The 72,089-nt window shown below is 37.5% G+C and overlaps 1 protein-coding gene across 1 annotated transcript; it reads left to right on the forward strand.

Annotated features, from left to right (window-relative positions):
- The first annotated feature begins 14,444 nt into the window (after window positions 1–14,444).
- SUCNR1 (succinate receptor 1) lies at window positions 14,445–25,536 on the forward strand. Its single transcript, XM_001100627.5, has 3 exons — window positions 14,445–14,633; window positions 20,734–20,789; window positions 21,449–25,536. The coding sequence occupies exons 2-3, from the start codon at window positions 20,775–20,777 to the stop codon at window positions 22,409–22,411; spliced, it is 978 nt and encodes a 325-aa protein (XP_001100627.2). The 5' UTR covers window positions 14,445–14,633; window positions 20,734–20,774; the 3' UTR covers window positions 22,412–25,536.
- Window positions 25,537–72,089: the final 46,553 nt, after the last annotated feature.

Here is a 72,089-nt window from a genome sequence, read left to right on the forward strand (position 1 = left end):
ATATCGAGACCAAACAGTGAAGAGAGCCAGACATTCTGGGTATCAGGGATGGTAAGAAACCCTGTCTGGAAAAGGGAATGGAGGCAAGAAATAACACAGACATAGAGTGGAGTAGGTGTTCATTTATCATTGTCCAGCTGTCTCCCTTGAAGTTAAGTAAGGTAAAATTAATCAGTAACTTGCCCATTAAAGAGTTAGCATTAGAAGTAAACTAACTACAGCAAGTCCAGATGTCCTGAATCTCCTGGTTACAAATACTCCAATTTCCTGTTAGGCTAGGCAGAAACTATGGTAGTGATATTTCTGGAAGCAGAGTGCCTAGAACAAAAACCCAGTTCTATCTTTCACTGTCTAGGTCACTTTGAGTACGTTACTTAAGCATGCTAAGTCTCTGTTTCCGTATCTATAAAACATGGATACTCTATTCAATTTGAACTTATTTTCAGAAGTTAAAATATTGCAAATAAAGTTCCAGCAAGTGAACGGCACTTAAGTCATAAAATCAAGTAATCATAACCATTTAAGAACTGATTGAATGTGCAGAGGAGATAGGGAAGAGAAATCAGTAGTGTCTGCTATCCTCTTAGATTAGGTAACCAGGTAAATGATGATGCCATTCATCAATAGAAGGGAAACAAAGAGGACAAGTATGGTGTGCATGTGAGCTGAGGAAGGGTGTGGAGAAGAGAAAGATGATTCTAGCTTTAGGCATATTGTGATTTAGGTGCCTGTTTATAAGGTGTACATTTAACTACCTATTCATCCATATCCCTTTTTAAGGAAAACTACATTCATATACCATATTACTCTATGCCCGGCCTACTACTTACTCAGAGCCACAGAACTCGCTGGGAAATGTAAGCTTGAACAATTAGACCACTCATTCAAAAACTGGGAGTTAAGTCATTTAAGCTAAGAGGTGCTGAAGGAACATGCAGTCCTATTGGCTAAGAGAACCATCAGAAGCCCTGCAGAAATGAGTAAGCTAAGAAAGCCACTAGAGAAAGAACAATGAAGTAAATATTGCAATGATACACGAATGATAGATAGATAGATGGGGTGGGGGGTTATACAGACAGGTAGACTAGATAGATAGATAGACAGACACTAGTTTCCATTCATTAATTGCCAGCTTTTAAAATTCTAGCTTTTCAATTAAGTCTAAATGGAGTTATATTTGTGTTTTCATTTATACAATAAGCCTCTTTTGTGAAGAGATATGTCCGGACTATAATACTATGGGTGAATCTATTTAGTTGGTATTTCTTATTTTCTATAATCCCAACAGACTCTAATACATTTATTACTACATATGGTCAACAAAAATCACAGATGATCAATTTTAGCAAGCTTGGTATGATGATATGGCAGAGAAGTTCATATCACAGTTATGAACTTTGAGCTTAGATATGCATGTTCCTCATAACAGAGTAGGCCTGACATGAAGGGCCATGTTTATTTCACAGATTAGAATTCTTTTTTTTTTTTTTTTTTTTTTCAGACAGGGTCTCATTCTGTCACCCAGGCTGGAGTGCAGTGGTGCAATCTTGGCTCGCTGCAACCTCTGACTCCCAGGCTCAAGTGATCCTCCTACCTCAGTGTTCTGAGTAACTGGGACTACAGGCATACACCACCTGGCTAATTTTTGTATTTTTAGTAAAGACAGGCTTTGATCATGTTGACCAGGCTGGTCTCAAACTCCTGACCTCAAGTGATCCACTTGCCTCGGCCTCCCAAAGTACTGGAATTACAGGTGTGAGCCACTGTGACCCGCCAACAGATTAGAAAATTATATGTCACTGAGTCTAATCCCCCTACCAGAAACCCAAGAAATCGCATCACTAAGTAGACACTTTGCTTCTGAAAATACTTATAATATCATGCGATATAAAGTTTAATAAAGAAAGCACATCAAAGATATAAACTATAATGTTCTTGGAAACCAAGAGTCACAGAATGATTTTACATTATTCTAAGTCCCATATTTAGTATTCCCATGTCAATTAGTCTTTGAGAAAAGGTGAGAGTCTTCTATTAAAAGTCTAACTACATTTACACCCTCAGTTCAATTCCTCTGTGGGTGCAAACTGAGAATCAAGGAAAATTTTAAGACAGGGACTTGTTTGACTTACCTATCTTTCCCTCACAACCACTGGCATAGTACTTAGCCATAACAAGGATAATTCAACATATCATTAATTTTTTCATTAGTTATCAAATGCACACGAAAAGCGGTACATTTCTATATCCCAATTTACTGGAGGTGGTATGTAGTATGCTATAATTTACTAGACAAAGGTTAGTGTGTTTTGTAAGTAACACTCACTTTTAAGAAGTTTGCCAGGCCCAGCACGGTGACTCATGCCCGTAATCCCAGCACTTTGGGAGGCCTAGGCGGGCAGATCACAAGGTCAGGAGATCGAGACCATCCTGGCCAATATGGTTAAACCCCGTCTCTACTAAAAATATTATGTGTGTGTGTGTGTGTGTGTGTGTGTGTGTGTGTGTGTGTGTATTGTGGCACATGCCTACAATCCCAGCTACTAGAGAGGCTGAGGAGGGAGAATGGCTTGAACCCGGGAGGCAGAGGTTGCAGTGAGCCAAAATTGCACCATTGCACTCCAGTCTGGGCGACAGAGTAAGACCCCATCTCAACAACAACAACAAAAAAGAACTTTGCCAATCAAACACACATAGTCTACAATATACATCTTTGGTTCACGTACTTAGGCAAGACATTTCATCACTTGCCTTACTTGGAACTCAGATTTGTGAGAGTAACAGGAGTCTCAGCCTTCATGGTCTTGGAAGGAGAATATCACAGAGTGTGAGCTTGGGAATTTAAAGATATAAGAAGTTAGAGAACAGCCTCTCACAGGACATGAAGACGTAGCAACTGTGAAGTACAGGAAGACAAACTTTGTTAAAGAAAAAATATAGAAAGAACATGAAAATGCAAGTGAATAAAAGATCTTTGAAACTTTTATGCAAAATTTCAATTATTGATTGATAATATTACTATGTGAATGCTATTATTAAGAAAAACTCAAAAGGCCATTCTACCGGTAACAATGGATCTTTATCTTGGTCATTAACAAAAGTTGCAATTTTTAGCCTGTAATATTGTATCTCAGAGATTTTTAAATCTCAGAGGAACTCTGCAGGTCCAAAAAGAAACATCATATTAATAATTAAGTTCATTCTATTTAGTATAATTAACTCTAATCCAGACTAGAAAAACATGCCCATGGGACTCCCCCACATAAGGCTTGACCTCTAGTACATGAGAACTGTGTAATGGCCTCTGTGCATAGACAGGTAGATACTGTTTTAGAGAAAGGTTAATTAGGTATTTTGAAATATCTTGCTGATTTATTGTAGGTCTGATAACATCCTGTTTTATAACCAAATATGATCCTAATACAATTTTTGTAAGGAAAGGGCATTGAGAGGTTGGCTGGGTATTCAATCCATGTTCTTGCTATTGGTCATTACATTACTGGCCTGAGCCACCCTGGCGAGAGGGCAGAAAAAATCAAAGCGTTTATTCCCTTTATGAATGAAAGAATGCCTGCAATATGATATAGGATAGTGGAATTTCTCTAGTTCAAGAAACACTTGGAATTAAACATGGGCTTAATTTAGTGCTTCAAGATAAAGACTACCAATTTTTCAAAATAAAATATCCATGTCTCTTGGTCCTGATAAGGCCACCATCATTTACTCCCTAAGATTTTGCCTGGACATACAGGGACAAAGAAGGATTCTTCTTTCTTAGATGGGCACATTTGTAAGCACAGCAATGCAACATCCCTTTTCTAGTTTGAGTCAGACCTATATAGCACTTATGAGGCATTTGTGGCCAGAGTTATCAGGCCAGCTCATTTTACGTTTCATTTCTTTTTCCTCACAGTACTTTCACAGTTTGTAATGAAACACATTAAATTGGCAGACATTTAAGAACACAGCCATATAAACGATAATCAGTACATTAAACACTATTAAGATAATATTTTATTTGGTATTATGATTTCATCTAACAGCAACATGCAACTTTAAACTAAGGCAGGTGCGAATCCGGATGTACATAATTTTCCTTCCAAGGATGGTGCAGCAGTCATTTATGTCATTACATAAACAATACTCTGAAATTTCATGATTCAAATAGGCAACACAATTTCAAGTCATTTATCATCTAGTTCCTGAAAGGCAACAATAAGGCACCGAAGCAGAATTGTCACTTTAAACTTAATGATCTCAATCATAAGTCATGTTTTCTTATTTGACAGATATTTTATTATTCTATATTTAGCTTATAAATGTGTGAAGGAAACATGGAATAAAATAAATCAATACTCAACACATTTAATATAGCATTTTCTCCCTTTAGGCCTAGATAGGCGGTTTAAGTCTGTCTGTATTAAGAAATTTAAAACTTCATTGCAGTCTGAGATGAGAGAAAGGGTCGTCTTAGAATTGAAAGAGGGGAATAGGATGAAATAATATGATTTCCTTCAGCTTAAAAGGGATGCCCTGAAGAAGATTGAGGAGTGTGCTGTGTTGCGATACTGTAGAGAAGAGGAGGCAGGATTCTCTTTAAAGGTTCCCAAACCTTTAACAGGACTCCTTCTCATGTCCACAGCCATAATTGCACAGATGTACCGGAATCCTCTATCCAAATAGGAGACATTCCTTATTCCTTGCTTGTGAGTGCATACCTGTGAGAAAAAGGGACTAGAAACTTTTAGAACACATGCTATAGTGCTTTGTATCACTATTATTGTTTGTAACTTACTGCAGGGAGAGAACTTGAGTGAACTCACCAAAGGGACTAAATAATTTTTCAGCAATCATTTCTGCAAATACTTGTTTAATTACCAGTCATTCACAATATTGCTTCTTATTTTTTTTTACTAGATACTCCCTTGCAGATAAGGCAGCGTACTCCTTTAAGTCATGTTCGTGTTCCCTAATGCTAGTACAGTTTCCGCCAAAGAGTAGTTTTAAAATGTGCGCTTGTTGGAAAAGTAGTCTGTGCGTGTGTGTGTGTGTGCGCGCGTGCGTGCGTGCACGTGCGTTGGATGTGTTTGTCTTATATATATATTTCCCATAGGCAGTAATAATGACAAATGCAAGGATTTATGGAATGATGTACTGATAAATGTTTAACAACCAAGTCTTTGTAAAAAGTAGAGTCTGAGGAGAGAATGGTGCTGTTTTAAAGGGTTTGCCAATTTCCATAGTATAAATACCATCACTGTGGCCATGTTCAAGATATTACCTTGACCTCAACTAGCTTGAAAAGTTCCTGAAAATTTAACAATAAGTTATTATCAACTGGTGTAAGTGATGTGATGAACAGATGAGTGCATTTTTTTTTTTTGGTAGAAAAATTTATTTTCTTTTGTGTATATACCCAGTAATGGGATTGCTGGATTCATTGGTAGTTGTTTTAAGTTCTTCTAGAAATTGCTAAATTGTTTTCCACTCTGACTGAACTATTTGACCTTCCCACTAGCAGTGTATAAGCATTTCCTTTCTTTATGGCCTCACCAGCATCGGTTTTTTGACGTTTTAACAGTAGCCATCTTACTGGTGTGAGATGGTATCTCATTGTGGTTTTGACTTCCATTTTTCTGATGATTAGTGATGATGAGCATTTTTTTCCCTATGTTTGTTGGTCACTTGTATGTCTTCTTTTGGGAAGTATCTGTTCATGTCTTTTACCAACTTTTTAACAGGGTTATTTGTTCTTTGCTTGGGAAAAGAAAAATTCTTGACACTACACATTTTAAGAGGAAAGGTTCGTATGGTAGAAACAAATAACTTATAATTAAATTAGAGCTCCTATATTAAGCCAAGATATACTAAGAATGGCATTGTTATTGGTAGGAACTTCCTGGAGAACTGTGTTGGAAAATATTTTGACGTTAAGTTTGAACACAGCAGCAACAACAGCATGACTGATAAATAATGTCCATAGACTCAAGCATGGGCAAAGGCAGCCCTTATGCCTGGTATTTAACATCCATGACCCAGCCTACAAATTTGCTTCATATATGAGAAAATCAAGGCTTAGATAATGACATGAGTTTTCAAGATGTCATATTACATTTTATTTCATTTACCAAATCAATAAAATGGGGAGACTGTCAGCCAGGAATTATGAAAAAGCTAAGTAGATACTCGATATTCACTTAATCTTTTAAGAATTCAAACAATAACAAGAATCACATTGTGACTAGCTGAAGTGATATGGAAAGAAAAAGGAGATGTTCATGTGCTATGAGAACTTGTTGAGAATTATTAAAGGTTTTGAGTATAAAAAGGTTGTAAGTTTTCTGAGGTCAGGTTTTATGCTTATTCTTTTATTTCACATGTTGCCTTGGACATAGCTGGTGATCAATATGTGTTTTTTTGAATTGATTATTGAAAAGAAGGTAGGATGTGAGACAGATAATGAAATATTGATGTCTGAGTTAAAACTATGGAAGAGAAATTAGAAGAGAAATATCAGATATTGCATTGTGAAGGGCTTTATTAAAATTATACTTTAAGTTCTACATGTGCAGAACGTGCAGGTTTGTTACATAGGTATACACGTTCCATGGTAGTTTGCTGCACCCATCAATCCGTCATCTACATTAGGTATTTTTCCTAATGCTATCCCTCCCCTTGCCCCCACCCCACAACAGGCCCCCATGTGGGATGTTCACCTCCCTGTGTCCTTGTGTTCTCATTGTTCAACTCTCACTTATGAGTGAGAACATGTGATGTTTGGTTTTCTGTTCCTGTGTTAGTTTGCTGAGAATGATGGTTTCCAGCTTCATTCATGTCCCTGCAAAGGACATGAGCTCATCCTTTTTTATGGCTGTGTAGTATTCCATGGTGTATATGTGCCACATTTTCTTTATTCAGTATAAAATTGATGGGCATTTGGGTTGGTTCCAAGTCTTTGCTATTCTGAATAGTGCTGCAGTAAACGTACATGTGTATGTGTCTTTATAGTAAAATGATTTATAATCCTTTGGGTATATACCCAATAATGGGATTGCTGGGTCAAATGGTATTTCTTGTTCTAGATTCTTGAAGAATCGCCACACTGTCTCCCACAATAGTTGAACTAATTTACACTCCCACCAACAGTGTAAAAGCATTCCTATTTCTCCACATCCTCTCCAGCATCTGTTGTTTTCTGACTTTTAATGATTGCCATTCTAACTGGCATGAGATGGTATCACATTGTGGTTTTGATTTGCATTTCTCTAATGACCAGTGATGATGAACTTTTTTGTTCATGTTTGTTGGCTGCATAAATGTCTTCTTTTGAGAAGTGCCTGTTCATATCCTTCACCCACTTTTTGAGGGGTTGTTTGTTTTTTTCTCGTAAATTTGTTTAAGTTCCTTGTAGATTCTGAATATTAGCCTGTGAAGGGCTTTTCTAATCACGGCTTCTCCTCCTCCTTTCATAATGCTTGGTATTTAACATTCCAGAATCTAATGCTACTGAAAACAGTTTTGTTTTATTTTCCCTGTATTCTAATCTCTGCTACAAATTAGCATTTCACCAGTTCCTGATAGATAAACGTACATGTCTTTGAAAAATGTAGAGTGAAGAGTGGGGAAATAGTAGAATAAAAGGAAGGGCCATTTTCACTCAAAAAGTATGCTTCAAGTTTGAGGATGACAGGCTTTTTCAGTGACAAAACAAACTGATGCAGCTGTTGCATTTCACTGCAGCCACAGTGAACAAATGCACTTTTGTTTAAAGTAAATGGTCTTTTGGCAAAAGTTTCTGTGTTTCGAGGTCCTTTGACAGGGAGAAGACTTGTATCCCTTTCCCCAAGATGGGTGCATGGTGGAAAGTCAAACTGCTGTATTCTCTCTCTCAAACTTGCTATTGTTTTTCTTTCCTTCTTCTTCTTCTTTTTTTTTTTTTTTCATGTTTTTTAGAGTAGACATTGCTAAGTCCTAGCCTGAGGATGGGTAAGAGTGACTTTCTCCTTTAACATCAGGAAGCAGCGTATACATACATACATACATATACATACCGCTGTCTAGGAGGGTTCTCTGCCACTCTCTGTTTCCCTAGGGTGAGCCCTAGCATTTCCATTGTGCACAAGACATTCTTCATTGTTCCCAGGGTCAGTCTTCCCAGCCATATCCCCTGTAACCACTCCTGATGTCCTTGTTCTGATGATGAGGGATCTAAAGTGAATGACTTATAAGCACTTTTCTAGATCTGACAGTCCACGCATACTGTTTTGACTGGCAATAATTCTTTCAAGTAGCACAAGTCATGTTAGGATTTAAAGTTAGATTAATCTGAAAAGATACAACGTATGGACACATAAATAATAAATATAGGATAGGGAGATATTTTTAAAGCAGAGAATGAAATATTTCCTTAACCCTTTACATTGCTTATAAAACTGTCAGACTGCTACATTCTGAAAATTCTTTTTTTGCTTTATTACAAAATTGACCTAATGGTGAAGTCAAATTTTATCAGCTTTACGTAAACAAATCAGCATAAAATATGTTTAAATTTAATGAGTACATTAATTATTATATTATAGCGATAAAGATACTAATACAAAGAAATCATGCCACTAAGTGTGTTATTAACAGGGGCAGGTAATTTTCTTTAATTCATAACACAGTCACAAGCCACTTAGCTCGCTTAATGAACACATACTCTTGTACTCCAGGGAATTTTGAAAACCTCTCAATTCAATTACTAGGATGCTCAATGAGATTCAATCAGACTGACTTCTTGTTCTTATTTCAAGGACTAATAATATATTCAAGCAAGTAAGATGAAGAGTGGTTAATTAGTAGCCAATTGATAAAGTACATCAAGATGATAAACTAGCTGCTTTTTTGTTTTTATAAATAATGTAAAATATTCCAGGAATCAAGCAAATTTGTACAAAGTACAGTAAATATGACTGGAAGACACTGAGTAGTCGAGTAACCAATTAGCAAATTAATAAATTACTTTAATATTTTAGGCAAACTCTTTTTTTTTTAAATAAAAAAAATGCCTTGATCAGATCAGCAACAGTTTAGAATGAAATCTGGCCTGGTGTGATGCCTCATGCCTGGATAGCAAAGTGCTATCCAGTACTTTGGGAGGCTGAGGTGGAAAGGTTGCCGGAGCTCGGGATATCGAGACCAGCCTGGGCAGCACTTTCTCTACAAAAAAACTTAAAAAAAAAAAAATTAACCAGACATGGTGGTGTGCACCTGTAGTGCCAGTTACTCAGAAGGCTGAGGGCAGGAGGATCGCTTGAGCCCAGGAGATCAGGGCTGCAGTGAGTTATGGTCGCGCTACTGCACTCCAGCCTGGGTGACAGAACAAGACCCTGTCTCAAAAATAAATAAATAAATAAATAATAAAACTAAAAATACATATATAGAGAGAGAGGGAATGAAATCTGTCTCTAATTTTACACAAATGCCTGAATTTCATATACTGCTATTTCTATTCAAGGAAACAAAACAACATTATTTTTGTAGAGAAACACCTGTGATTAAGGTTCACTACATATTACTAAAAATGAATTAGCTGTGGCATTTGAGTATAAACTGAAAGATAAAAGGTGAATTTGCTGTATTTCTAGGTTAATTGTTAGTACTTCAAGGAACTTAGAATAATTTAGCTATAGTCAGATGCTTTTAAAAAATAATGTGGTTTAATTTAGCAGAACAATTCCTTTGAGTTATGCCCAGTACCAATAGATATGACACATATTTTTCTTAACTGTATAATCAGAATAAAGTCAATAATGCAAAAATGTCCATTAATAATGTAGCTCTTAAATGACAAGGATTTTCATATGAAAAGGAAGTAGGCTACTTAGTGCCTATTTTGAATAGACCATTTTCCCTGGCAAAGTAAATTTGGTTAATATAATTTGTTGATTTCTAGAAGCCGGAAGAATTTTGAGACACTCACAAATACCTTCTACTGTGCTTTTCCTTTTGCTGTTTGTCCTTTATTATTTTGCTACATAAAACCATTTGTTGGAAAATGAAATAACCATGTAATCTTACTTATATCTATCCAGAAACACCAAAATATCCTCCTCAATTATCTTGATTTGTTTCAACTTCTAGGGGGTGTTATTATTATTATTTCTCCTTACAGGTTTAGAGGAAAGTCCTCGAATTAGATTAATTGCCCTCCTCTTTGCTTGTGATCCTTGAAATTAGCATGACCCTTAAACCAGTTTGTTTTCCACGCAGACTTTTGGGTTGTTAAATGTGTCTTGTAAAAATTCCCAGAGATGTTGCCAGGAGAATCTTTCTATAAATACTTCAACTATTTATTTTTAACATGCTTGATTTCTTATCTAAAATGCTCTATTCTTTTTAGTTGGAAGATTTAAATTATTAAATTTGATAATCAATAAGTTTTATAACTAACAATTAAATTTAGTTTTAGTTTTAAACTTATTTTACTAAACTATGTAAAATTACCATATATAAGGTAAAAATGTTCCAATATCAATAATTTTATGTTTCAATCTAATATTTTCATCTTTACCATGAGTGACTCAGGAGAATAATGGAGAAGGGTTTGGATTCAGGAGTCAAACAAACAAGGCTTCAAATTATATAGCAAAATCGTGTATTAGCTGTGTGTTTGTGGATCATTTATTTAATCTTTGTTAGACCTTGATTTCTTTGTGATATTAATAGTATCTACTGCATTAAATTATTGTGAATATTAAAAGAATCATTGTATACACTGTGTTGTTATAGAGTGAATGCTGAAAAATGTTAGAAGTTATTATTATTATTATTATTATTAATATTTTTTAGACAGGATCCCACTCTGCCACTCAGGCTGGAGTAAAGTGATGCCATCATGATTCACTATGGTCTTGATATCCTGGACTTAAGCGATCCTCCCACCTCAGCCACCTGAGTAGCTGGACTACAGGGGTGTGCCACACTCCCGGCTAATTTTTTCGATTTTTAGTAGAAGAGGTCTTGCTATGTTGCCCAGGTTGTTTTGAATTCCTGAGCTCAAGTGATCCTCCTGCTTTGGCCTCCCAAAGTGCTGGGATTATAGGTGTGAGCCACTGGACCCAGAAAGAGTTATTATTAGCATAGGATTTAATTAATATTTATATTTCCCACCATTTTCTTTTTCCTCTTGAATTTCCCAATTAGTTTGCCTGGTTTACATGAACTGCTCTTCAATTTCAAGCCCATTGCATTTTCAAACATTATATAATTTGATACTATGAACATTATGAGTTTGATGGGTAGGAATTATTATCCCCCTTTTCCAAACAAAGAAATCAGGTAATGTGACTTTTTTTCAAAGATCACACAACTAGTAAAAGGCAAAGCCAGGATAAGAACTCACTAATCTTTTTACCGTGTGAGCTTTTATAAGGACCTTTTAAGTGGATATTTATGGGCAGCAAGTATTCTAACATCAATGGCATTGGATTACCATTACCATTTTAGAGAACGTGTTCTCTCATTTGTTATAAATTTCTATAATAGCCAACAATTATTTAGCAACTAATATGTACCTCTTACTATACAGCATATGTATATACTAGTACCTCATACTATATAGCATATGTACTTCTACTATATACATAACAACTCATAAGATTGATAACTCTCATTATCCCTGTTTTACAAACACAAAAACTGAAAGCTAGTAAGTAGTGAAGTCAATATTTGAAACAAAGCCGTTTGCCTCCAGGACCTATGCTCTTAAACACTGTGCTATACCACCTCTTAGCAAATAGTAGTGCAAGCTTTTAAAAAATACTTATTTTAAAAAACGTTCACTGTTGTACTTAACTCTTAACTTTGTTTTTCTTTTTCTTTTCTTTTTTTTTTTTTTTTTTTTTTTTTTTTTTTTTTTTTTTGAGACAGGGTCTCACTCTGTCTCCCAGGTTGGAAGGCAGTGGCACAGGCATGACTCACTGCAGCCTTGGCCTCCCCAGGTTCGGGCAATCCTCAAGCCTCCCGAGTAGCTGAAACTAAAGGCACGCACCACCATGCCCCAGCTAATTTTTGCACTTTTTGTAAAGACAGGGTTTTGCTATTTTGCCCAGGCTGGTCTGCAATTCTTGGGCTCAAGGGATCTGCCTGCCTTGGTCTCCCAAATTACTGAAATTACAGGTGTGAGTCACCATGCCCAGCCAGTACTGCAAACTTTCACTGCCTTTCAAACTTCCATTGATTCTCAAGCAGTGCGGAATCTCAACATGTTATATGTGGGGGGGGGGGGGGGGAAAGAAAGACAAAACAAAAACTTTGCCCCCTCAAACTTTGATGTGCTATACTGAATAGAAATAGTTTCTGAGGAGGTTTCTACTCTCATAGGCAGAACTGGCTACATATCTAGTAGAGACCAGGGCAAAAGAAAAATATGGGGTCCCCTGTTAAGAAATTATGAAACATTTTAATCAAGAATGTGACAGTAGAGCATTAATTCAAGTGTGTGATCTTTTTGAGTGTGAGGCACTGTGAGACTACACAGTAGCATGCCATGAAACCCGCCCAGCTCACAGGGTCATAATCCTGAATCCAGCCTTGTTCCTGTGCAGCTATCCTTTTGCAGACCTGCATAAAGCTTTGTAGCAGAAATACTGGTGACCTTTTAGTAAGTCTTTCCCAGAAACACTCTAGTTTCTCAACTGAGAGCATTCTGAGGAAACAGGAAGTAGGACTTGGGAGGGATGCAAGGCTACCAGGCTACACAGTCTAAAGGACTTGTACTATGAAAAAGGAGAAGTGTAGACCAATTTTTGTCTTAGCAGCCAGAGTGAGATGGTAGTCAGGAAGTGGGGAGAAGAAAGAGGAAGCTCTTGGGAACTCCCACCACCCCACAAAGGGGGAATTACCCTTTTCTTCCATCAGAATGGCGGCAGAAACCTGTGAAATACATCCATTTGTCTTTATTTCTTGGAAGGGGTTCTTGTTAATTTATGTCTAAAATTAACAAGCCTGGCATTGGTTATTCAAATGCTTTTTGCCCGTTTAAAAATATAGACAAAAATAATGTTTTAACTTTTCTTCCTTCTAAAAGTAGAAGAGATGCGTCACTGAAAAATACCTGTTATTAATTCTTAGACTTTGTTGTGCACAAAAGTATTGTCATTCAATTCTGTAGGCAGTCATTCAATTCTGTCATTCAATTCTGATTCTCAAGAATCAGAGTCAATGCTTTTAGAATCCAAGTATATAGGCTTAAGCTCTGGTCCCTGCCCTTATTGATTCTGCAATCTTGAGAAAGTTAATTCACCTCTCTGAGCCTTAGCTTTTTAATCTGCAAAATGAGAAAAATCTTAAATCATAACAACCTCAGAGGCTTACTATATGCATTTGATGCATAAAGGTACTTAGTGTAATATCTGCCTGGCACATCACAAGAACTCAACAAATTATAGATGTTTTTATTTTGTGTAAATACACATGTTTGTATACATAAATATTCATACATGTATAAATATATTTTACACATGTATATACTTTAAAGTGTGTAATATTTACACATATGTATGTATATATGTATGTGTATATATACATATATATATTTTGAAGATTCTGAGTTTTAGGCTGTCAGATATTGGTGAGGGGAAATGCTTAGCTAGGAGGATGCCTGTAACAGAGCTTCTTTTTGGGCTTCTGCCTGTCATTGCTAACTCAATATTCAACTTACACAGCATTTAAATTGAATTACTGCTGCCTGCACAATTATGGGCTTTCTTAGTATAATTCCTACGCTTCACATCAAGAAGACTGAGTGTTTCCTTGAATCTAAACCTAATATAATGCTCAGAAAAAGCCAGGTATGCTTCCTGGCTGAGGTGGTGGTAGTGAACTTCCAGGTGTTTTACAGAGCATCAATTGGGATATATAAATTGCCATCTATTAAGCTTATCTTACTTAGCATCTCTCCCCCTAATCCCTAGCCATCTGATATATCCGCTATGTGTTTCTTGATTTTAATCACAGAAAATAAAATGGAAAATAACTTGAAGCTCTAGTATCTTTTTGCTAGTATACCAACATAGCATGTATCCAGGTTTCCCTTTAAAATTTCAGTTTTATAGTTCCTTCAAAGTTATTGAAAACAGGTATCATTATTACATTCTCAATATAAAATTCACCAAGAAAATTAATTTTAAAAAAGAAGAAAAGCAGAGGCAACTGTATTCCCAATATAAACAGTATTTACCACATCTTATTGTTTAAATATGAAAATAAAATGAAAATAAGGAATGCTTCTCTGTTCCTTTGGTAGTGGATAAAATAATTTCAACAGTGTTTTTTAAAAAATCTATGCCATAAATGTGTTTCCTGTGAAATGAGTTACTTGTTTTTTGTCATTCAATTGAGAAATTGAATGTGAAAATGAAATAAATGTGAATGTGAAAATAAAAGTCTCACAAAAATTCCCCTGCATGAACATCTCTGACTGGGAGGTTTGACTGAATAAATTATTCCTGGGCTTTTGAATTATTAATCTTGGCTGCAAGATATGCAAATAAGACTGTACTAACCATGTCCAGCGGCACAGCACTGGGTCAGAAGGTATATCCTGCTGCTGGCAGAGTTCCTGTCAAGGGATCAGGTCTTTCAAGAGAATGGTAAGCTACATGGCAAATTGTGCCTCTCAGTGTATAAAGTAAGGCCAGATTTCCTTCTAAAGGTGGCCTGTGAGTAATTAAGGTTTTCAGTATTAAGTGTTTAAATTAATTCTTTATAAATAGATGTAAAACAGCAAAAGAATTGAAACAAAAAGTCATTTTTATCTCTACATTTATTTTTCAACAAATTAACTGTCTTGTTTTAGTTGTCAAGTACTAATTTTATTTTATTTAAAGGGATTATTATATTTGCTAACATCTCAGCAACTTATATTTCTACAAAATAGTAATTGGATTTAATTAAATAAATATAACTACTTATGGGGAAAAATTAAAGTTCCTAAATGATTTGAAACATATACACACACACACACACACACACACACACATATATATTTTTTTCTTTTTCTTTTTTTTTTTTTTTTTTGAGACACAGTTTCACTCTTGTGAGTGCAATGGTGTGATCTCGGCTCACTGGAACCTCTGCCCCTGGGGTTCAAGCAATTCTCCTGCCTCAGCCTCCCAAGTAGGTTACAGGTGCCCACCACCACGCCTGGCTAATTTATTTTGTATTTTTTAGTAGAGACGGAGTTTCACCATGTTGGTCAGGCTGGTCTCGAACTCCTGACTTCAGGAGATCCACCCACCTCAGCCTCTCCAAGTGTTGGGATTCCAGGTGTGAGCCACTGCTCTGGGACATCATATTTTTATGTTTAGAAAATAATGTATTTGGGGGAATTTTCAGGCATCCTAAAAATTAAATTTAACATTTATGTGCATAAAAATGATATTATCTAATAACATAATTTACTTAGGAAAAATGAAAAATTGCAGAAACCATTTCTGCAAAAAAATTGCAGAAAAACTGCAAAAAAAATTGCAGAAAGTATAGAAAGTATGAAAGAAGTATGGAAACCTTCCATAACTTTTCAAATGTGTGTGGTATTCTTAAAGAAAGTAATACACAATTTGTGCCATACTATTACTTTTTAATGTCTTAATCTCTGGTGTAATGTATGAAATACATAAAAATAAAGTTACAAATGTTAAATTATTATATCTTGTCAGTGTGAATACATAGTTTTGCTCAAATTGTTTAGTAATCAAAAAAGTAATTTGTTAAAAGAAATTCTCATGTTACCATGTAAATTTGCCTTAAGGTAGCACTTAAAAGTAAACATTTTGCAAGTATTATTTGTTTAATTGTGAAGACTATAAAAACAAACAATTAAAAAGCTAAGAAAGTATCAAATATATATATATATTTTAAAGTAAATTTCAGAAATGCAGATTTTCAAAAGACTAAATATTTTTAAAGTAAAAAACATTTTCAAATTAAAAATTAGTATTATTGATCTGCTTATGTAAGTAAATTAGATATTGTTTCTAGTTCAATAATTCTAAGTTTTAGATATATTTTTAGACTTGAAACTAATGATTTCACTTTAATTTCTGCTCTTAAAAAAAAAAACCTGTTCAAAATAATTCATCCAAATCAGTTACAATCTATCACTATTTCCATTTCCTAAAAATTAAGAATATAACTACTAGATAGCAGAAGAGAGAATATTAATTTTTCATGAGGGAATTTTCTCTGTAATTGGGAGTCTTGCTTAAAGGAGCAACTTACTTCATATGTTTATAGAATTGTGATACCACACTAAAAATATACCCAACTACAAATATATCCAATTTGAAATATAGTACCTTCAAAATTGTGTATCCTGGTGAAGTTAAGTTGGTCTGCAAATATTGGACAGCTCATATTTATAAAATCATAACCTATTAGAATTATGAACTTAGAAAAAAGAATGAAACAAATGTATCATAAAAGATTATAAAACATCATAAAAATATAATCTCATTTTTATAAATATAAATTCAGGTAAATATTAAAGTGTAGAACGGTACCCAAATATTAGGAGTGGTCTGTTTACAGACAATTTTTATTTCTTATTTTTGCCTATTTGATTTTATGAGTGTTACACAATTAACAATAATTTTATACACACATTTTAAAAAGCTGTTTCAAAAAAATGAAGAAACAACTCTATGAGAAGCAAGACAAATATGATAATTTAGCCATTCATTTTTCTTATTTCAGATCTACTCCTTCCCTATTTCTCCATCAATCCCCAATCTTCTGGACTACTGTAAAGCAGAAAGGCTCCTTAACTTTTATGTGACCCGTCACTTGCCTAAATGATAGTTGCAGGAAATTGGGCTCTAGTTGCACAAGTCTTTATGGCTATATTTTCCTTCCATTGTAGTCAAACCTTTCTGCTGTGCACAATACATAAGCTATTAACATTTCCAGTGGTGACTAGGCAGAAAGATAAACCTTATGACCAGAAAAAAAGGAAATGCAAAAGTGAAACAAATTTCCTGTGTCAAGGAAACTTTCTTGAAACAAATTCAAGAAAATTTGAATTTGTGCACCAGCTTTTTGAGTGCCCCCAAAATAATAAAATTTCAGAAATAAGGCCTGAGATGGTCCAACATTTAAAACTTGGGCAAAGAAGGATTAAGCCACGAAAGAGCCTGAAAATGGAGAAAGGAGGAAAACAAGGAGATTGTTGTGTCATAGAAGATAGGAAGAGTGTTTCCAGAAAGTGTGGATTTAAAAGCTACTGAGAATAAATAACAATAGTAAAAACTGACCATTGAGCTAAAAAAATGAAGTTTGTTAATAATATTTTAAAGTCTATTGACATTTTTGCTATATTTCTAGAAGTTTAAAGTTTTTAATATTATCAAATAGATGCCAATTTTGAGAGAAAAAAATGATAGGAAATTTAGATAAAAGGAGAAAGGACATAATAAAAACTACCTACAGTCTCATCATTTGAAATAAAACTATTAACACTTTGATGCATGTCTTTCTAGACTTCTTACGCTTATTGATTTCAGGTGTCATTTCTTAATTAAAGGCTTCAATTTTAAAATTTATCGTGGAAGATATACATTTAATTTTGCTTTATTCAAATGTGTTTCTAAACTATAGCTACTATTACTACAATTACCAATATTTAATACTTATATTATATATCGTGTTGACTTTCATAGTGAAATAAGCAATGAGCTTAATCTGATGGTCTTGTTACTTATCTGGCCTTGGAGAAAATATTTATAAAAATGCTTATAAATAGTCAGGTGATTATATTCATCTCTTCACTCAACAAAGATTTATAGACCACCTACTATCTGCTTGTCACTGTGCCAGATATGGACAATAAAAATGAGTAAGACAAAGTTATAAAAAATTCTAAGAAGTTTAGTATACAATGAAAGCATAAATGGGAGGATCTAGTTTAGACTGAGGGTCAGACAGCCTACCTTAGGAAACCTACACTTGAACAGAGGTATGAAAGAAGTATAGATATAAGACAAATATACGATGGGCCAGGAATCACAGGACAAAAACAGCAGTGAAAAGAGAGTCAGACAGAGGGACTGCACATGAAGAAGGTTAGGAGGAGAGTAATGCCAAGCAAAATTGAAGTGGGTACAGGGGCTAGATCATGCAGACCTTGATGTCCCCATTAAGGATTTTAGACTATATTCCTTGGATAGTGGCAAGTTTATTAAGGGTTTTGATCAAGAAAAGCTATATGACCAGATTTTGAGTTGTAGTTTTTCAACACTATTTAGTTATAATGGTAAACATGAATTGATGAGGGCCAGAGAGGATGTGAGGAGACAATAGGATAATGTGACGTAGTGCAAAATAGAGATGAGAATAGCTTGGACGAGAATGATAATGAAAGCTATGGAGCAGTAATGGCAGATTTGAGAAACATCCAGACATTACAGTAAACAAACGAGTAGTTTATTCATTATTGGCATTGAGTTTTAGATGACCTGGAGGATATTGCTTAGATTTTTGTGGTGAGCACCTGGGTACATGGCAGAACCATTTACTGAAATATGTGGATATGCTGCAGGCTTGGTAAGGAACTTGGAGAATTTAGTATAGGATTTCTAGAGGCAGAGAAACCTGAGAAAAATCAATCAATGGCAATAAACAACTACAGTTTGTTAGGCAGATACAAGCCGGGCTGGAAATCTGGGAGTTGTTGATGTATAGCTGGTCATCAAACCTCAACAGTGAATAACATCATTTAGGTCAATCTATAGAAAGATGGAGCCCAGAAATTAGCCTTGAGGAACTCAACATTTAATGCTTGAGCGAAGAAGACTTGAGCCCCAAAAGTGCCTGCAAAGAACAAGCAGGGAGAAACAAGGGAAACTAGGATATTGTCATGTCTCAGAAGTCAAAGGAAGAGTGTTTCCGGAAGACAGACTATGAAAAACAACTGATAAATAAAATAAGACTAGTGAAAAATGATTATTGGAAGGAGTAATGTGGAGGCTACTTGGAGGACTGGTAGGTCTGAAGCCAAATTGGAGTAAATTGAAAGGGAATGGGGTGTCGAGATGTCAAAACACTTAGTGAGATGACTCTTTTCAGAAATCAAACTATGAAGAGGAGAGGAACATGTGAAATTAGGGAGAGTTGTTTATGTTGCTCCTTATTTTAAGACTGAAAAGATGAGAGTGTTTAAATTCTGATGCAAAAGAGGAGATGAAGACTGAAGATGAGGTGAAGAATGCCGAAGAGTCAAAAAGAGGAAATAATGGTACCATAGGAATACTGAGAATTTGGGAATGAGTTGGATCTAGAGTAAGCTCAACAAATGGTTTTTATCTCAATGAACTAGGAGGTAAAACCATTTGCTAATAATGAGTAAGGTAGAGTAAATGAGAAAAGTTTTAAGTGATTAAAAAATATGGAATGGAGAAATATAGGAATATGCTGGCAATATGAGAGAGCAGTAGAATTAGGTGACCTCAAAGACAGAGCGAAACCAATCTGCTTTATTCTTCAGCAGCATTCATGTGTCTGCTGCTTGAGAAAGTTCCCATGCAGCTTTGTCTGGAATTGGACTTAGTGGCAGGTTGCCATAGAAGGATTAGAGAGACTCAGAAAAATGTATAATGTTTTAAAGTAAGTGATTAAAAATAACTTTTCAAAATGTTAAACTCATCATATCTACAACTCTGTGACTTATTTTCATAAATACAACACTCTCAAAACAACAATGATCTTTAACTTAAGTAAACCACTTGAATTTGACAAAAATACAGTTTTCCAGATGCCTTATCATAGCAAATTATACTGAATTTTGCATACTTATAAAAAGCAATTTAGGTGCATTTATTCTTATTATGTTCTATTTACCAAAATTCTATATTGAAAGAATTGTTTGCAACTAATACTCAGAAGCCTACTTGACAAGGAGGTTTTTAGAACATTTTGTTTTCAACCTTGGGTTTCCTCACTAGAAATAAGTAATATTTAATGTTTAACAATGGCAATCCAGTACATTTTTCAGATCATTAAAGTTATTGAAATACCCTATCCAATCACAATCTGGCCTCGTGACAAGAGGAAAAAATGGTAGGTTAGCAAGACACTTGAGGTTTGAGTGAGTCAGGTTGCTTATTTCCATGGTACATATTCAGAAGGCATTACAATAAAGGTCTTTTACTAAGTATACGACCTAGGCAAGTGCCATGGTATTAATATTGGTGTCTTCTCAAACTGTATGTTGGAACCTAATAGTATTAAGAGATGGGGCCTTTTGGAAAGTGATGAAGCCATGAAGACTTTGCCTTCATGAATTCGACTGGTACCCTGTGAAAGAAGTTTAAGGGAGCTGCCTTGCCCCTTCTGACATTGTTGTGAGGACACAACGGCCACTATTTTTGAAGCAGAGGCTGACTTTTCATCAGACACCAAATCGCTGACACCTTGATCTTGGACTTTGCAGCCTACAGAACTGCGATAAATAAATTTCTATTTTATATAAATTACCCAGTCTGAGGCATATCATCTTTCAATAAATAATGACCAATGTTAATATTACTAAGATTTTCAGTTTCATATTTTGAATTTTTAAAAATTAAGTTCTAAAACTGAAGTTGTATCATAGTTTATGAATTAATACAATATGCAGAATTATTTAGCAATATGGAAACAAGTAAAAGCTTAAAATAGTAAGACTGACGTTCTAAAAATTCTTATTTCCCTTTCTAGGTTATGGTTTAACTCAGAAGAATTTGTTGAGCAACTACAATATGCTGGGGACTGTGGTATGTTTACAGACACAAAAGTGAATTCAAAATCTTCTCTTCAATTATTTTATCACACTTTCCCTTTGTTTCTTTGCTATTTGTCAAGCCCTCTATGTGTGTTTCCACCTTAATGCCTTCACATGTGCTCTTTCTTATGCCTGGAACACTTCCTGCAAATATAGATATGTCTCTTTCACTTTCTTCATTGAGGTTTTTGTTTAAATGTCATCCTGTATAAAAGCCTCACCCTTATCACCACATATAAAAAATAACTCACTGCCACCCTCCATCCCAAAACTTTCTAACATTTTTACCTTCCCATATGTTTTTATGCATAGCACTTATTATCGGTATCATTCATTGTTTACTTCCTGATTCTTCCCAAGAGAGTATAAATTGTTAGAGATTAGGAACTTTGATTTATTCACCACTGTTATCTCCCATGCCTGAAATTATATTCAGCACATAGTTGAAAGGTATTCAAAAATATTTGTTAAAATAATACATTAATGACATATATATGTATATATGTATATATATGTATGCTTTCCTTACCAATGTAACCCGCCTTCTATAGTTCACCATTCAAGTGTTTTTCATTATTATTATGTTCTGCACAGTTTTGTCATTAGTCACAGTCTAGTGTTTAATCCTTATATTTTCTTTCTCTTTTTAAGGCATGGAATGCAACTTGCGAAAACTGGCTGGCCGCAGAGGCTGCCCTGGAAAAGTATTACCTTTCCATTTTTTATGGGATTGAGTTCGTTGTGGGAATCCTTGGAAATACTATTGTTGTTTATGGCTACATCTTCTCTCTGAAGAATTGGAACAGCAGTAATGTCTATCTCTTTAACCTCTCTATCTCTGACTTCGCTTTTCTGTGTACCCTCCCCATGCTGATAAGGAGTTACGCCAATGGAAACTGGATATATGGAGACGTGCTCTGCATAAGCAACCGATATGTGCTCCATGCCAACCTCTATACCAGCATTCTCTTTCTCACTTTTATCAGCATAGATCGATACTTGGTAATTAAGTATCCTTTCCGAGAACACCTTCTGCAAAAGAAAGAGTTTGCTATTTTAATCTCCTTGGCCATCTGGGTTTTAGTAACGTTAGAGTTACTGCCCATACTTCCCCTTATAAATCCTGTTATAACTGACAATGGCACCACCTGTAATGATTTTGCAAGTTCTGGAGACCCCAACTACAACCTCATTTACAGCATGTGTCTAACACTGTTGGGGTTCCTTATTCCTCTTTTTGTAATGTGTTTCTTTTATTATAAGATTGCTGTCTTCCTAAAGCAGAGGAGTAGACAGGTTGCTCCTGCTCTACCCCTTGAAAAGCCTCTCAACTTGGTCATCATGGCAGTGGTAATCTTCTCCGTGCTTTTTACACCCTATCATGTCATGCGGAATGTGAGGATCGCTTCACGCCTGGGGAGCTGGAAGCAGTATCAATGCACTCAGGTCATCATCCACTCCTTTTACATTGTGACACGACCGTTGGCTTTTCTGAACAGTGTCATCAACCCTGTCTTCTATTTTCTTTTGGGAGATCACTTCAGGGACATGCTGATGAATCAACTGAGACACAACTTTAAATCCCTTACCTCCCTTACCTCCAGAGAAAAGTGAGGTGTTTGTGAAACAGATTGTTTTACGAATGCATCTGTAAGCCAGTTACAGTTTGCTTTGACTCGTAAATATCAATCAGAGAGTGTCACAGATTTAACCTTCATCTAAAGACAAGTTGTATCCAGAGTATGCGAAAAGAATGGGATGACAAGAATGTACTGGTTTCTTCTCCTAAGAACTGAAAGGAGTTGGATTGCCTCATGTTTAGGCATGTAACTCCAAAATACTAGGTGTTTTAAGGCTTTCTCACTCAGTGCAAAAATGGAAGATATATAAAGCAACAAGTTGTCTGCATTTGATCATTGGTCAGATTGTAAAAAAAAAAAAAATTGTTTTGGCAACATTCTCTATGTTATTCTTATTCTTATGATCCTAGAACTTTATGTGAGAACTGAATAGCAGAAGATGTATTATTAAATATTTTTCAGAAGTTGTGCTGTTAAGCAAATTTAAAGTTAACAGTAATAATGATTAAGAAAGCAATATAAGAAAGCAATATAATGAGTTCAAGGATATCTATCTGATATATTTTTTTATATTCATCATGAATTGGGGTAGTCTTTTAATATATCTATCCTTTTTTGTTGTATGGTTTATAGTAGAAAGAATCTTACTTTAAATTAAAAAGAACCTAAAGAGATAATTCAACAAAAGTAGAGAATATGTTTGAGCTTGTCAGGAAATTTAGATATTAAAATACTAGAGAGATACACCAAGGATATTTGAATAATAAAAAAAAAAAGATTTGTAGAACACAAAGTGCCTATCGGGAAACCCAAAGCAAAACAGAGCAAACGTGAGTACATCATTTTAAATAATGATTTTGCCATCTGGCATTTTATAATCATAATTTGACCACCAGTGCATGAAAATATATTAAAGTTCATTAGCCTTCTGCTCTTGATTTAATAGTGAACTTTAAAATATATTAATATCATAAACCAGCAAATGAGGACAAATAAACTGATAATAGTAGATTCATTGGGATAGTTTTCCCTTTTGGAGGGAAAGTCACAATTTTTTTCCATGATCCCCCTTTTTTTGTAAACACTGGAATAATTTACAAGGATAAGTTTATTGCAGCGAGAGTGAATCACATCTGGAGTGAGCCTTGTTTTTGTGCAACATTACTGTAAGACCATTGGAGTAAATGTTTCAAACAAAATGTACTTTATGAAATTATAGAGCATAAAAATATTTATGTGCTTATTAATCTGTATTATCCCAAGAGGGTTAATGAGGCACCATATCATGCACAAAACAAATGCAGGGAAAAAAAATGGGTGCTGCATTAGCTTTTTAAAGTCAAAGAAGTATCACATAATAATTCCCTGATATGCAACATAAAGTGTCTATGGCCACATATCTAAATTCCTTTCCTTGATGTCATTAGCTATAAGGAGTGAGTAATGTGAAGGGTAAAATAAGCATTATGAATACAGAGACATAAAATTCCACTGTCCTTCCTTTTCTGAAATACTCTGGGAGGTATTCTGATATTTTTTAATCTGTCAGTTTTCCCAGTTAATATCTCTAGACCTCAAACAACTGAAATATTATAAAAATGCATTAGTCACAAAAGATTTATTTTCTTACATTGCACTAGGCTTCAAGATATTTTCTGCCATGCCTTGCCTTTAGTATCAATATTATAAAAATTTCACTGTAATTTTATAACTGCCTAATAACAAACTGAAAACAGAACTTCTGAGTTTCCTCATCAGAAAGGGCCATAGAAAAGGCCTTAGGAAAGAAAGATTCACTTACTTCTGCGAACTTGGCAATCTGTAATTTAACTTTAATTTGTATTTTATGCATGAATTTTACTTGTAAAGATGAAATTAAATTTGCTTCCCCTACACCCCAACTCCAAGAAGTCACAGGAATGGACTCTTTCTAATAGTGCAGTGAAATATTTTTTCAAACCATAAACACACACACACACGTATATATACCTTGTAAACAAGAGGTTAAGACATTTTATAGCACATTTAAAAATTATTTTCTTCCTCAAATCTATCATGTGATAACTTAATCCTAAACAGACTTCAGGGCCCTAAACTAAAATTATAAGAGCTATTTCATTTGCTTTTTTTACTGGGTAATTGTAAGAATCACAAACAATAAATCATGGAAATCCTTTCTGGGTTTGTGGTTTTTAAGGAAATAATATTGAACTTTTGTATTTTGTCTTTTAATTGGCTCCCTGGTGTCTTCAGAATGATGTCTAAACTATTTGGTCCAGATTCTTCCATCTGGACCCATCTACTCTTCTTAACGTTTCACCTATCACTGTTGTCACAAACCATACCCTATAGCTAAAGATTGCTACTTTAGTTTATTATATTCAGAATTTTCTTCACCTTGTACCCCTATTGCTCATCTTGGTTTCATCATACCTGCATATATAGTAATTCTAAACATCTTTCAAGGTTCATCTCATCTGTCATTCCTTGTTGAAGCTTGCCGTTATATCCTCTCTTCCCCAAATCTAAAAGTAAAACTTTCTACCACTGGGGCTTCAGATACTTTTAATACTACTTATTTGAATTTCATTATTTTTATTACAGTTATTTAGATTTAAGTCAACTCCAAGGTCTGTGAGTTGGAAATTATACCTAATTATTATTGTCTTCATAGCAGAGTACTTTTAAAATTATGGTTTATTATAAGTGAATGTCTTACAGAACAAACTCAGAGTCAATGCTTCCTTGAATGTGCGTAATCAAGCTATTTTTTGTCATCATTACTTTAATAAGTAACATTATTTTCTATGAAGAATAGAGTGCATATACATAAACCCATGTGCCAGTTCATTGCACTGCCTCTCACATTTTCCTCTAGACTTTTGAGCATAGTTTTAATGACTGTTTGAAATCTCTGTCTCCTTGTTCCAAATCTGGGTCATCTTGGAGTTGGTCTTCATTGGTGTCTTTTCTTTTAAGTATGGGTCATAATTTTCCTGTTTCTCTATATGTCTAGTAAATTAGAATTTTATTCTAGATGATGAATAATGTGTGGCAGAGATTCTGGATTCTGTTACATTCCATCAAAGAGTATTGATATTTTTGTATATACATTTAGAAATGTACATGTATACAATAATAAAAATAATTTTTTTCTCAGAACTGCCTACAATCATGAAGGGTTTCTTCTTTATGTGCTTATAACAATGTAGACAAGGGGACTTCCAGGCAAGATGGTCAAATAGGAACAGCTCTGGTCTGCAGTTCCTAGTGAGACCAATGCAGAAGGCGGGTGATTTCTGCATTTCCAACTGAGGTACCCGGTTCATATCACTGGGACTGGTTAGACAGGGGGTGCAGCCCACAGAGGGTGAACAGAAGCAGGGTGGGGTGTCAACTCACCCTGGAAGTGCAAGGGGTCGGGAACTCTCTCCCCTAGCCAAGGAAAGCCATGAGGGAACTTGAAGTGAGGGATGGTGCTATCTGGCCCAGATACTACACATTTCCCAAGGTCTTTGAAACCAACAGAACAGGAGATTCCCTTGGGTGCCTACGCCACAAGGGCCCTGGGTTTCATGCACAAAACTGGGTGGTCGTTAGGGCAGACACTGTGCTAGCTGCAGGAATTTTTTTTCTTCATACCCCAGGGATGCATGGGACACCAGTGAGACAGAACTGTTCATGCTGGAAAGGGGGCTGATGACAGGGAGCCATGTGGTCTTGCCCAGCAGATCCCACCTGCATGGAGCCCAGCAAGTCAAGATCCACTGGCTTGAAAATCTCCCTAGCAGCACAGCAGTCAGATGTCAACCTGGGATGCTCAAGCTTAATGGGGGAGGAGTGTCCACCATTAATGAGGCTTGAGTAGGCAGTTTTCCCCTCACAGCATAAACAAAGCTGCCAGGAAGTTCAGACCGGGTGGAGCCCACCGCAGCTCCACAAAGCCATTGTAGCCAGACTGCCTCTCCAGATTCCTCCTCTCTGGGCAGGCTATCTCTGAATGAAAGGCCGCAGCCCCAGTCAGGAGCTTGTAGATAAAACTCTCATCTTCTGGGGACAGACACCTGGGGGAAGGGGCAGCTGTGGGCACAGCTTCAGCAGACTTAAACATTCCTGCCTCCTGGCTCTGAAGAGAGCAGCAGATCTCCCAGCACAGCACCAGAGCTCTGTTAAGAGACAGACCACCTCTTCAAGTGGGTCCCTGACCCCTTGCCTCCAGAGGGCATGAAACCTCCCAGACAGATAGCTCATTCAGGAGAGCTCCAGCTGGCATCTGGCAGGTGTCCTATGGGATGAAGCTTCCAGAGGAAGGAACAGGCAGCAATCCTCACCGTTCTGCAGCCTCCACTGGTGAGACCTAGGCAAACAGGGTCTGGAGTGAACCTCTAGCAAACTCCAGTAGACCTGCAGTAGAGGGGCCTGACTGTTAGAAGGAAAACTAACAAATAGAAAGGAATAGCATCAATATCAACAAAAAGGACATCCACAGAGAAATCCCATCAGAAGGTCACCAACATCAAAGACCAAAGGTAGATACATCCACAAAAGGGAGGAAAAACCAGTGCAAAAAGGCTGAAAATTCCAAAAAACAGAATGCCTCTTCTCCTCCAAAGGATCACAACTCCTCACCAGCAAGGGAACAAAATTTGACAGAGAATGAGTTTGACAAACTGACAGAAGTAAGCTTCAGAATATGGGTAATAACAAATTCCTCCAAGCTAAAGCAGCATATTCTAACCCAATGCAAGGAAGCTAGGATCTTGATAAAAAATTACAGAAACTGCTAACTAGAATAACCAGTTTAGAGAGGAACATAAATGACCTGATGGAGCTGAAAAACACACCATGGGAACTTCGTGAAGCATACACTAGTATCAAGAGCAGAATTGATCAAGTGGGAGAAAGGATATCAGAGATTGAAGATCAACTTAATGAAATAAAGCATGAACACTAGATTAGAGAAAAAAGAGTGAAAAGGAAGGAGTAAAACATCCAAGCAATGTGGGACTATGTGAAAAGACCAAACCTACATTTGATTGGTGTACCTGAAAGTGACAGGCAGAATGGAACCAAGCTGGAAAACAAACTTCAGGATATTAACCAGGAAGGAGAACTTCCCCAACATAGCAAGACAAGCCGACATCCAAGTTCAGGAAATACAGAGAACACCATAAAGATACTCCTCGAGGAGAACAACCCCAAAACACATGATCATCAGATTCACCAAGGTTGAAATGAAGAAAAAAAATGTTAAGAGCAGCCAGGGATAAAGGTCGAGTTACCCACAAAGAAAATCCCATCAGACAAACAGTAGATCTCTCTGCAGAAACCCTACAAAGCAGAAGAGAGTGGGGGCCAATATTCAACATTTTTAAAGAAAATAATTTTCAACCCAGAATTTCATGTCCAGCCAAACTAACCTTCATAAGTAAACGAGAAATAAAATCCTTTACAGACAAGCAAAGGCTGAGGGATTTTGTCACCACAAGCCCTGCCTTAAAAGAGCTCCTGAAGGAAGCACTAAATACACAAAGGAAAAATCTGTACCAGCCACTGCATAAACAAAGCAAAATGTAAAGACCATTGATACTATGAAGAAACTGCATCAACAAATGGGCAAAATAACCAGCTATCATCATAATGATAAGATCAAATTCAGACATAACATTAAATGTAATGGGCTAAATGTCCCAATTAGAAAGCACAGAATGGCAAATTGAATAAAGAGTCAAGACCCATCGGTGTGCTGTATTCAAGAGATGCATCTCGTGTGCAAAGACACATAGGCTCAAAATAAAGGGATGGAGGAAGATTTACCAAGAAAATGGGAAGCAAAAAAAAAGAAAAAAAAAAAAAAAGCAGAGGTTGCAATCTTCCTCTCCGATAAATCAGACTTTAAACCAACAAAGAACCAAAAAGACAAAGAAGGGCATTACATAATGGTAAAGGGATGAATGCAACAGAAGAGCTAACAATCCTAAATATATATGCACCCAATACAGGAGCACCCAGATTCATAAAGCAAATTCTTAGAGATGTACAAAGAAACATAGACTCCCACATAATACTAGTGGGAAACCTTAACACCCCACTGTCAATATTAGACAGATCAACGAGACAGAAAATTAACAAGGATATTCAGGACCTGAACTCAGCTCTGGACCAAGTAGACCTAATAGACATCTACAGAACTCTCTGCCCCAAGTCAACAGAATATACATTCTTCTCAGCACCACATAGAACTTATTCTAAAATTGACCACATAATTGGAAGTGAAAGACTCCTCAGCAAATGCAAAAGAGTGGAAATCATAACAAACAGTCACTCAGACCACAGTGCAATCAAATTAGAACTCAGGATTAAGAAACTCACGTAAAACCGCACAACTATATGGAAACTGAACAACATGACCCTGAATGACTACTGGGTAAATAAAGAAATTAAGGCAGAAATAAATCAGTTATTTGAAACCAATGAGAACAAAGACACAAGATACCAGAATCTCTGGGACACAGCTAAAGCACTGTTTAGAGAGAAATTTATAGCACTAAATGCCCACAGGAGAAAGCAGGAAAGATCTAAAATTGACACCCTAACATCACAATTGAAAGAACTAGAGAAGCAAAAGCAAACAAATTTAAAAGCTAACAGATGACAAGAAATAACTAAGATCAGAGCATAACAGAAAGTAACAGAGACAAGAAAAATCCTTCAAAAAATCAATGAATCCAGTAGCAGGAATTTTGCAAAGATTAACAAAAGAGATAGACTGCTGGCCAGACTAATAAAGAAGAAAAGAGAGAAGAATCAAATAGACACAATAAAAAATGATAAAGGGGAGATCACTACTGATCCTATAGAAATACAAACTACCATCAGAGAATACTATGAACACCTCTATGCAAATAAACTAGAAAATCTAGAAGAAATGGATACATTCCTGGACACATACACCCTCCCAAGACTAAACCAGGAAGAAGTTGAATCCCTGAATAGACTGATAACAAGTTCTGAAATTGAGGCAGTAATTAATAACCTACCAATCAAAAAAGTCCAGGACCAGATGGATTTACAGGCAAATTCTACCAGAGATACAAGGAGGAGCTGGTACCATTCCTTCTGAAATTTTTCTAAACAATAGAAAAAGAGGGACTCCTCCATCACTCATTTTATGAGGCCAGTATCATCCTGATACCAAAATCTGGCAAAGACTCAACAAAAAAAGAAAATTTCAGGCCAATATCCCTGATGAACATCGATGTAAAAATCCTCATTAAAATACTGGCAAAACAAATCCAGCAGCACATCAAAAAGTGTATCCACCATGATTAAGCTGACTTCATCCCTGGGATGCAAGGCTGGTTCAACATACACAAATCAATAGATGTAATCCACCACATAAACAGAACCAATGGCAAAAACCACGTGATTATCTCAATAGATGCAGAAAAAGCCTTTGATAAAATTCATCATCCTTTCATGCTAACAACATTCAATAAACTAGATATTGATGGAACATATCTCAAAATAATAAGAGCTATTTATGACAAACCCACAGCCAATATACTAAATAGGCAAAAGCTGGAAGCATTCCCTTTGAAACCCAGCATGAGACAAGGATGCCCTCTCTCATCACTCCTATTCAACAAAGTATTGCAAGTTCTGGCCAGGGTAGTTAGGAAAGAGAAAGAAATAAAGTGTATTCAAATAGGAAGACAGAAGGTCAAATTATCTCTGTATGAAGGTGACAGAATTGTATATTTTTAAAACCCCATCATCTCAGCCCAAAAACTCCTTAAGCTGATAGGCAACTTCAGCAGTCTCAGGACACAAAATTAATGTGCAAAAATCACAAGCATTCCTATACACCAATAATAGACAAAAAGAGAGCCAAATCATGAGCAAACCCTGATTCACAATTGCTACAAAGAGAATAAAATACCTAAGAATACAAATTACAAGGGATATGAAGGACCTCTTCAAGGAGGACTACAAACCACTTCTCAATGCAATAAGAGAGGACATGAACAAATGGAAAAACATTCCATGCTCATGGATAGGAAGAATCAATATCATGAAAATGGCCATACTGCCCAAAGTAATTTGTAGATTCAATGGTATTCCCATCAAGCTAGCATTGACTTTATTCACAGAATTAGAAAAAAACTACTTTAAACTTCATATGGATCCTAAAGAGAGCCCACATTGCCAAGACAATCCTAAGCAAAAAGAACAAAGCTGGAGGCATCATGCTACCTGACTTCAAACTATACTACAAGGCTACAATAGCCAAAACAGCATGACACTGGTATTGAAACAGAGGTATAAACCAATAGAACAGAACAGAGGCCTCAGAAATAACACCACACATCTTCAACCATCTGATCTTTGACAAATCTGACAAAAACAAGCAACAGGGAAAGGATTCCCTATTTAATAAATATTGTTGGGAAAACTGGCTAGCCATATGCAGAAAACTGAAACTGTACCTTTTTCTTACACTTTATACAAAAATTAATTCAAGATGGATTAAAGACTTAAATGTTAGATTTAAAACTATAAAAACCCTAGAAGAAAACCTAGGCAATACCATTAAGGACATAGGTATGGGCAAAGATTTCATGTCTGAAACACAAAAAGCAATTGCAATACAAGCCAAAATTGACCAATGGGATCTAATTAAGCTAAAGAATTTCTGCACGGTGAAAGAAACTATCATCACAGTCAACAGGCAACCTACACAATGAGAGAAAATTTTTGCAATCTATCCATCTGACAAAGGGCTAATATCCAGAATCTACAAGGAACTTAAACAAATTTACAAGAAAAAAACAACCCCCTATCAAAAAGTGGGCAAAGAATATGAACAGACACTTTTCAAAAGAAGACATTTACACAGCCACCAAACATATGAAAAAAAGCTCACCATCACTGGTCATCAGAGAAATGCAAATCAAAACCACAATGAGATACTGTCTCATGCCAGCGTGAATGGCGATCATTAAAAAGTCAAGAAACAACAGATGCTGGAGACGACATGGAGAAATAGGAACGCATTTACCCTGTTGGTGGGAGTGTAAATTAGTTAAACCACTGTGGAAGACAGTGTGGCGATTCCTCAAGGATCCAGAACCAGAAATACCATTTGACCCAGCAATCCTGTTATTGAGTATATACCCAAAGGATTACAGATCATTCTACTGTAAAGACACATGCACACCTATGTTTATTGCAGCACTATTCACAATAGCAAAGACTTGGAACCAACACAAATGCCCATCAATTTTAAACTGGATAAAGAAAATGTGGCATGTAGACACTATGGAATACTATGCAGACAGAAAAAAGAATGAGTTCATGTCCTTTGAGGGATATGTACAAAGATGGAAACTATCATTGTCAGCAAACTAACACAAGAACAGAAAACAAAACACCACACGTTCTCACTCATAAGTGAGAGCTAAACAATAAGAACATATGGGCACAGGGAAGGGAAAGTCACACACTGGAGCCTGTTGTGGGGTGGGGGCTAAGGCGAGGGATAGCATTAGGAAAAATACCTAACGTAGATGGTGGATTGATATGCACAGCAAACCGCCATGGAACGTGTATACCTATGTAACAAACCTGCACGTTCTGCTCATATATCCCAGAACTTAAAGTATAATTTAAAAAAATATATATATAAACAGTTCTACTTCTTCAAAAAAAAAAGTGTAGATGAGGCTTTAGATTTCCCAGTGGCCATATCTATGGCTACATTTACATGTTCAAATTAGTGGGAAAACTCCACTTTGGTCTAGAATTGGACCAAAGATTGGAAAACCCCCCTTTCCAATCCAAGTCCACCGTAACAAATCAGGTGCTTCGATTTCCATTGGCTTCAGATTCCCAAAGGAATCTGAGACATAGAAATATGATCAGTCAGGATTCAGGTGCCAAATTCCATTCTAAACCTTCAACACAAATAGCACTTGGGTAGAACTTAAAAATGCACCAGACTCTGTTACTCTAGCCCTTTATATATTTTTAACTCATTCAACTCTCACCAAACCCTATGAAAATTAGACATGATGAAACCAAGGCACAGATAATTTAATGGTTTGATCAAAGCAGATAGCCTGATTTTACAGACCATGCTCTTAACCACCATGCAGTAAATCACAATTGCATGGAAGCTGATATACATTCAAGAGTCATTCTTGTAATGAATTTAAGGATGTTTATTTTATAGTTTATCATATTATTTGATCCCAGTGACATCTTATAACACAGCTTTAATGAAGGCAGCTCCAGGATGATGTGAGACTGTGTATCAGAATAGGCTCTTGAATCACAGTCACAGTCTGTTTACATGTGCAAGATTCTTTTATAATTTGATTTTTTTCTAATCTTGAACTTTGTCTTATGGAATTCTATGGATATGAAATATGAAACCTATAGATAGCGTTCACACAGTATACAATAAATTTGAGAATATGTAAATTTTCAGAATAGAAATTTATCTAAATAATGCCTAGGTATACTATGTTTATAGAAAGCTGACTGCTTCAGTGATGCAATAATAAATCCTATGGCACAAAACAGTACATGTTACAGTAAGATTCTCAGACAGAGACAATGAGTCTTGGTCATATTTTGTCTAAATATCAATAATATGGAGAATATTTTATTAGGAAATTTGCTTTTCGGTAACTTTCTATTGAAAGAAATATTGTATTCAAATACAAACTTTGCTAGATTATTAATTCTAACTGTAAAAATAGTTAATTTGATTAGATTTCTAAAGATAGAAAATTATTATCCTTTTCATGTCACATTTAAATCCACATAGACCAATACTTGAAAGATAAAATGCTACATGGATATGTGTGTATAGTTCACATAAAGAAAAGGAAGAAGAAATGTGCTGTACAAAATTATTAGCTTTGTTACAGTAACTCAGGCCTGTCTCTTGGTTGTATTATTAGCTCCAATGTACTGATGAGGAAACAAGCTTTAAGAGATCTAGTAGCTGGGTGCACTGACTCATGGCTGTAATCCAAGCACTTTGAGAGGCTGAGGCAGGAGGATCACTCAAGCCCAAGAGTTCAAGTCCTGCCTGGGCAAGAAATCAAGGCCCCATCTTTACAGAAAATACAAAAGACAGAGATGTAGTAAAGGAGTCCTCAAGGCAAGTGTCAGAGTTGGCTTTGAAATCTAGATCCATCTGGCTTTAAAGAAAAATAAACTCTCTGTAACAATCTCTTTTGAAATGAAATCAAAGTCATCATCCAAAAGTTTAAGCCACAGATATATAAAAAAGAAAAGTATTTATAAACCATAGAGGAGCATCATTTTCTTTTTTTTCTTTTTTTGTTCTCTTTTTCTTTCCTTCCTTTCTTTTTTTTTTTTTTTGAGACAGCCTCGTTTTGTTACCCAGGCTGGATGGAGTGCAGTGACACCATCTCTGCTCACAGCAGCCTCTGCCTTCAGGGTTCAAGGGATTCTCCTGCCTCAGCCTCCCAAGTAACTGGGATAACAGGTGTTCGGCACCATTCCCAGCTAATTTTTGTATTTTTAGTAGAGACGGGGTTTCACCACATTGATCAGGATAGTCTTGAACTCCTGGCCTAAGGTGATCCACCAACCTTGGCCTCCCAAAGTGCTAGGATTACAGGTGTGAGCCACTGTGCCTGGCCTGGAGCATCATTTTCAATGGGAAAACACTGATATAGGGAGGAGAAATGTTTTTCCTTCTGAAAATGTAGTTTTTCTCATTTAAGATTTAACTTTTTGACAATATAGTTTGAAATTAATTTAATGAATCCTAATTTCAGAGCTTTCCATCCAAAGTGTTGTAAGTCAAAATATACAAAAGTGCATATTTTAAAAACCCTCATTCAAGCTCATTTGTGGTAAACTTCAAAATTATTATCATAGGGTGAAAGAAGGAGAGGGCAGGTGTTGAAACCGCTGATGTCTCAGCTTACATTGTACACACTTCCTGTGGTTTTTTAACGAGTCAAAACTAAGCAATAAATATGGTGTGTTTGAAAATTGGCACATCCTACCAGACTTATATGTGTACACAGTACACTGTTAACTCAACTTTAATATTCATTGTGTCCACAGTGGGGATAAATACTTGTGTTGGGTGACCATGGGGCAGAGCAGCCTTTGCTTTGAGTGTATGAAGTGTTCTCTGGAAGGTGAACTCATCCCAATAAAAATGTGAGTCAAACAGGCAAGTTCAGCCTTATCTTATATAAGAATAAAGCCTCAGATAGAGAAGATGGGCAATTCTGAGTGCAACACAATGGAGCAAACTGATTGTTGAAAATGTTTGTCTTTGGCAATCTCAGGAAAATGCCATGGAAAAGAACCTGGAGTAGAAGAGGGGAAGGAAGCATGAGTACATGATTGTAAATGAGACACATCCCAGGGGCTTTACATAAATATATACCTGGGTAGAACTGTAGACATGCTGAAGAGGTGGAGCATAAGTAAGAAAGAGCATTGGTGTTCCACAATTCCATCTGAGTTCCCAAATTGGTGGACTTGGAAAATTCTTGACATACACAGAAAATTTTGCTGTTGTCTTTGTCCATGATCTATTACAACTGAACATCTGAGACAGGGTCAGTTATAAAAAAAATGAAAGTTTATTTAGTTCATGATTTTGAAGGCCGAGAAGTCTAGAATCATGGCACCAACATCTGTTGAGGGCCTTCTTGCTCCATCATAACCCAGCAGAAGGGATCACAAAGTAAGAGAGCAAGAGCATGTGTGTCATGTATGTCAGCTCAGATCTCGCTTCCTTTTTTTATGAAGCTGCCAGTGCTATCATGGGGATTCTGCCTTGATGACTTTATCTAATGCTGACTACTTTCAAAGATCCCGTCTTCAATCAAGAATTTGGAGATTAAGTCTCAACACATGAAATTTAGAAAACATATTCAAACCAGATAATTCAAAGCATTATGTATAGACAGAAATATACACATATTTAGTACATTTTAAAAGAAAGTGAGGCTCACTACATCAATCATACAGTCATTTAGTTCCTACGTCACATTTGCTCATTAGACTTTGTCTATATCCAGTACTAGTGAGAAGTAAATTAAGTTGCTGAGATGTCTTTTTGGTTCTAAACACATTCAAAATAAAATGATTTTAAGTGAGTAGAATTGCTTGGCAGCTTGCCACTTCTGTAACAATTCTACTTTTTTAACAAATATTCTTTGGATGCTCAGCATTTGCCAGAAATTTTGCTGTTGGTTAAACTATAAATAGCAAATATTTTCTGCCATTAATTAACTCACGGTCTTTTAGGGAAATCAGATGTGTAAATACACATACATAAAGTGGTCGGTGAAAAAAAGAGATGTGCCCAGGTTGCAAAAGAACAGGAAGAGAGGTCGCAATTCTTGCTCATTATGACAGGGGATGATTTGGAAGTGATACTAATTCTATTAGGGCTGGCATGGAGGGAGCGCAGCAATAGAGATGGAGCTGAAGTATAAAGGTGGAAGGTGGGCATTTGAAGGCAAACCAATGAGGGAGCAATTTTTGTATCACTGTGCCTTTTCAGATGAGATAACTGGTAGTTAGTAGAAAAGCAATACATATATGTAATACTGTTCAGCTTGCAATGCACTATAGCTGGAACCGTTCAAGAGTTTTCAAAAGATGACTTTTTTTTTTCTTTTCGTAAGGAAGGTTTAAGCAAAGACAGAAAACAAAATCTGATAAATGTTTAAATAATTAATTTTACATACTCTGTCCTGCCAGCTTTCTTTGAATGCCCTGCCAACACTGTCGTCCTTATTCCAATTCCAGCCATCTCTTAAATATTAGCATTCTCAGCTCCATTTTCTTTTCACTCTTTTTTCCCTCAGAAAATGTTATTCTCGTACATGGATTTACATCTTATTTCTGAGTTTGAATTGATTTCTATGCTACCTGCAGAGGTTTTCACCTGCCTTTCTGTGCAACTCTATATGAAGATAAATTCATGGGTTCAAAAGAGGGAGCTCAGTGTCTCACTCAACAAATTTTGTACCTTCTGCACATTCTCTCAGGAACAAAAATGCCATTTCTTTTGCTTCCTCTCCCTCAAGTCTATATCCTCTTATTTGTCTAGCCTCTAATTTAGTTTTTCTATTCTTACTTCATTTCCTCATCATGTTTCACCTGGATCATCTATTTTTTAATCAAATAAACATTCATGGGTATTTATTCATCTAATATCTCTCCATGGTTTGGGAATTGTGCTTAGAACTAGGGCAGCTCATGAGAAAAAAAAAAAAAAAGAAACAAATAAGTGATCCAAAAAGTAAAAGAAACAAACAGAGAATTTAAAAAATATGAAAAATTATTGAATGGGGCATAAGAAAGGCTTCTATAGCCCGTATGATGCCTTTGTAAGAATTAGTGAAAACATACCCTATGGAGAATGTAACCTCATGACAGGTGCAAGGCTTGGCTTGCAGAGCACTGACCAGTTTCCAGGCCCACTCTCCCCTCAGTTGGGCATGGACTGTACAACCTCTGTGAACCTTCAGGCATAGGTTACCATGGCAGCCCAGTGAAGGGATGCTTTATGTAATTCCAGGATATGCAGAAGTTTGATTTTATCTCTAAATCTCATTTCAACATTTTATAGATATCTGTCAGTAAAAATAAATATTTTTGAAATGTTTTTTATCACTCAAGTAGTGTACATTGTACCCAATAGGTAGCTTTTCATCCCTCCTACCCTGTCCCCAACGTTTATTATAACACTCTGTATGCCCATAGCTTAGTTTCCAGTTATAAAGGAGTCATGCAGTATTTGGTTTTCAATTCCTGAGTGACTTCACTTAGAATAATGACCTCTAGTTCCATCCAAGTTATTGCAAAAGACATTTCATTATTTTCATGGCTGAGTAGTATTCTACAGTATACATATATATACATACACACACACACACACATGTATATAATCACATTTTCTTTATTCACTCATCAGTTGATGGGCACTCAGGCTGATTCCACATCTTTGCAACTGTGCAACATGCTGTGATAAACATATGCATGCAGGTGTCTTTTTGATATAAACACTAAATACCTTTATTAAAGAAGGCCCAAAATGGCAGGAGAAACATTTCGTATAAAACAATAATTATCAGGATAGTCACTTGCTATTGAGTACCTATATTGCATCTTATGTTGTAAATATATTCATATATTTAATCCCTAAATCAACCTTTAAAGTTAAGTATTACTACTCTCATCTCCAGATGAGGCAGTGAAGTGTCTGAGGGATCTAATAAACTGTTCAAGTTACACACATGAAAATTTGATGTACACTCATTCTGATTCCAAAGGCCAGGCTTTTTTAGATCTTTGCACTGATCTTATACAAGCAACAAATGAAAGAGGTTCAAGAAAAGAGAAATTTCACTCAATATATTGAGGAAAAGGGTACATTTTGCAATAGACTGAATGGTTATGTCCTCTCAAAATTCATGTGCTGAAACCTAATCTCCAAGTGATGGTATTAGGATGTAGAACATTTGGGAAGTGATTATGTCATGAGGGTGGGATGGGATTAGTGTGCTTATAAAAGAGGCTCCAGACAGTTCCATCACCCTTTCCATCATGTGACAACACAGTGAGCAAATGGCTGGCTGTCTGTGAACCAGGAAGTAGACCCTCAGCAGACACAGAATCTCTCAGCACCTTGATCTTGGACTTCCCAGCCTCCAGAACTGTGAGAAATACATTTCTGTTGCTCATAAGCCACCAATTCTATGGTACTTTGTTATAGAAACCTGAATGGACTTAGATACTATTTAAAACACTTGGAAAGATTGTCATAAAGAAGAAGAATTAGCTTTGGTCTGTGTTGCTTTACAGGTCACAACTTAGCCAGTTGGTAGAAGGGAATTGATGTGATGTTCAGCTCCACACAATAACAAACTTTGTGTTCCTATGACTGTCTGAAAACCGCATGAGCTATCTTGAAAAGTAATGTACTCCCCATCATTGTCTATGTCCCGAATTGTTGGAGGTGCTGTAAAGAGAGTGTAAATCTTAGACTGGCCTGAATGACTTCTAGGTTCCCTTCTGCTTGAAGATTCTATGTCTGCAAGTACTGCTGAAAGCACAACAGAGGCTTGTACATAAATTAATTCCCAATTTTCATGCACCTGAGGTCAGTTTGAACCATTTTTTTTTAAAAAGGCCATGCGTGGTGGCTTATGCCTGTAATCTCAGGACTTTGGGAGGCCGAGACAGGCAGATCACAAGGTCAGGAGATCGAGACCATCCTGGCTAACACAATGAAATCCCATCTCTACTAAAAATACAAAAAACTAGCCGGGCGTGGTGGCATTTGCTTGTAGTCTCAGTGTCTTGGGAGGCTGAGGCAGGAGAATGCTTGAATCCCAGAGGCAGAGATTGCAGTGAGCCCAGATCATGCCACTGAACTGCAGCCTGGGAGACAGAGCAAGACTGTCTCAAACAAACAAACAAACAAACAAAAAAGCCTTCTCATTTCTCTTCAAATTGCCATTGATCTATTCAAATTGCCTTAGCTATTTACACTACTTAAAATGCTACACATGGAATATTAACTAACATTTACTGAGTGCTTACTACTTGCAAGATTTAATGGTTTTAATAGCTCCACAAACACTAAAACTTTGTATCCTCTTAAATTCATGAGGTAGGTATTATTATCTTCATTTGACAGATGAGAACATCAAGGTAATTTGATGGTAAATATCCTGCTAAGAATTACAGAGTTAATAAATGAAGGAGAAACATAGTAGGAATGTACATTTCGGCAAAGTCATCCTCTCTCCCCTTTCTCCATTAAATCAGCATACTTAGGTACACTCACCAACGTGCTGAGTTTCTCCTTTAAGCAACTTTTTACCAGATACTTGTGCTGTATCTTCCAGGGTGAGTTATCTGCATTTGTTAGAGTTCAAAATTCTAACCTTAGGGAGAACAAAGATGGTATGAGATTACAGGCAGGAGTTAATTTTTTCTTTTACTTTCTCTACACCGTAGAATTTATAACAGGTTAGCATTTAGACAATTTATTATATATAAATCTAGCTCTGACTGTCAAGTTCCTTTTCACTGCTATGTTCATAAGACTTGATGATATTTATTAAATCTCTCAAGTCATCTTTCCTTTTCATCATTCTTCAGCACTCTTTAAAATAGCCAAAGCTTAGGCGAGTTAATTTAAAGATTTGCTGTCCAGAAGTTACAGTAAATTTTTTTTAACCAAAAATAGTGTGAGTAATGACCTGTTGTTGACATATCTTTCCTCCAGACTTTCTTTGCTACATTAACTCTTCAAGGTCATAACTAATGACTTTCTCATGACCTTGAATTTCCTGGATTTGTTTACTCAGAGCAACTGAACGGGTCATTTTTATACATATCTGAGAATCTCAGTAATTATAACTGTCTCTATTGACAGTGCCAAATATTAGAAATAAAATTGGTAAAGAATATTGAAAAATGTGGAGATATAAACACATTTTTACCATATGTGCTACTACATGAAGCAATGCCACAGGCAATACTAATCAAAGTGAAATACAAATGCAAATTAAATAACGTGACATTTTAATAACAAATTTCCCTTCCTTGAACATGCCTTACCCCAAAATTAAAATTAATTTGCATTCTTAAAAAAAGCAACAACAACAGACTGGTGGAGCCAGCAGCATACACGATAGGAAATTGCCTCAGGATTTGTAATTTATCTTGAGTAGCACACACACACACACTCTCTCTCTCTCATGAAAATCAAGAAAGAATGCTATATTTATTTTTCTTGGTTTATATATCATATATCTTACTTTATCATTACATAGGTCAAAATAAAACAAGTTTTATATGCATTTAAAACTCTAGCTTTAGGCACCATACCAAGAGAATGGTTGACAGTGACTCACAGGCATAAGGCTCAATTCAAGACAGAAAGAGCCAAGTCACAATACTGAAAGATAGCCAAGAGTCGGGGAATCTAGGAAATATCAGAAACCAGAAGATAGGTATACGATTATGAGTCAGAAAGCAATCTACTGTTACCTACATAGGCACCACTGCAGTCAGAGAACTGGAAGAAATCAGGCAGTATCCTGTTGTAGGAGCAAAGGGCAGTACCATGCCCTATATCAAATCGAGGCTTTCGCTAGTACCTTTACGTAACTGGGAGCAAGTTATTAAACCTTTTCAAACCCATATTCCTCAGATATTAAATAGGGAAAATAATTCTCCTTTGAAGGTTGTTGTGAAGATTAAAGGAGAAAATGAGTCTCAAGTGCTAGACACATCTTGTAAACTTAATAATGGTTATTTTCTTTTACCAAGACCAAACCAAAGAAGCAAAATGAGTCCGCATTGGAATAGTAACTTCAACAACTTAGCATGAGATATTTTACAATCTCATAGCCACTTTTACTCAATTCAGAAAGCAACTCAGCTGAAAGTAGCTCTTGTCTTCTTGGAACACAATTTTGACAGTGAGATCTGGAGGATGGGGATGCTTCGACCTATGAAGGGAATGAATATTTTATAGGTTATCTATTGCATATATTGTTCTCATTAGCTGACGGACTGCTCTCAATTCCCTGAGGCAACGCTATTATATCAAAATGAGGTTGTGAGACCTAACTGAAACATTCAAAATCAAGTTAAAGGCAGAGCTGGAATTGAAGGAGTTGTTCTCAAGGTATGTTACACAGCCTCTAACATGGATAGCTAAAAACTATTAGCTACTTTTATAGAATCATAGATACACAAAGTTTTAGAAACAAAAGTTACAGAAATAATCCCTCAATTCCAAACATATCAGTAACAAACAAAAGGAATATTTAGTTAAAAATATTACTTTGAAACTCGTAAGACCTAGTAACTAAAAGTGTTCAAGGTTCAAAAAACTAAAAAACCTAAATGTGTTCTGCATACAAATTAATTGTTAAGACTCTGCCCAAACTAAAGCTATATCTTCACTTTTGTTCTTCTCTTGATAAACCTTTCTTTTAATTCAGATACCAAGATTTCTGAATTTTAAAAGAAAGTCTGCATCTGAAAGGGGCAGAATACTGTCACTGACAGTTCAGTGACCTTATTAGAGAAAGTGTAGATAGGACTCCTGATATCTGCTGACTTGATCAGGGTCAAGGCCTCTGGAGCTCAGCAGCAGCCCTGACTTCCTCTTATAGGTGGAAACTTACCACCCCAGGCCCAGCTCAGCCCAAGTCCCAACCTCAGCCTCAGCTCAGCCCCAGGCTCACCCAGCCTAAGTCCCAGGCCCAGTCCCAAACCCAGGACCAGGCTCAGGCCTCGATCTTGTCTCACTCAGCCTCAACCCCAGGCCAAGACCCAGATCCAGCATCAGAACAAGCCCCAGTTCCAAGCTCAGACCCAGCCCCAGCTCCAGCTTCAGACCCAGACCCAGATGCAGGCTCACACACACGCTCCACAGCCTGGCTCCTGCGCTCAGGCCTCTTTTCTTTGCCCTATGCCCTTAGGATTCATATCTATACTATGGCAAACACTACCTGCTTTTAAGAGAGAAATAAAATGGTGTGAAGTAGGGATATAGATAAATTATGACAGTAAGAGAAATCTGACATAATTGACTCCATCTTGCTTCTAACTACCAAGCTATCCTTGGTCACTCCTGGGGATAGACCAAGCTGACTTTGGGAGAAATTTAGTTTACAGTTTAACCTTAAAGCAAGGATGATAGTAGCCCTTCCCAAAACTAAATCACCTTTGTAAAACAAACGAAAGGCCACAAGGTTAGCATTCCGAGAAAGGCCTGAACTCTGCTGAAATGTGGGCGTAGTTTCTGTAATCCCTATTGCTCAGGAGTCATGTGTCCAGAGGTTATAAGATTTGTGACTTCCCCAATTACTCCTATAGATAAGATCACTGTTTCAGAACCTAAAGCTGTTTTTTTGAGATGTCTTTCAGACTGACCCCACCCAGACTCCTGGCTCTTGACTCAACCAACCCTGTGAACTCAGTACACAAGGACTGTTTTCCACACCCTTATGATTTCATCCACAGTCAATCAACATTCCCCATTCCCTAGTCCCCTGCCCATCAACTATCCTTGAAAATAGCTACCCTCTGAGCCTTCGGGAAGATTGATTTGAGTAACAACTCTGCCTCCTACAAGGCATGGCTGGCCTCGCATCAACTAAACTCTTTCTTTTGGTCCCAGAGAATTGACTTTGTCTCTGCAGAGGGCAGGATGAACTCATCTGGCAACATAATTTTTAAAAATCTAGTAAAATAAGGCAAGTCTTCCATTTTCAGCAAATTGTGGTAGAGGGAACACCACTGTCTTTTTGTTCTCTGTATTTTTCTTTTCTTTTCTTTTCTTTTTTGAGATGCAGTCTCATTCTGTCTCTCAGGCTGGAGTACGGTGGCGTGATCTCAGCTCACTGCAACCTCCACCTCACAGGTTCACGAGATTCTCCTACCTCAGTCTCCTGACTGGCTGGGGTTACAGGTGCGCAACACCATGCCTAGCTAATTTTCCTATTTTTAGTAGAGATGGTGCCTGGCTAATTTTCATACTTTTAGTAGAGATGGGGTCTCACCATGTTGGCCAGGCTGGTCTCAAAGTCTTGACCTCAAATGATATACCCGTCTTGGCCTCCCAAAGTGCTGGGATTACAGGCATGAGCCACCAAGCCCAGCCTTCTCTGTATTTCTTTTCTACATGTGAAAACTTCATGACTAAACTTTCCTCATGGATGTTACATTGTTTTTAACTCAGCTTTCTACCTGACTCTCTACGTAGGTGGTAGCCATTTTCATGAGTCTGGCCATCCAGACAGAATATGTAGTTTATACCACTCCAGTGACACCAATAATTTTCTGCTTTATTTATTGCACAGTTTTGGGATCCATGGAGGTGATGAGGGAGGCTGAAAGCTCCCATTCCCAAGCACACAAACCTTGAAGGTTCAGTCCTATGCTGTGTGAAGCTCCTCTTCCTTGCCTGTGGTAAAACTCCTCTCTTTTGACTGAGTAAACTACCCTTAAATCATCATATGTTCTTCCTCTTCAGTTGTTAAACTCAAAGTTTGGTGATCTTTGCATTTAGAAATGTGTTATGTAAATATCTTTTATTTCTCATAACTCTGGCTTTTGTTCTAATAAACTTTAGTTTTCATTATATATATATGTATTTTATATATATATATATATATATATATATGAATTGACTTCTTTTTTTCAACTCTATCAATTCCTCTCTCAAGGCAATTCATGCCCACACTACATGATGAGCATCAAGACCTTTTGGGAAGGTGGTAGAAAGCTACAGATATCACCCCCCAAGTTTATTCTATCACATTTGTCCTTCAATTTCTCCTTTAAAGAATATTTATTTTAATCCATTTCTAACTGTTAGAATTTGGGATCTATTGACTCTGTTTAGAGTTCATTGCTCTAAAACCTCTCCCATGGCTAGCTAAGATTTTGTGGATAAAAAGGTTTTCTCACCTCCCTCCACTGGAGTTCACTGTGTATTTATGCAAAAGGCTCTCTTTCCTCCTATTGCTATACCACCAAACTTTCCTACTTTATCCCAACCTCAGGATGTTTAGCCTGGGCTGGGCTTTGCAAAAAGATTAAGATCATTTATTTTTTGTTTTTTAACTCGGGAGTTCATTTGGGTTGATGGCTCAGCTCAACTCTCCCACATACTCTGCTTTGATAACACTTATGATTAGAGATATCACAGCCAGAGTTGGCTTTCTTGCACTTAAAAGAGGTTCAGTGTATCTAGATGCAGTTCTACAACATAAACACTAAAATCAGCTTGTGCCCCTCTCCTTTTGCCCAGGACATCTTTCACTTCCAAAGAAAAGTTCGCTCTAAGCAAACTTACAAACTACCAGCCATGTTACAGGTGTGTATGGTGTGGGGAATCTTTGATATTCTGATTAGATCATACAGGTAGAGTTTGAATTTTCAATCACAGTCAGTGGTGCAAAAGTGGACATTTTACAATGTCATCATCATCAATAACCTTACTCTCCACTTCTCCACCCTTCCCCCTGCTCTCCAGTTTCTACTAAAGGTCCTGAATATAATCTGAACGATTAAAACTAAACTCAGTTGCTTATGAGATTTTCTTTGTTTCTTATGAGTAAGTAGCCAATTCCAGATTACTTTCATTCCCTTCACCTTTTTTCCTCTAGGAGATGACATAAATTATTTTGGGAGAGGGGGTTCAATTTCCATCGATATACACTGAGGAGCAGGTGCTTCTCTTTCTTTTTCTCACTTTCTCTGGTCCTATGGTGGAGGTCTATTGCTATGTGTTCAGCCTCCAGCCTGCCTGTGCCCACTGCCACAGCATCCACATACCCCTCTACTTTCCCTCTGCCGTGACTAAGCAGGCCACTCTACATCCTGCTTATTTTACCTGTAGAGTCTGTCCAAACCACTAATCAGCTCTCTTGTGCCTCTCTCAAAGACACAGAAAACTTTCTGAAATTCTTCTGTGCTAGTGCAAAATTGTGAGAAACTTGAAATAGGTTGTACTCTCCATCTCTGATTAAACATCTCTGACTCTACTCTTCAATTTCTAGACAATGATGACTTTGGTTGACTTTATATTGAGATTTACCTTCAAGACTTGTGCTCCCTCAGGCTTCAAGAAAACTTGTATCCTTTATTTCAAGACCTCTGCCAAATCTATCTGGGCTCTGCATTTTACACCATCCAGAGCTTGGCTGGGAGTGAGGGTAGGAAACAATGTGCCATCTCAGTTACTGTCAGTTTCTAAACTCTATCCTCTTGGTCTCTGCTAATGCTCTTCCCTTTCACTTATTAAACCTCATCGCCACTGGTGTGAGAAAATACTCTTATCTCAGGATGCATTTCCCACCCCCCCCCCAACTTTATCCTCAGGACTCCATCTTCAGCAGTCTCCAGAGGCTTAGCCTTTTGTAGCTCAAAAGTCCTTTGTGTTCTCAAAAAGCTTGGCTCTTATAAGACTTGGCTTTCAAAATGCCTGGCTCAAGAGTTTTAACAGATTTCCTAGGAACTCAATTGATTTCCTCTTTCTCAGCTGCATTTGCCCTCCCTGGAGAGGATAAAAGCCATTTAACTTGATGGGTGGAGATCTGAGCAAAAACCTAAAAGTGTAAAAAGAACAAAACAGTTATTATCTCCTCCAGGTTTCATCCCACAAGAAACAGAGTGTCAGGTACTTGGTAGCTGCTCAAAAAAGTATAGTTTCCCCAAATTTTCCTCACACTATTAAATAAGACAACTGCATTATTCTTAAGATCTCAAATGCTTATAAGAGTCAAATGTTCATTTCTTTCCTAAACATTCTCCCAGAAAATGGGGAATATCTTTTTCTACTAAATGGTCATGTATCCTAATCACAACTCCTAAGCTTATAAACAAACAAATTAAAAGCAGTATCAACACAGAAAAAGAAAAAAAATTCATATTCTAGATGTTACAACTGAAAACTTACAGTAACTTCAAATCCTACCACGTCCGGTATATAGTTTGTGTGATCTATGGTTAGTTGATGGCTACAAGGGCTACAGCGCATCGATAATATGGTCTCTTTTGAGGTGTGGTCTACTTCCTTTTGTCCATTATCCCCTTGTATTGATCAGTTTTTATTATTTTTACTTATAGCATTCTAAACCATGTGAGAGTAGCTGTCTATCTCCTGTAGTGCTATGTATTTCCAGTAATCATCCAGAACAACAAAAACTGTATCTGGTTTGTATTATTTAGGATTGAAGCTCAGTTGCAGTCACAAAGGGTTCAAACAATACTGTGGTTCAAAGGAGTTTGTTTCTTACACTACAGTCTAGCAAGAAACAGGCAGAGCACGACAAGTAGGTAACTCTGTTCCATGAGGATGCAGGGGAGAAGGGAAAGCTTCTCTTTGCCCTCTGAAGGTTCACTGAAAAATCAACTCACAAAAAGGCAGAATAATTGGAGAAAAGGCAAACAAATGTTATTAACGTGTACACAGGGAGAACCACAGAGTGACTACCCACACCCCCATCTGTTTCAGAAGCTTATATACAGTCCTGGCAAATCAGGTTATGGAAGGCGGGAGAAGAGGAATGAGATCGAGAAGATTTCTAGGGAGAATTAATGAATCAGGGAACAGACATTAATTTGCACATTATCTTGTGAAAGGGTCTGCTCAAGCGTGGCTACATTCCTGGTCTTACAGAGAACAGGGGAGAAAATTTTTCCTTTTGGTGGATCTGGATCTTACTTAGGCAGATAAAAGATTTGGGGAGACAATGGTGGGGGAAGGTCAGAGAGACCTTGAGGCTTCTTCAGTCCAGCATGTCAAAGCGCCATGCTTTAGGGTACGGTTTCTGACATACAACAAGGTCATTCAGGGACACAGCTTTCTTCTGAGAACTAAAAATAGAATTCTACACCCACCCTCCAAACCCCCAACCAACTGATTGGGCTCACCCTTAGCCAAGGGGACTCTAGAGAAACCTTAAGAACTGAGCTCCTGGCCATCCATAACTAGACAGGGGGTTGGATATGCCTAATTACAGCCCCTCTGTTTTGTGGTTTAGACATACAACTGAGCAGTGTTAATGTAAAAATAGAGATGATAAGATAGACAGAATGGGCTCTTTCTGACAAAAAGACACCAAGTTATAAACAAGACATAAGACCATTGCAGGCAAACGTTACATCATTCACCCCTACACTTAAAGAATAAACTATGTTCTCACTGCCACAAGGATTTCCTTTTTCTCTAGCAGCTAAATAAGCACTGGCCTTGAGATAAACAGTATTGAAACAATTGCAGCTCATCCACCTCCAGGCACTGACTCACTGATCCCCCTGTTCCACAAGCCTTAACTGTAGCTTTGATTAGACCAGAGACTGATTTCAGTAACTTTCTCCTGATAAGAGACCACCCACGTGGACAAGTTCTGGCTTATTTACTGAGGCTTTGCACTGAATGCCTTCATGTCCCCACTTCACATTTTGACATATAGGGCCTAACTGTCATTCATTTAAATGTTAAGTCTCCACCCCAAAGTGAACATGGGACAAATGTACATACATGTGTATGTTTGTTCAGTTTGCATGTGTTAAGACCCCCTTCATGAATATTCAGAGCTGTAACCTGTTGGATATATTTGATCAAGGCATTCTGTACAAATTCCTGTTTCATCCTTCCCTCCCTCAAAGTGCCTGCCAATGGCCTCTGCCAGGGGCTATGCTTTCCAGCCTGTCAGAATGGCCACCTTGCAAGCTGTAACCCTTTATAAGAAATAAAATCTCCTTTCCAAATTTATAGATACTGTGATTTATAGATTTTTTTTTTAGTTGACTCTTCTATCTGATTGCTTCACCAGCCTATGCAATTACATCCATATGTAAAAGGATAAATATTATTTACATCCTTTGATACCGTTTGGATACTTGTCCCTGCCCAAATCTTATGTTGAATTGTAAACCCTAATGCTAGAGATGGGGCCTAGTGGACATTGTTTGGATCATGGGAGGGGATCCCTCTAGGCTTGGTGCTGTCTTTACTATAGTGAGTGAGTTCTCCAGAGATCTGGTCATTAAAAAGTGTGTGGCACCTCCCGCCACCCTACTCTCCCTCTTGCTCCTGCTTTTACCGTGTGATGTGCCTGTTCCTCCTTTACCTTCCACCATCATTGTCAGCTTCCTAAGGCCTCCCTAGAAGTTGTGCAGATGCCAGTACCATGCTCCCTGTAAAGCCTGCAGAATTGTGAGCCAATTAAACCTTTCCTTCTCTCTCTCTTTCTTTCTTTCTCTTTCTTTCTTTCTCTTTCTTTCCTTATTTCCTTCTTCCTTCCTTTCTTTCTTTCTTTCTTTCTTTCTTTCTTTCTTTCTTTCTTTCTTTCTTTCTTTCTTTCTTTCTTTCTTTCCTTTTTTATTAGTGGTGATGCAGGGGAATGCAGGTGTGTGTTTGCTTTTACTTTCCTGCCTTCTGCTTTTTGAAACCTCTTTTCTTTATAAATTTCCCAGTCTCAAGTATTTCACCATTGCAATGCAAGAATGGTCGAATACACCCTCCAAATCCACGTTATAAGTTTCAGGAAGGAGAGAAGGGAGAGTGCAAAAGGCCTCCTCTTTTAACCACATGAAGCACATATCCATTCCACTCCTTTCCATTTGCTAGGATTTAGTGCCACCGTCAATCCTGACTGCAAGTGAAAATGAGACATAGAGTCTCTAATTGGTAGCCAAGGCTCCAGCTAAAACTCAGGATGTTCTATAACTGAAAGAAATAAGAAGAAGGTTTCTGTAGCAGGACAAATAGAAGCCTCTGGCCCCAGCTGTTGGTGTTAAGAACTGAAGTCCAGAGGTTTTCTTCCTGCTTCACTCAGCAAGAAAAAGTCTGAGCATAAAAAACTCTAGTATTTGTCACCCTGGTACTATTGATGCTTTGGGTCAGATAATTCTTTATTGCTGGGTTGGAGGATATTCTGGACATTGTTATATATTTAGCAGTGTCCCTGGCCTCTACTCACTACATGCTAGGGAGACCTAACTCCAGTTGTGACAACAAGAAATGTCTTCAGATATTGCCAAATTTCCCTTGGGATAAAACTGGTTCTAGTTGAGAACCACTACTCTATCTATAAGATGCTATCCCAGGGAGTCTATTCTTTCAAGGAATCTTCCCTTTGTTTTTAAATATGGTATCCCTGAATGCCAGAATCTTCCGTAAGAGTCAAGTTAATCCTATTCCCCTATCATTTTGATTCATTCAACAAATAATCTATTAAAAACATACTAAATACAAGACTTCATGCTGATGGAAGAGAAGATATGGAGAGGAATTAGGAACCACATCCTTAGAGCTTCATAGTTTCACAAAGAAGGTAATACATGGAAAGCATTATATGGACTGTAATACATATAATAGCAATAATACATGACTGAAAGTGAGACATGCCCCTCATATTACTAACCTCTTTAGAATGTTCCTAAGTCCAGTGTGGGTTAATGCACAGATTTTATTTTATTTGCTGTTGGGATGATTAACACATAAACCTTGTGTTTTTCCTACATTTGCATCTTAAGATGTTCATCTTTAACCCTCTGGAAACTGGTCTCATTAATCCAGGTATTCCCTCACTGCTGTTACATATTGATTGGTAAAATAAAAAGATGTGGTTGTCTGAAGATCTACTTAAGGCTATAATGATTCATATTTTAGTCAGGGGTCATTGGTTGTAAGTTACAGAGACTCACATAGAGTATATTAGGTAAAATCTAAAAACCTATTAAAAGAGCATAGGGTCTATTTTTCACTATATATAGATCTTTAAAATATAAAACAAAATCCTTTCATCTAGTAGCAGGATAATTTTTTTAACTGACTGTAAATGTTAATTACTGCAAGAAACTTCCATCTTTCCCTTAATTGTTATCACTTTAGAAAATCTAATCAGTATCTTTACACTAATTTTACTTGTCTTGTTAGGTGAGTTAGTAAGGCTGGTAAAGAATTTATAATAACCAGGTCTTATTAAAAATCTAATTCCTTTAGGTATCTAAATTTCTTGTTTTTTTCTCTTCTACCCCAGATGTCTATATTTTGAAGAATTACATTTTGGAAGTACAGTGGACATGAAATTACTCTTTTCCACTCTGCCTCACTCACCCTTGACAAATCTGCCCATGCCCTGTAATTAGAGATTCTGCTCCCAGATAAACTCCTAAATGAACAAGGACCACATGCTATGTTCTGAATGTAGATTTTCTTTCAAAATTCTTATGTTGCAACCTAATACTCAGTGTGGTACTATTAAGAAGTAGGGCCTTAGGCCGGGCGCGGTGGCTCAAGCCTGTAATCCCAGCACTTTGGGAGGCCGAGGCGGGCGGATCACAAGGTCAGGAGATCGAGACCACAGTGAAACCCCGTCTCTACTAAAAATACAAAAAATTAGCCGGGCGCGGTGGCGGGCGCCTGTAGTCCTAGCTACTCAGGAGGCTGAGGCAGGAGAATGGCGTGAACCCAGGAGGCGGAGCTTGCAGTGAGCCGAGATCGCGCCACTGCACTCCAGCCTGGGCGACAGCGTGAGACTCCGTCTCAAAAAAAAAAAAAAAAAAAAAAAAAAAAAAAAAAAAGAAGTAGGGCCTTTATGAAGTGATTAGAATAAAATTGATGTTCTTATCTTTTTTTTTTTTTTTTGAGACGGAGTCTCGCTCTGTCGCCCAGGCTGGAGTGCAGTGGCCGGATCTCAGCTCACTGCAAGCTCCGCCTCCCAGGTTTACGCCATTCTCCTGCTTCAGCCTCCCGAGTAGCTGGGACTACAGGCGCCCGCCACCTCTCCCGGCTAGTTTTTTGTATTTTTTAGTAGAGACGGGGTTTCACTGGGTTAGCCAGGATGGTCTCGATCTGCTGACCTCGTGATCCTCCCGTCTCGGCCTCCCAAAGTACTGGGATTACAGGCTTGAGCCACCGCGCCCGGCCAAAATTGATGTTCTTATAAAAAGAAGGTGGAGGATGCCTCTAGCGTCTTCTGCCATTGGCATAATGTATAAAACATGAGACTTCACAGGAGACAGAATCTTAATTTTGAGCTTCCCAGACTGTAGAACTATGAGCAATACATTTCTGTTGTTTATAAATTATTCTGTCTAAGGTATTTTATGGTAGCAGCCTGAACAGACTAAGCTACCACACAATCCATCTCTTTAGCCACAGCAGATAGAATAGAATGAGAGTTTAATACCAGAGCAATAATTGGGCAATTAATTAGTTTCACTCTCAAAGGAAGTTCTTGAAGATTAAATAAAGATGATCCCATGACAAAAATTTTCTGCTATGTAATCAGCAAAGAAGATGTCAATCTAAAGGATATAGTAAAATAAGAGAGTTCTTAGGGGACCAGACATAAATCTCTAGAAGTTTGAATGTATATGTAAATGTAGTGACTCAAACTGTTTCTTACCCTGAAGACTGAGAAGATTAAAAACTTGCTAGATTAGTCCATATCAGCTATATCAGATATAGGAAGTGAAAGCAATGCAAATTTTATTAGCCTGGCAAAGAGATGTGAGTTTTTCATTGATCAAGGGGAATTAGGCTTGAACCATTTTACTAGTCCTCAGTCCAGAGACCCATCACCTCATTAAGATGATCATAGGAACAAGTTGGAGCTGCTGAGTGGCTCAAAAACGTCTGCTTGAAAACACAAGACCCAGACAACTCAGCATCAAGGAGACTTCCTACAGGTCCTCCAAGGAACTCATACTTGTTGTCCATGCAGGCCACTGTTAGGAGGCTTGTTACCTACATGACGTCTAAGACCAGGGACTACAGCAAGATGAGTTAAGTAAAAGATTGTTTCTTCTTTCTTTTAATCCTCTCTCTCTACAATCTAACTTTAGAGGAATCTGAGAGCAGAAGAGAAAGGAGGGTATAATCTCAAGGCAGAAAAGGCTTTGAATTAGAATTTTCAGTGAAGTTTTTCTAATAACTGAATATGACCATAATTATCCACATGATTGTGGAGGCTGACAGATGTCAGAAGACTTACCCAAAGATGTAATTTCCAACATGTCCCAACTAGTAATTTCAAATGGAAGCAGCCTGAAAGCTGAGTTTAGACAATTTTGACTCCAATAACTCCTTAGAATTGTACATTAGAAGGAGACAAAATAGGGATCTACCTGACAAGGATGCAATAGTCTCTAAGACTGGGATGGGTTGTTGGAAAAAAGAATAGTATTAAATACAATTATAAGACACTAGATCATTAATAAAGTATGGTTAAAAAATCATGATACCATATGAAAGACCTTGTAATCATCACAGAACTGACTTTTGGAGTCCAAATGACTCTTGGAAAATATAGAAAAAAAAATAGATGTTGACTATTATATACTAAACAAATGGTCTAAGTCTGACCAATATACCTTGTTGTTAGTATGCCCTGGGCTTTCTAGTAGAGACAGTAGTCACTGTTAGTTTTAAAGAATGGCTATTATGAAGCCAGAACAGGTAAGAAGAATTTAGTACTCATTTGTTCAGAATAATTTATTTCTATCCTAAAACAATGGATTGGAGTTTCTCCAGATACCATTTACTGATTTGTGGTAGCATTTACAAGTGTTAGGATATTTAGATAATGTGATTGTATTAGGAAAGACTTTGGAGAAAAAAAAAAAAAAAAAAAACTAAATCCTTATAGTGTTAGACTATCCCAATGAGTCAGAATTGAATATGTTCCCTAAGAAGTGTTAGTTCTGTTGTGCCTGCGCTTTTTCCTCTGTTAATTATATAGTAGATATAGTTTCTCATCAGAGGAACTGTTGTCCTTATCTGCTGGCCTCTTTCAGGAGATTTAGAGAAGTAAAGATGCTTTGAAAGTTTAGCTGGTGTTTCATGCTGTCAGTGAAAGATTACACCTGGATCCCCATTCATGTGACTTGTAAGCATTTGATTAGCACAAAGCTCCCTCCCATGTGTTCAAAGATGCCCATAGTGTCTGTGGGAGAGAGAGGAGTGACCCTACCACCTCCAGGGAAGCTTGGAGTAGGTAGTCTAAACCCTCAACCAGGTGTTCTCCCCCTTAGCTGACTATTAAAACAACCTGTTGAGGTATTTTTTTTTTTTAATTCAGAAATTCCAATTCAAGTAATTGATTTTCCTTTTAAGGCTTCCCCAGGAGACTCTAATATTTAGTGAGATTAAACATGTTTGTCTTAATCAAACATTTCCATTTGAATTCCGCTGACTTTACTAACCATTGCACATCACACACGGATGGTGGCCAGAAGTTCAAAGAGTGGTAATATATTTTTTAAAATCTAATAATTGGAGAATGGAAACTCTGGCATTTGCTAGTCCATGACTAAAAGCTCAACCTCTTATTCACAAAGTAGACTTTTCATAGAAGAGGTGGACTACATGAATAAATTTAAGGTGTATGTGTTTGAAATGCCTTTTTAAGAGTTGACCAGTAACAACACTCTTACTTCTTATTTATGTCCCAACTGTTCTAAATTGGGTGGGACAGTACTACAAGTTTCGCTGGCTATGAGAGTTGTTGCTGGCCAAGGTTTAGCCAGAGAAGGCAAATGCTCTGTTAGGCAGGTATCACCCTCAGACCACTGATACCCTCTTAAGTGAAGTAGTAAACTCTATTTGGGATGATGATTGAATGAGCCTCACATAGTTGGGGTGGGCAGAGACATGATTGATAATCTAGTACTTCCACCAGAGATTGTACTAACAGCAACTGAGGATTATGCAACTTCAAGTCTAGCCTCCTTCCAAGTGGAAATGAAGGACTGATAATAGGGCCTTTGGGACAGATTTGGAGGTATGGATCAGAGTGGAGTGAGAAAGGTAAGCATTCTAGCGAAGTGTATCTACGTCTTCCCTAAAAGTATGAGAACCTTATTCTGAGCATGGAAGAAATGATCACCAATTAATGGTATATGATATAGTGTCGTCATGCCCAAGGCACTAATTATGGAAGCAGTTGATCTTGCTCAGAAATACTGCTCCATTGTGCTGAGAGTGAGGCATAATAATTTGCTCTAGGAAGGAAACATGCCAGAATCAATCATAAGGCAGGATACAGCAGCTAATGTTCACACAAAATGTGACTATTTTCCCAGAGAAAAATATTTTCCAGCAAATCAGTATATCTGGGAATGACTCAGTCATTACACTCTATAATCAGTATGCATTGACTTTCCTGTGTTTAGAATCAGAGAGACAAAATCTGGACAACTTTCTCCAAGTTATAAATCAGTTTATAATTTCTGTGCCCAGATAATTCCAATCTGAAATTTTCCACTTGTTTTCTTTCCAACCAAAGGAATTTTATTTTATTTTTAGTCAATCTGGAAATATTTTTATCAATTAATCTCCACAGATTATAAACTTGTTGGAGATCAAAAGCTGCTATCATTCCATAGGTGGCCCATGCCAAAGAGACTTAACAAGTTTATTAATCATATGGGAACTCTCCCAGGAGGCAGAAAGTGCAATAGGTTTTCAAGTCAAGGCATCCAATGTCACTAAGAGTGTTGCTACTAGATTCCCTTTTTGTCTCTTAGTGGAATTACCAGAGCCTTATGCCCATCCATGGCTGTCTGTAGGCTGCTTCTCCTAAGTTGCAGGAGAAGCTATAAGGGGTTTGTCAGCCAACTTTTATGTTGATTTATCACAGCAATTATATAGAAAAAAATTAAAGATGCCCTGTTACAAAGCCTGTAGAATTTAGTTTCAAATAAGCATAAAATACTTGATAGGTAAAATGGAATCCCATGTCTGAAAGCATATCAGTTGGGATTTCATCTTGCGTATATTCTGGAGCCAGAGACCCAGAGACAAGGGATGGGGCTATCAAGAGGTTCTTAAAAACCATTTGTCAAACAGGAAGCTTCACAGAAGCAGCTCTGCAACGCCACTCCCTACCCACAAACTCCCAAAATTTACGTAAAACTCATGACTCAATGGTCCAAATGAGGGCAAGAAGAGTTCCCATTTTCTTCTCCATTAGCAAGGAAGAGGAGAAAGAAAGTATTAGCCTCTCCTTAAGGGTAGTTCCAGTGTACCCTTTACTTTGGGTAAAGGTGAGAAACATACTATTATAACACCATGATGTCATGAATGCTCCTCCAAAGACCTTATTCTCCAGGCAGAAGAGTTGAAGCCCACTGGATCAACCCACTGCAGGCAGGACAACAATGAGAAGTGCATCATGAGAAAAAAGTTGGCTTCTCCTGTAGAAGGAATTTGGATATTCACCCAACATCATGGTGGTAGCAAGAGCTCTTTGTGCCATCTCACGTTTCCATGCTGCCTGGCATGCTATTCATGAGCACTGGTTCTGTGTAAGCAATGCTTGCAGACATTGGTGATAAGTAGATAAATACTTGTTAAGTCTCTGACTACTAGTGGATCACATTATACAGAGGGAAGAAGTAAAAATTATAATAAAATGTGCTATACCAGCTATAGCAGAGGTATTGAAAAGACACTAAAGAGAGCAGAGAAAAAGGGAGATTTAACTGTATATGGGAAAGAGGTAGAAAGGTTTTACAGGGAATGCCTCATGATGTAGCTGTCATTTGAACTGAGTTACAAAGGAACAATGAATATTTCCCAGATACACAAAGAGAATAATATTCTATGTCCAAAAACAAACAAGCAGGATTAATGTGTAGTAAAGAATTTGGCCTTGCCCTAAAACAGGCCTGGGTTTTGGGAGATAATCTATGTTTTAGCTGAAAGGAGTGTTTTTCTTGAGGATAGAAGTTGATTTCCATAGTCTTACAGCAGAAGCTGGCTACATCAGAAGGACCAGTCGTATGATTTAGGATAGGGACTTTGGGGGCATGGTATCAGTCAACTCAGAGACTGAGATCAGCTACATGGGCAATCGACAAGCATGCCTGCAGAATGAAGCCTCAATAAAAACTCTGGGCAGCAGAACTCTGGTGAGCTTCCCTGGTTGGCAGTATTCCACGCATGCTATCAAAAATTGATAATGAAATATGCATCCTGAGTAAAACCAAAACTTGATGTTTGGAATTCTCCCAGACACTGCCCTATGCACCTCTTCCTTTACTTGATTTTTATCTGTCCCCTTTCCCCTTTCCCTGTAAACCACTAGTATCATAGCTTTCAGTGAGTTTTGTGAGAACTTCCAGTAACTTTTCAAAACTTAGAATGGTTTGGAGAACCTCCAGAACTTGTATTTGGTGTCAGAAAAGAGGGTGGTCTTGTATGGACTCTTCACACTAACTTTGTAGTTGGACCCTAGCTCCTTTAAAACTGTGTCAGCAGTCTTGTGCATACATGGCAGTATGTGGACTGTGCCCTCAAACCTAACAGTTTGGCTCACTCTGAATAAATATCCGTGGTAATTTTTGAAAATTCTGAATTATCTCAGTACTTCGATTTGGAGGGGAGCACTGAGACATGTAGACTAATGATGACAGATGAGTCTGGAAAGGAAAGGAGTGATTATTTTATGAAAGGTCTGACTCACTGTAATAAGTAGTTGGAATATATGAGTCCCGAATTTGAGGTCAAACTTAGGTCTAATCATGACTCTGACACCCGATTAACCAAGGGAAATTGTGTATCCCCTGTTATAAAGTGGTGATGAGGATGAAGGGGAAGGTATGGATTAGTCAAATAAAAAGCCAAAACTATTTCTATGAATGGGATACTTGGATCTAGGACTAAGAATAAATCACCAATAAAGAGGAAAAATTAATATGCAAGAAACTGGTTAATCATGATCTTTTAATAACAAGTATATATCTCTCCATTATGTCTCCTATGGACTGCTCATATTACTAAAATTCATTTCAAATAAATGCTCTTGTTCTTGTGGATTGGGTGTAAGCTTTTAGAATAGTTTTGAAGGAAGATTCCCAGGAAGTTCTAGTTTTATAGCCTTTGTTAGAAAATCCAAGAAGTTTGCCACCCACTCTGACTATTATTATTAATTTTTTTTTGAGATGGAGCCTCACTCTGTCACTCAGGCTGCAGTGCAGTGGTGCAATCTCGGCTCATTGCGACCTCCACCTCCCGGATTCAAGCAATTCTCCTGCCTCAGCCTCCTGAGGAGCTGGGACTACAGAGATAATCATCTATTGTCTTTTTCACTCAGATTTGTTTGCCTGTAAACAAATGCCAAAGTATTTTCTCTGTACATTTTCTATACAACATCCTCTCATTTTTTCATTGTTGTTCTATTTTATGATTGCCCTTTAGTATATGTTCAACTGTGAGCTTCCGGCTTGGACAATTGATGATAGCAGAGCCCAGAAATACTTAGTCTTTGCAATGAATAAAGCTTGGAGACTTCTTGGATGGGTAAATGGAGTGGAAGTGTGTGGATGGAGTCTGATAATAGGCAAGTAAAGAAGTTTTCCTTGGTTCCAGCTTGTATGGTTGAGTAGATGGTGAAGCCATTAGTCAGCAGGGGTAATATAGGAAGAAGAGCAATCCTGGGGGCTCCGTAATATGTTCAGCAGGCTATATGGAGTTTGAGGCATCTAGGTGAAAATTTTAAAAAGTGGTGACAGCACAGAACTTGGGTTCTATCAGAATTGGTAGGTAGATAGATTGAGCTCTCTCTCTCTCTCTCTCTCTGTCTCACTCGCGCTCTCTACTTGCCTACCAATTACCTATCCATCTATCTCTCTACCTACATACCACATATCTTTCTCTAATACTATATTATGATTAACAATCATCATTACAGTTTCTCTTATAATTCTAGTAGAACCAAAAGCACTCCTAATAGTCAATTTTTATTATTTTTAATGATGTATGACTTTACATATAGTAAAGTGTATACATGTGTACTATTATTTTTTAAATATGTATATAATCCCTAACCACTTCTCAGAGGAAGATATGAACTATTTCTACCATCCCAGTTCCCTGATGCCCCTTCCAAATTTATACACAACTCCTAAAAAGAGGGAACTCTTAATCATATTCTCTCATCATCATCTGTTTCAGGCAGATTCTAAGGTGGCCACTCATGATCACCACTTTGTTGTGTTCAAATTTGTGTAATAACCTCTACTGAAGTATAGGAGCAACCCGTGACTGCTTTTTAACCTAGTACAGCAAAGCTGAGGGGACTTCTCTTCCATTATGTTATGCTATATAAAACTGTCTTGATCTTATTCTAAAGTCTTTCCTTACTGGGTTGATGAAGTAGGTGGCCAAAGTGAAAAAGCCAGCTTGGGAAGGAAATGCAGATAGTACTTAAAAACCGTGAGCAGGGACCAGGTGCGATATCTCATGCCTGTAATCCCAGCACTCTGGGAGGCCGAGGTGGGTGGGTTACAAGGTCAAGAGTTCGAGACCAGCCTGGCCAACATGATGAAACCCCATCTCTACTAAGAATACAAATATTAGCCGGGCTTGGTGGCACATGCCTGTAATCCTAGCTACTTGGGAGTCTGAGGCAGGAGAATCACTTGAACCCGGGGGCTGGAGGTTGCAGTGAGCCGAGATCGTGCCACTACACTCCAGCCTGGGCGACAGAGCCAGACTCTGTCTTGAAAAAAAAAAAAATTGTGAGCAGGATCTAAGAACTGATGGTGGCCACTAGCCACCAGCCAACAAGAAGCCAGAGCCCTCATTTCTACAACCAAAGGAAATGAATTCTGCCAACACTCTGAATGAGTTTGGAAGAGGATTCTGTCCTAATCAATCCTGAATAAGAGAAAACATCCTGGCTGATATCTTGATTGCACTCATGTGAGACCCTAAGCAGAGGACCCAGGTAAGCTGTTGCCAGACTTCTAGTCCCTTTAAACTGTGAGACTATAAAACTGTATTGTTTAAAATCACTACATTTAATTTGTTACTACAGCAATAGAAAATCAATACATCATTTATTAGTGTTACTTGTTCTTGAACCTCATATTGAAGGTTTTATTATATAGTCTTTACACGTTTGTGCCTAAATTTCATTCACACAGCATCATATCTATGATGTTCATGTCCATGTTGTCACATGTAACAGTTTGTTCACTTTGTTCTTATATAGTGATCCATTGTGGTATTGTTTGGCTCTGTGTCCCCACCCAAATCTCATCTTGAATTGTCATCCCCATGTGTCAGGGGAGGAACCTGGTGTGAGGTGACTGAATCAAGAGGGCGGTTTCCCTCATGATGTTCTCATGATAGCGAGTTCTCATGAGATCTGCTGGTTTTAAAGTGTGTGGCAGTTGCCCCCTTGCTGTCTCACTCTCTTGCTCCCATGGGAAGAAGGTGCTTGTTTCCCTTTGCCTTCTGTCATGATTCTAAGTTTCCTGAGGCCTCCCAGTTATGCTTCCTGTTAAGCCTGTGGAACTGTGAGTCAATCAAACCTCTTCTCTTCATAAATTACCCAGGCTTGGGTAGTTCTTTATAGCAATGTGAGAACAGGCTAATACACATTGTATGCTAACAAACAATGCATTGTTCATGATCTGGTTTATCATCCAATCTAGTTTTTGGTTATTGTGAATAAAGCTTCAGTAAACACTCTGATCTTTTAGCCGACATGTGTTCTCATTTCTGCTGAAATAGGATAAGTACATATTTTTCTTTATTGAAAACTTTCCAAAAGTCATTCAAAGTAGTTGCATCATTTACATTCCCACCAGCAACTCACACAGCATATAGTAAACATTTTTTGAACTTAATTAAATTACTTTTGCACAAACTATATTACAGTTTTGGACATAATGTAGTTTCCTTGTTTGGAATTTGCTAAAATCGACTTACCTGTCTACACGATGTTCTTGGAAATTTAAACAATAAGATTTTGCAAAGAGCAGGCTAGTCACCACATCCAACATTGGCTATATTATATAAAACAAATGCTCAATTTAAAAAAGCATACTTCTACTGTTTGGTAATTGAATTAAAATGAATTAACATGTACCTATATACAAAAATGATACATTTTCATCCTCCATTTATTTATATTTAATACTCCATCTTCTGCAAGATGGTATTTTGAGATTGTTTTTTTCCTAGAATTATTTTTCAGTTCCTTTTTCTTTCTCATTTAATTGGTCAATAATTTCTCTCATTTCTACCACCTACTTAGGCTTCTTTTCTTTTTCCCCAAGAGACCCTGATTTAGTTTGGGCCCTCATTATATTACCTGGATTATTGCAATAGCCTTTGAACAAATTACTGTCTCTAACTTTGAAATTATTCTCCACATTTTGCCCACCATTTTCTTATCTTTTTAAAATCCAAATCTAATTTTAGTTCTGGTGAAATGTTCTCTTTTTTTTTTCCAGAGTTTTATTTGCTCTCTTCCCTGTGATCTTATTGCATTTGTACATCACTTTATTATTACTCATCTTTAGAAAATTGTCTTTGCATTTTCAGTTTCTAACTGTGAACTCCCCAAGAAGGCGGAGGCTCTTGGTAATTTGCATATTAGCTCAACTTATTACTGATTCCTGCACAAAGGAGATGCTCAAAATATTTGTTGAATTGATCCCTTCTATTAATGAAGATATTAATATCTTAAGAGAATTTAGGATATTTAAAATGTTCTTCAAATCAATATTTAAACTTCAACATTTCTAATGCTGAGTAAAAGTTTTCCCTGTAAATGATGTGGTTGGACATTATACTGAGACTCTTTCTGTCTCCATTTCTATAGAGTTTCCTAAAGGCTGAGAGCAAAACAAAGAGAGCAAGAACTTGCAACTTCCGTGAGGCTAAACTCCCTGTAAATAGGAGAGGCCCAAAACTGAAGTTTTGACCATTAGCTTCTCACCCACCTTATGGGTACAAAAGAGTTAAGTCTGAAGATGCCAGGGAGTTAGGGAAAGAATTGGTTTGTTGACAGTTATCTGGAGGAGGAAGATATGATGCTCCGCCTCACTCAGGCCCAGTGAGAGGACTGGAGAAAATGACTGGAGAGAGTTGGCTGAGATGACTTCTGACTCCAGCAGAGGGGTTTATAATAGCTGTACTCCCAACAAGTCCTTGCTTTTCTGGAGCAAAAAACCTAAGCAGAGAGATTGGTGTGTGATCTTTATTCATGGGACTCTGTCCAAGGGGGTATCTGCCAGAGGCAAAATCTGACCTGAGAAGCAGAGGGAGATTATAAATCATCAGCTGAAAAAGAGGCACTGTCTTGCAGTAAAGCTGCTGTTGGAGGGGTTGAGTCAAACCCAGCTGCAGAATCTCTGGAGCCCAATGAAAAATGAAAATGCAGGGTCTCTTGATCAAAAATTATTTAAAAAATGCCAAGAGGCAACAACAGAGCATTAAACCAAGCCCAGGACCCCTCTAGGCCTGTGGTCCTAAGATTCTACATGGGGCTCACACCCACGAAGTTGGCCCTGACCTGGTTGTGCAGTCACACAGCTCACAAAAGTCCTCAAAAATGACCACGAGAGAAATGGGCAGATTTGAACTACTGCCACAGTGCCGCCCAACTCGCCAAATGAATGTCAGATTGCAGAGGTATTAGTGAAAGAAAACACTGCCTGCTCTTTACTTCTTCCCTCTTCTTTTCTTGAACCCTCAAGTCAGAGGCAGCCTGGTGGGAAGAAGAGTAGAAACTTGGTGGGGATTGGCCGGGCGCGGTGGCTCAAGCCTGTAATCCCAGCACTTTGGGAGGCCGAGACGGGCGGATCACGAGGTCAGGAGATCGAGACCATCCTGGCTAACACAATGAAACCCCGTCTCTACTAAAAAATACAAAAAACTAGCCGGGCGAAGTGGCGGGCGCCTGTAGTCCCAGCTACTCGGGAGGCTGAGGCAGGAAAATGGCGTGAACCCGGGAGGCGGAGCTTGCAGTGAGCTGAGATCCGGCCACTGCACTCCAGCCTGGGTAAGAGAGCCAGACTCCGCCTCAAAAAAAAAAAAAAAAAAAAAAAAAAACAAAAAACAAAAAAACAAAAAAAAAGAAACTTGGTGGGGACATAGACCCAGGACATGTGTAACCACCTCACCACTTCTCCTCACTGCAGACTTCCAGAGGGAAGCAGGCAAAATAAAGGGAAGAAGTTTTTTAGGTGAAGTTAGCAATTTTAATTTATTACACATAGATAGGTGAATTAATTATTGAAATGAAACAATTTAGGGGGAAAAGGTAACTAGAAAACCTTTCTTCTTTTAATTTCTGAGAAATTATGGGACTTCCCCAAGATTTTTTTCAAGGTGGTGATGAAGAAGATGCTGAGATAGTGGATTTGCAGGGCTGTGATGGGAAAGAGTAAAGTACCTAAATGTGCCCAAAAGAGTTCTTCTCATTCACTGTAATGATAACAACTATTTTTATTTATATACTCAAATCTCTCTGGGTAAACACACACATATCTACACACAAACATTCATGCTCACATACATGAATTGATGTTGAAATACACTTACATGAACCTAAAAAAGTATTTGAGGTAAAGAAGTTGAACTTTTGACTTAATTGATGTAATCTGAATTACATCAATTATAAGCCACAGCAAAAATATTGCTGATGAAAGAAACCAAAAACAGAATGTGTGCTTTAAATTTTTTTCTTGTTCTACTTACATTTGAGAAACTCTAGGAATATAAACCTGGCAGATGGGGGTGGGGGCATAACTCTAGACAAAAGTTAGAAATGCAGATAAGGTATTTTGGCCAAGTCTTTTAATTTTGGAGGTTATGGTTAAATCATCTGCAATGTACAGTCAAGAAATGTGCTTTTACTGCCCCCAAGTGGTTTTAAATTGTCACTGCAACATTTCTGACGACTTCAAAGTGAATGTTTCAAAACCCTAAGCAGTCTTCACATTTTCCAGACGATCTGACAAGGGAATCTGAAATAATAATCTTTTATTCTGAAATAGTTTCTAAATAAGCAAATGATGAAATGAGTCAGGTAGATTTATGTTGTTGTGTTGAAATATATGCACTCAATACAGATTTGCAAAATTGTTTCTCTTTTCTTTCTAAAAATGTATCTGTAGCTTATATATGAACTCTTAGTCAGCTGGTCAGGGTTTGGGTAGGAAGAAAGTATGAGAGTTACTTCATCTTCTAAATTAAGCAGTTGAAAATAGTTGATTTTTTATAAATATTCAGAGGGTGTAAGTTTCAACATCTTTGTAAGTGCTGTTTGTCTTCTTCCCTTTCTGTCTCACAGGAGAACACCTGAGTAGACCAGAAAGCTTGCTGGGCCAGCGCTGCGTGCTGGCTCTTTGCTGGATAGGGTGGCTGGTCCACCATGTTGTTGCTTTGGCCCCTCCTTGTTGCTTTCGGATGCTACCAACCCCTTGTGATATGGTTTGGCTGGGTCTCCACCCAAATCTCACTTTGAATTGTAACAAAGCCCACGTGTCAAAGGTGGGATCAGATGGAGATAATTGAATCATGAGGGCAGTTTCACCCATACTGTTCTCGTGGTAGTAAATAAGTCTCATGAAATCTGATGGTTTTATAAATGGGGGATTTCCTGCACAAGCTCTTTCGCCTGCGGCTATGTAAGGCGTGCCTTTGCTTCTCCTTTGCCTTCCGCCATGATTGTGAGGCTCCCCAGCCATGCTGAACTGTCAGTCCATTGGAGCTCTTTCCTTTATAAATTACCCAGCCTCGGGTATGTCTTTATGAGCAGTGTGAGAACAAACTAATACACCTTGAGTCTCAGTCATGCTCTCCTCCACCAGCCCCTAGTTTAAGAGATTACTTGCTCTTGAGTTTCTGCTCTTGGCAGATTTATTCCTCAACATTGTGAGCCATTCCAGGCCTGCTGGTTCTTGGCTCTCATCAGCCTTCTTCAGCACCCCCAGGGAAGCATAAAAACATGTCTATACACCTTCACACCAAAAGATAGCCCATGTTGGTGCAAGGTATCTATCCTGAGCTTTCCTTTTGCTGAAACCTCCTACTGTTCACATGTTCGCTGATCAGAGTCCCCTGGAAGTCTTGTCAACACACGTTTCTGGGCCTATCCTCAGAGTTTCTGATTCAGTAGCTCTGGGTGAGTTCCAATGACTTGATGTTCTAGTAGGTTGCCAGATGATGATGCTACTGGTTCTGGGACTTTTTAAGAACCACTGGCCTAAACCAATACTTCCCCCAATTGTTCACATCAAGTTACATATAAAATATAATAAAATGGCTCATATTTCGGACCACAGTTGACCATGAGTAACTGAAACAATGAAAAATGAAACAAGGAATAAGGGGGGACTACTGTAGATGGTTCAAATTTTACTCATCTGTAGAAACAAATATAGAGTAACGAGTTTCTCTTTCATAAACAACCATGTGCACATTTTTGAGTGCACTTAAGTTTGTTCAAACAAGTTGGGTAAATACCTAGGAATTTGAATGCTGATTGTAGAGTAAGAAATATATATGTGTTTTGTATATACATATAACACATCTTTCTCCATGTATTTAAGTCTTCTTTATCTCATTTATTGATGTTTTGTCATTTCCTACATGTATTTTCTATATATATTAGATTAGATTTATATCTATATAGTTGAGCTACTGTAAATGGTATTGATTATTTTTCTAATTTCAAAATTTAGTTGTTTATTGCTGGTATATAGGAAATCAACTGACTTTCAACCATCTATCGTGTGACCCTTCTATATACACTTATCAGTTACAGGAATCTATTGTCATTTCAATGATATTTTAAAATAGAAAATTACATCATTTGTGAATACAGACAGTTTTATCTCTCGCTTTCTTACTAGTAAGCGAGTCAGAAAGAAGAGGAAACTCAAACACACAGAGATACCAAGGACGCACACAGACAGAGGAAAATATCACATGAGGACACAGCAAGAAGGTGGCCATCTGCGAGTCATGGCGACAGGCCTAAGAAAAAGAAAAACTTGAAGGCACCTTGATCCTGGTCTTCTAACCTCCAGAGCAAAATAAAATTCCCTTATTTAAACCACCCAGTCTATGGTACTTCGTTATGGCAGCCCTAGCTAACAAATATAGAACCCTTAACATTTTGATCATAGGTATTTTACATTTTCGGTCTGAAATGCAAACATCTGTGTTACATTTGAGTCTGGGTCTTATCCTTGCTTTGTCTCTTCAGACTGTGTGTGTGTGTGAGTTGTGTGCACACATGTGTACACGCGTGTTTTGCCTTTTTGTACATTTTGAAGTTTTTGCTGAAAGTCAAACATGTTGCATGGGGTAATTATAACTGAGTTGAATTGTGCTTTACTGTCAGGAGTTACATTAATCTGACCGGAATCTAGGCTGTGTTTAATCAGAGCTGTAGCTATGGGTGCCAGAGGCTTCATGTTCTTCTAGTTTCCTTGCTTTTGTCTTCTCTCTTGACTTCAGGATTCCCTAAGTACTCCTCCTCACAGAGTCTGCATCTTGCAGCTCTTTCCAATGTAATCCACTGTTACTATATTGCAGTCCTGCCAGTGTGGTGGTAAAATGTCGGTGAGGGGATGCCTTCTATATACTTAGGACGAAATCTCACTCTTTTGGTCAGCCTGTGTCCGTGGGCTGTGACTTTCACAAGCATTTCTCCTGTTGTATAGTTTTTGTACTCTCTTAGTTGCGGCAGAAACACTAGAGGGAACTAAAGTGGGAGGAATGCTCTTTTCCAGCTTGGATAAGGCTCAGGTAAAGTCCTTCTCTCTGCAAAGTAGTCCATTATGGAGGAGGCTGTGAGTATATTTTACATTGACTAGTTTTTCTTTCCCCTGCTAGTGCCGCAAAGGAAACTTTCATGAATATTTACCATGAGAACCTGGAGGGGCTCCCAGAGGTAAAAAAATCCATGAAATTGTTGAAACCTCTCTAAGATTGTGACCTCTAGGAGGTTTTTGCTCTCAAATAATCCATACTCAATCTCTAGGAATTTGTTAAAATTAATACTTTAGTTTTTCTGCCAGCTTATCATGCTAATGGCTTCTGCTCCAGATAAGTTGCTCCACTGTGACTCTCTGGATTCACGTATGTATTATATTTCTACTGCCACTATAGCAAATTACTACAAACTTGGTGTCTTAAAACAACACAAATATATTATCTTAAAGTTCTGAAAGTCAGTAGTCTGAAATCGTTTACACCAGGCTAAAATCAATTAGTCAGCACGGCTTTGTTCCTTCTGGATGCTCTAGGGGAGAATTCATTTTCTTGTGTTTTCCATGCATTAATATAAGGCCAAGGACTTTTCAAACTGCTGTCACAATAGTTCTCTTCTGCTGCCCTCTTCCAAATGTGAAGACCCTTATAATTATATTGGGTCCAACTAATAATGCAGGATAATCTCCCTCTTTAAATACCAGTTGATTAGCAACCATAGTTCCATCTACTATCTTAATTCCTCCTTTCTTTGTCATATAGCATATTCATAGAATCCAAGGATTATGACTTGGATTTCTCTTCAGCCATTATTTTGCCTCCTACTGCCTGTCCAGATTTCAGTGGCAGGTTGCTCTGCAACTTTAATTCTTTGATAGGTCTAAGAATAGTTGCTGATTCTTAGTTTGTTCAACTTTTTGTTATTTAAGGATAGGAGTGATGACTTCTAAGCTTTTTTTTTTTTTTTCTTTTTTTGAGACGGAGTCTCACTCTGTCATCCATGCTGGAGTACAGTGGCATGATCTCGGCTCTCCGCAACTTCCACCTTCCGGGTTCAAGCAATTCTTCTGCCTCAGCCTCCCAAGTAGCTGGGACTACCACCATGCCTGGCTAATTTTTGTATTTTTAGTAGAGATGGGGTTTCACCATGCTGGCTAGGCTGGTCTTGAACTCCTGACCTCATGTGATCTGCTCACCTCGGCTTCCCAAAATGCTAGGATTACAGGCATGAGCCACCACGCCTGCTCGATTTTAGATGGTGGGGCTAACACCAGGAGTAGTAAGCACCTTTTCCTACAAAATCCAGAGTTCTTAAATAGCAGTGACTGGAACTCTCATCTTTTTGTCTCCGGCATTAGATGCACAAGTTTTGAGTGAGAGGTAATCGCTCCATTAAAAACACTTTACTTTAGATTTGAAGAACTTAGAGCAAAAGGTGGAATATAATAGATTGACATTTCACAGAGGTGTCTAAGTAGTCCTTTGAAAATAAATGAGGACAATTGCAGTAGATACAAAGAAGACTGTCACTGGATTATGATTTGAAAGTCGTGCCCCGTATCTGGTGAAGTTTATCTTTAAAGAACGTTTTGCGCTTCATCAAAACCAAACCAAATCTAGTCAATCCAATTTCAATTAATTCGGTTAGTCATGAATTTTTTAAAAAAAAATATAACAGCTAGAACACATTATGCTAGGGCTACTAAAATACACATGTACATCACTTAAACTATTTTCTTTCCATCATCAAAGAGAATGCTTAAATACAACTCCAAAGCCAAGGGTTTCATCCTAATCTTTTAGAATTTCTTTTAAAGTTTTGAAAATTACCTACATATTATGATTTCCTAGATATTGTTGAGGAAATGTAAATGATGGGGAGGACAACTGCAAAATGACATGCAAGTGTCCTGGAGGACTCCACATGACTTTATCCCAATATATGTATGCATTATTAATCACCAGAATCCACAATTTTGTGATCATAATGTTAAGACTGTTTTTGAATCTTTTGGACAAAGATTGATGTGCATTTTTTATTTCCCTCTAACAAAAAGTCTCAAAGTCTCCTCTCTCTTGTCTTTTTACGGTATAACCAGAGTAGAATGTGGACTTAGGAAATATGATAAGTTGTGTACCATCTGGTTCTTTACCATAGACTATTTCCCATGCTATTATATCGGAGGGCAGAAACTCAGATAAAGTTTGTTCTGTAGATACATTTTTCGGGGGTCAGATATTTTATTAGAAAAAATTAAATTAGTTTCTAACATTTAAAAATCAAAAGATTTTCAACTTTAAAAAATCTACGTTTTTGGCTTTTTTAGCTGGGAACATATTTCCACCCATCAACAGAAGACTGATCTTAAGAGAAATTTCTGTTTTGGGGAGCGGCGCAGAATGGCAGACTTCTTTATTTTGGCAAAATTCCTACCACACTGTATTGTATTACACCCAATATATGAATGAATTTTTCCTATAAACATTTGAGTTTGCACTCCCTGACACTTTCCTCTGCTACTTCAGTTACTGGCTCATATCACTGACATTTAAGAATCTCTTTATAATGGCCTAGAGAATAAAGTTGCATAGGATGCCTATCCATGGAAATTCCGATATCCATACAGAGCTAAATCTGTTCATCAGTGTTTGTAATAATTACTATGCTTTAAAATTTGTAAACCATAGTTGAAAGGAAGACTTGCAGCCAGATGATATCTGACTCATTCTTGTAGTATGATTAATTGTGCTATAAAAAGTATTTTTTAATCTAGTCAGGATTCTTTAGGCTCAAGAAACAAAGAATATTCAAGCCCAGATGAATTTAAAACTAAAAGCTGAGTGTTATGGTTGGAATCTAGGAGAACTTTAAGAAACTGGTAGCGGGACTAGCAGAATTAAAATATAGGCAGGGGCTGACTGGGTACTCTGGGCTCTCTCACTAAGTGTCTCTGTTTCTTTGTTGTTATTATTATTATTTTTACAATGTCTCTTCTTTTTTACTCACCCATCTTTCAATTACTTTTTGCCTCCTAATTTTAACCTTCACAATGCCACACGATGTTGATCCCAGCCTATAACTTTTTTTGGCCACAATTTATTGATTTTTTAGAGGACCCTGGCCTAGCTCATCTTTTGCAACCAGCCACAGGAATTGTAAGACAACATGCAGATTCTGGATTGGTAGCCTTTGGATAAAAGCATTCCTTGTCCAATCAGGCACAGCCAATGTGTTAATACCATCAAAATCACCATCATGTCATCTCTTATGATTACTGTTAATATCATTGCTAACACTTCTTAGATGCTTACTATGTACCAGACAATCTCCTAAACACTCTAGACTTGATTCATTTAATCCCAATGACAATGTATGAGGCAGACACTCTTTTGACTGTATTTTATGGATGAGGACATTGAGCATGGTTTTGGTGTTCAGCAGGGACTTGAAGGCAAGGGCAGCTTCCCTTATTGCTAGCTGTGGGTGGGACAAGCAATAATAGATGTGTCTAGAAAAAACGATTTTCCCTTTGGGCTTGCAAAATAGGAGGTTCGCAGAGAATTACAGGGTAATCCCTTCATTGAGAAATTACTAAAACTGGTTTGCAATTTGCTTTGTTTGCACAGTTGTGCATCTTTCTAAATGTATTACAGGCTGGTACAGTCAGCACTCACAACAGGACAAATCTAGGGTCAGACTTTAAAGTATTTAGAGCTTTTTCACTCCCATTCCCCTTTCTGTGCTCCCAGATTCCACGAACCCTTTCTTTCCACTCTCTTCCTCTTTAGTCAGTCTGTGCTGTTGCTAGCTTCTCATGGGTGAATTCTTTAGTTCTTTCCCTTGAAGACTCAATCTCACCCACAAGTTTCGACCACATTGTGAACACAGGACTTGGTAAGGTCAAGCAGTGACCAGATTTGGGTAATACTTGAGATTAAATGTTTGCTACTCAACCTGAAACACCAGGTAGTCACATATTTTGTCCAGACTTGGTGCTTAAAGGCCAGTTGCAGGCCCTGTGGTAAATTTCAGGAATAAAGGTAAGACCTCAGTTGAGAACCAGCAGCCAAATACAAGTCAAAGTGCAGCATGATGAGAGATGCAGAAATATCGAAGCAATTCAAGAAGGAGAAATTAAGTAGTGGGAGGTAAGTTAAAAGTCAGAGAGAGCTTTGGAGCGAGTGAGCACATCGGGATAAACTTTGTCAACCTAGAGGATGTTGCTTTGGCGATCTCATAACCATGAGCCCTTGGGGTGCTATGAATCTGTACACACCACAGGTGCAGGCTGAAAGACAGCTATGTGCTCATTGAACTACTGAAAGCCACATACCCCAGATTTTCTTCCCCCAGGGGTCTCAATGGAACACCGTTCCTTCTCTGTTCCCCTCCTTCCCTTTGTCCTTCCCTCTCTCCCTCCCTTCCTATAACTGTCCTTTTCAGTCTGTTTCAGGTCCCAGGTACTTTTCAGGTGCTAGGGATCTAGTAGTGAATAACACCCTACCCTCCAGGAATTCACATACCAGAAGTAAAGAGAGACCATAAACAAAAAGTCCTACTACTGGAATTTCTATTTGCCAAGATTTCCCCGATGTATTTTTTGGATGTCAAGCTAAGCCTGACCAAGAAACCCCCATTAAAACAAAAGTTACAGCTCCAGCCTCTGTGTGGCTAGTGGATAAGCCTCAAGGCAGCTCACAGCTCCCTCATGAAAGACTTGTTTGCCTCATGGTTTTTTATGGATGAATCATGCTTCCTGCCAGACTCCTGAGATTTTTTTTTTTTTAACTTTTGTCTCAATGTTCTTTTCTTTTACCTCTTTTCTTTTTATCCTAACCCACCTTCAGAAAATAAAAAGATACAAGTAATGTATACCTTAAATGTATGTAAAACTTAAATTTAAATAAATGTACCATCTCTCAGGGACATGGTCATTTTACTTCTTAGTTTGAAAAGTTGAATGAAAGTATTTTTTCCCTATTAGAAACATTTTAAAAGTAAGGATCTAAATGAAGTAACTACTAAGAATAAAGCCTGTCCAAATATACACCTTTTTTTATTATGTGGAAGGCTAGACTTGATTCAGTGTTTTCTTCGGTTTTAACCAGAAACAAAAAGTACCTCATGCCTTTCAAAAATGCTCAAAGGTAACAAGGAATTACGCTGCCTCATCCTAATACTCTCCAGCTTAAATTTCTTAATTACAGTTGTTTGCCAGCAGTTCTTTATTAGTATAGAGTCAGCTTCCAACAAAGGAGGAATCATTAGTGCAGCAAGATAGCTGGCCTCTTCCGGAGGAAACAGACAGCTGAAGTCCACGACCCATTCTCACTAAAGGGACACTGCATGGGTAGGAAAATGATTGAAAGTAAACTTAGGTAGCTGAAGAGCCATGTCTGCCATGGCCTAGTGTTGAAGTTAGAGCAGAGCCCACCTATTTATTCTGACAATTTAAGGCCTCATTAACTAGATACTGCTAAGGGCAAATTAATCGTGTTGAAAGAGAAACACCCATCAATACATTTATTAAGTGTACTCCTATTATTAGAATCTTTATATTTTATATTCTGGGTAGGGTGGAGACAGAGAACTTGCTCTATAAATGATTAGTAAAGTGTTTCTTGTGTATTTGAGTCAGACTAAAAAGTGTCCAAATATGTGCTAATGGTAGCCCAGTCTCTAAAAATAAACTATGTGCCTGCTGCTTACAATGCTGGCTTCTTTGAGAGCCTATTTTACATGGTTTTTCCATGCCCAGAAAAAAAGAGGTGCGGCTCTTTCTGCAAACACATTTGAAAATCTATCTGATGATTTTGTAGGGCCCAGAAAGCACCTAAACATGACTCACATATTACCAGCTTCAGAGCAACTGAAGCAATTGTAGTGATTGTTTTTTAACTCCCCACAGATGTTGGAAAATTACAAGGCTTATGCTTCATAAAAATATCACTCTACCTACACCCGGCTTCTGCCTTTATTTTAATGAATGAGATTGTGTAAAATTTTGGAATTGTGTGTGTTTGAATTCCATAGGCAGTGATTAAGATTAACTAATTGATCGTGCAAAGCTTCAGAAAATGGAAACCAACTTGCTATATTTCATGGGCTTCTATCAAAACAAAATAAGGATTTATTTGGCCTTTTTTTCTTTTCCTTTTCTGCTTTTATTGCCTCTTCTTTCTCCTTGTATTTTATCAGAAGACAAATATTTTGGGGGCTTGAGGAGAAGAGAACAGGGCAAATTTTTCCATGTTCTAACATTTTCTTATAGAATCTGACTCTGCGAAGAAAGAAGAAGTGATTCAGCTAACCTCCCTCAGGTTTTCTTTCTGAAATTTTATGCATGAGAAACTGATGCTCAGAAAGATGTTCACTGGTTATTCCCAGACCCAGAAAGTGAAGTCTGTTTTATTTATTTGAGCCATGTAACTACGACCAAAATTTTTCATTGAGTATAACCAAAACTAACTTCAGATGAGTTAAATCCAAAAGGAATTGTCAAAGTTTATTGTATACTCACAGAATTTCCAGAAAAGCTGGAATGTTAGACTAAGAAAATGAGCAGGAACCAAGAAAGGCTGAGTGCCAGGAATATGGCCAAAATTATTCCTCAGGAAA

This window comes from Macaca mulatta, chromosome 2 (assembly GCF_049350105.2).
Source record: "Macaca mulatta isolate MMU2019108-1 chromosome 2, T2T-MMU8v2.0, whole genome shotgun sequence".
NCBI lineage: Eukaryota > Metazoa > Chordata > Mammalia > Primates > Cercopithecidae > Macaca > Macaca mulatta.